Source organism: Bubalus kerabau, chromosome 14 (assembly GCF_029407905.1).
Source record: "Bubalus kerabau isolate K-KA32 ecotype Philippines breed swamp buffalo chromosome 14, PCC_UOA_SB_1v2, whole genome shotgun sequence".
NCBI lineage: Eukaryota > Metazoa > Chordata > Mammalia > Artiodactyla > Bovidae > Bubalus > Bubalus kerabau.
The window spans coordinates 5,927,932-5,988,879 of record NC_073637.1 but is presented as its reverse complement, the minus strand read 5'-3'; the positions used below and the strand labels follow the sequence as shown (position 1 = coordinate 5,988,879).

The following is a 60,948-nucleotide window of genomic DNA, read 5'->3' as shown; positions in this document are numbered from 1 at the left end:
CTTCTCATTGTGCCTATTTGTGTCCAGAGTTCCTCTTCTTTATGAGGACTTGAGTGACGCTGGACTAGAGCCCACCCTACTAACCTCATTTTAACTTAATTCCCTCTCTAGTGACGTTAACTTCAAATAGTCATGTTTCTGAAGTATTGGGGTTAGAATCTCAAAGATTCTAAGAATCTGGGGGTTCACAGTGCAGCCCATGACAGATGTCAATATTGTGTATGTGGACAGTGTCCATGTGTGTGACTGCATGTGTTTGTAAAGCATGAGGGTGTTTGTAAGTGCAGAATGTCAAGTTTGGAAAGTTCATAACTACTTCATGGAACTCACCTTTAAGTTGGGGTGTTGGTTTGGGAGATAAGGTGTAAATAGGGACATTTGCTTCTGATTTTTGCACAGCATTTCATTCTTGATTTCTTATCATGAAAAGATATTCACTTGCGTTGAAAGGAATGAAATGCTTTAAAACTATAAAAGGAGGTGTATCTACCAAGGCCCATTCGGACTTCATTATGTCAGCAAGGTCATATAGACTCCACACTCATCTGTGAAGTGCAAGTGGCTGAGTTTTAGGAACTCACCTCTGGATGCGGGTCCGAATATGCTCCTCTCTACAGAATGAAGGGCCTGAGATGACACATGACTGAGATGACGCACAGGCCTTTTCCTCTGTGAAAGTCTATGTTCCGTGGTCCCTGTGGGCTGAGATGGGAAACAGTAGGCAGGAAAGAACATTGAGTAGCAAGAGATGCGGGTTCTAGTTCTCTTGCTGGCACCTGTGTCGCTGTGAGAGCCTGGGAAATTCACTTTCCTCTGCAGCTCCTGGCCCTGTCATTAGGGAAAGAAGAAGCTTGATCCGCATCAGTGGGTCTTTACTTGGCCCTGGAGTGTTCTGATCAGGAGTAACTTCACATATGTCTTAAAAGGCCAGGGAGCAGGGGTCTCTCTCTCTCTCCTGCCACAAATGGGCAGCTTCCCTATTAGTCATCCAATCACGTCCAACTCTTTGCCACCCCATGGACTGTAGCCCACCAGGCTCCTCTGTCCATGGGATTCTCCAGGCAAGAATACTGGAGTGGGTTGTCGTGCCCTTCTCCAGGGGATCTTCTTGACCCAGGGATCAAACCTGGGTCTCCTGCACTGCAGGCAAATTCTTTACCATCTGAGCCACCAGGGAAGCCCGGGCAACTCTCTATTCATCTGTAAAATAATCAACTTTCTAAGAAGTGTTTACTTAGAGGAGAGAGCTTGATGGCTAAAGGAAGCATCTCAGAAAAAGGGACTGTCATTATAGCAAGATGCTCTTGCATAGGTAGGAGTTGGGTCTTGTTGGAAAACTACTTTTGAAGCATCACAGGAAATATAATGGAATTCCAGAGGCTATGAACCCCAGGGGCCTGACTTTGTATGCCTCTCCCACCACCTACTTACCCCATGACACTGGATCAACGACTTAACTTCCTCTGAGCTTCATTTTCTTGACCCTTAAGATGGGGATGATTGCACCATTTACCAGGAAGGTTTGGAGGATAAGCTCAAATCCTGTGCTTTTGTCCTGACTGTAATTTACCGGCCAGTTCCTATGCTAAGGACTTTGCATATGTTATTCAGTGATCAGTTAAAAACCAGTGATCACAATCAGTGATCACAAAAACCCAACAAGGTATAGGTTTCCTTACCCCAAAGTACAGATGTAAAAGCAGAGGCTCAAGAGGGCTGAAATAATTCGCTTGCCCAAGATTAAACAGCAAGTAACCTATGGAAATGCAGTTGACGCTGCTCCCATCTGGCTAATAACCAATAGATGGATGAAAGCTTGTATTTCACTGCTCTTATTGATAAGGCCAGTCTGCAGAGAGAGATGTTTGAACAGCACGGGGATACGGCAAGTGCGGGCAGGAAAGAGGCTCGGGCAGCTCCGGTGTGAATTAGTGGTGACACAAAGGGACTGCATCCCCAAGAATGAGGCACCACCACTTGTCTCCTACGGACAAGATCTGAAAGCATGGCTCTGCGTAGAGAGACGAAGGTCTCGGTCTGGGCACCTCTACTTCCCAGTTCTGGGAATTTGGAAGGTCACTTCTCCTCCTAAACCTCAGGTGTCAAGGTGAGAATAACAGTCCACACATTGCGGGCTTGCTGAGAGGATAAATGAAGTAGGAACACATGTGTGAAAACACCTAGACCAGTACTTATTATCAACTAGGAAGGGAGCCAGGAGTCAGACTCCAGCCCAGTTAACTTGGAAAGTTCTGTTTCTTTCACACTCACGTCCTGCTTTCCGCAGGGGATGGATGAGGTGCCTGACCCAGGCAAGTAGACCTGGAACAGCCCAAAGAATATGGAGGGGGTTCCAGCTGGCGAGAAGGCTCTAAACTCATGACCAGCCTTATCTACTCTTTTCTTCCAGCAGCTTTTAACCCTCAAATATTTTCTATGTTTTGGCAATAAAGCCAAATGTGAAACGGACATAAAAAGCTTAAAGGTAAGGGTTGCTTCTTCTGTTACTTCCTTTTCTTCTTTTTTTTAACGCCATTCTTGTAGTTAAACACAGATCTTGAATAATGCAAACCTATAATTCATGCAAATTGATCCCTAATGAGATGGAAACCAGCCAAGTTTTAATTTGTTGAACTTGAGGGAGAGAGTATAATGAGCTGGAAAGAACAGATGCAAAAATGTGTCCCCCTTTCATCCACAATGAGCCCCAACATTTCCTTTCTGCCCTCAGCCTCAAATGGCTTTGAATATCTTCAATACGATTTACATTTTTTTGTTAAGGAGATGAAGATACCTCGCAGGCACATTGAGTTACCTTTGTGTCCATTTCACGGTGCTTTGGTTGCACAGACTCTCCAGTGACCTCATGTTCTGAGACTTCTACGCCCTGGAAGAGAATGCAGTCCATTAATGATCTGTAATTGACAGATGCTCTAAAATGTAACTTTACCCAAAGCCTCAAAAATGGTCAGTAATTAGTTCCAATGTGGGGAAAGGGCGGAGGCACTCACAAACTTGGTCCCGGTGGGAAGGCTGAGAGTGGAAGCCAACAGAGAGGAGCATTTCGGGGAGAAGGTGACTTGAGCAACAGTGAAGGGTCTGAACATGTACATGTTTAGGACACGGTGATTGGACCTCTCACGCTTCTCTGTGATGCATCTCCTCCTAGGTACACACAAAGGAGGTAAACAAATGGAATTTCTCAGTATACCCCTTCCTCACTTTTTTTTTTAATTTTATTTTATTTTTAAACTTTACATAATTGTATTAGTTTTGCCAAACATCAAAATGAATCCGCCACAGGTATACATGTGTTCCCCATCCTGAACCCTCCTCCCTCCTCCCTCCCCACACCATCCCTCTGGGTCGTCCCAGTGCACCAGCCCCAAGCATCCAGTATCGTGCATCGAACCTGGACTTCCAGTGGTCCTGGTCTTTCCCTTGGACAATAAGCAGTTCTCCACTCTTTGAACCGAACGTGGAAGAAACCAGTAGGACTCGCATGTACCCTTTGCTGGGCAGTGAGTGGTGCTGCTGTGCCTTGCTGTCACTCAGTCATGTCTGACTCTTTGCGACCCCATGGACTGCAGCCCACCAGGCTCCTCTGTCCATGGGATTCTGGAGTGGGATTCAAGAATACTGGAGTGGGTTGCCATCCCCTCTTCCAAGGGCTCTTCCTGACCTGGGGATTGAACCTGTGTTTCCTGCATCTCCTGTATTGCAGGCAGATTCTTTACCCACTAAGCCACCTGGGAAGCCCAGGGCAGTGCCAAAAACTTGGTCCCTGCCTATGTGAAATTTGCAACTAAACAGGCAGTGTTTCCACAGCAGCTCCACATGTTACATGGCCACACCTCCTGGCAGAGGGTCCCTGGTGGTCCCCACTCTTGTCAAGGGATGCTGGCTGCTGGGCCCGGTAATGGTACTTCTTGACGTCAAAACAAGGGAGGTAGTGGTTTTGTGGTGTTACTAAAGCTGGGCCGGCTCCCCATCACTTGTTCACCATCAGCTTTTCTACTACCTGTTTAACCAACTCTGGACATCTAATACCGTCTCTTTCAAATATCCAAAAAACTGTTGGTTTCCTAACTGGCCCTCAAGCACAGAGGGGAAGGAGAAATGGAAGAGGCAGCCAGTCCAGATGGGAAGGTTGAAAGCTGGATAAGCTGGGAGCTTACCTACAAGGCCAGCCATGGGCCTCAAGATGGCAGATCTCTGCATTCACCCACCAGGATCTTCAAAGTTCATGGAGAGGCCTTAAGGGGGCGAGTCACTTACCTCATCCAGATGAAATCAACACCACACTCTTCTCTCAAGGCTGTGTCCTTCAACATGGTGCCCGCTGGGGGGATGTGGGCCCAGCTTGTGTTCCAAGGACAGGGGAGGGGGCTGAGGAGCCCAACCTCCTGGATCCAGCTCGTGGGTCAACCAGGGGTGACATCCTCTCAACCTCCTCCAAAACAGAATGGTGTCTGCTTTCTTGATTTTTATCCCAATTGATGCAATGCCTTCCTAGCTTTTTATAAAGTTGCACGTTTAATACACGGATGTATTGACTACAATGCCAGGTATCAAGTCACATGCAATCATGAATACTCTGCTTAGCAGTAAATATCAAACTTCATGGATTTGAAGCTGTATGACCTTAAGCAAGCTATTTAAAAGTTCTTTGCCTCATTTTCCGAATATGCAAGATCAGGATAATGGTAACACCTACCCAAAAGATTGCTGTGAGGGCTAATTTGTTTCACGTGAAGCACTTGGCTTAGTCCCAAGTACAATAGGTCCAATAATTGTGGGTTATTTTCCAGAGATTATCACTTAAAAAAAAAAAGTCAGTTGATGAAATTCCAACAGAAAAGCAAATGAGAAATTAAAGTCTTTGAGCTCCCAGTTTGAGCTAGTTGGAATCTTATGATTTCAAAAGCAAAACCACTTATCTTTCCAATTATCTCAAGAGGTAAGAGGCATTACCCTAGACAAACAGATACTCTCAAAACTGGACTCTCTCATCCCTTATAGGATTGAAGAGTGTGTATGTATACACACATATGTCTGTGTGTATATCTGTGTGTCTGTCTGTCTTTGTAGTTAGACATGTGACTGTTGGGTTGTTCCTGGCTTGGCTGGTCATACAGCTTTGGTGGATAGAGCACTAGACTTGGAGTTGAGAGTTAGCAGTTTGGATTTCTGGTTGCAATTGTACCATGTAACACTTATGACATTGAGAATGAGCCACAAGCTCTCTGAATTTAATTAAACTTACCTGTAAAACGGGAATAGAATTTGCCTTCATTGCATATCATACAGTGAAGGAATTTTGCTTATACAATAACAGCAAATTATGAGATGGGTGCCAGGCAGTTGCCAATCTAAAGCAGAGGGTGAGCATCAGGACAGCACTGTTATATCTCTGTCCTGTGGGTTTTCTTCCATTTTTGTCCCCGTTTTTCAGATAAAAGAACAGATTCATGGAGATAGCTTGTGAGCTGCAGAGCCTGGGTTTGAACCCAAAACGTCTGGAACCAGAGCTCAGTTTAGGGGCCATGACTTTGTCTTCCACCTCTAGGCAGGTGGGGTGATGGACTGCATTTTCCAGCATCCTGCCTGAGGCAGGAATGTCACCCATGTCAAGTAAGAACCATCACAAAGGCAGCCCCGTGTAGGGTCAGAGAGCCAGGGGGAGGGAAAAACCTCTAAGTCCTTCGTGAGATCACCCCCAGTGACTCCTCGGGCCCACAGGGAAGTTTTCAACAACACAAGTCTGGAGGGAACCTGTATTTATTGAGAAAGCTAGTAAAGGGCTGGAGTCTGCATCCCAGCTCACTCAGAATAATGAATAACTAAGCTGATACAGACACGCGAAGATGAGCACAAAGGAGGTCACAAGGAACTCATGGTAAGACCTGCCAGATAGGGCGAGCCTACCAGCCTCCAATGTTGGAGACTCAGGCCTTCAGGGAGGCCTCACGCCCTGCCTGAACCCTGTAATTAGGCACCAGGAGAAACTACAGCAGTGTAGGAAGGGCCCTTCCGTCAGGTACCAGGTGGCACGCATCTTCACCCATCACTCTCTGTGCAGGTATTTTGTGTGGAATAAGGAAACACCTGTCATGTCTATGGCAGGCCTGCACAACAGGAAGACAGGACAAGCCATAGTAACATTCCTTATTTACACGTGTTTGCAAAACGGTTTCAGATACACCTTCGTACATGCATCTTACCCGCGTCTGACCTTATTAATAAAAGTGATACTTATTGGAAATTTACAATAGACCAGGCATGAGAGTAAGCCCTTTACCTGTGTTTTCTGATTTAATCCTCAAAAAACTCCATTTTATATATGAGAAGACAGACAAGGAGAGGTTAAGTAACTTATTGAAGGTCTCCCTTGTAATTGCTGTTGGAACGCTGATCCCAACCCAGAAAGTCGGCCTCCAGAAGCCTGGATGAGTGGGAGATTGTGGTTGTCAGCCACTAACTCATCTCCGATGCTGCGACCCCATGGACTGCAGCATGCCAGGCTCCCCTGTCCTTCACTATCTCCCAGAGTTTGCTCAAATTCACATCCGTTGAGTTGGTGATGCCATCCAACCATCTCATTGTACACACACGAAATCAACTCGCTGATGAGAAAGTAGCACAAACACTTGGATGACTGATGGAGAAATGACTTTGAAAAGAGCTGAGTGCTCAGCAAAGGGATCACTTTGATGCAAACACGGATCTCGCTGCCAGCGGCAAACGTCAAGTTCAGGTGCCAAGGTCTCCTCTGCAGCATCCGGGCCAGATTGTGGCCCTTCTGGTGCGTCTGCAGTTGGCCGATCCGCCTGACGAGTACCATGCTGGAGCCAGGAAGCCGCTTCCCGGAGCGAGAGAGCCCTCCCCCACTCGGACCGTGGACCAAATGGCAGATCCTCAGGCCCCTGCCTATTTGGTTGCATTTCAGGCATGTCAGGCCTGCTCCTCTCTGAGTGTTTTCTGTTTGTCAGGGCAAGACAGATGCCTCTTGTTTAATTTATACCTTAATATTCCACCTGAGGGTGTCCCTGGTGATGCTGACGGTGAAGAATCTGTCTGCAATGTGGTTCAATCCTGAGTTGGGAAGATCCCCTGGAGAAGGGAATGCCAACCCACTCCAATCTTCTTGCCTGGAGAATTCCATGGACAGAGAAGCCTGGCAGTCTACAGTCCATGTGGTCTCAAAGAGTTGGACATGATTGGAGCGACTTAGCATGCATACATGCCTTCAGCCTTGAACCCCTTGTTACCACCTGAAGCTGGAATTTGGGAAGAGTCCAGACCTGGGTTTAGACAGACAGTGGAGACATGCAGTATCTGCTTTATGAGATTGTCGTGAAATAAATCAAGACAAGTAGGTGGACCCTGGGACCCCCTTCAGCATTGCAGAGGATGGATGAATAAGGTGGGTCCCAGAGGCCTTCTGAACAGCTTTGTCAGTGTATATCTCTTTCTTGTCCAGGGGCTTACCTGCTCTAATGGAGTTAGTCCTGCTTCTACATACAAAATAGAGAGTGGAGAGACCCGACCCAGGCCCTGCCAGAACTGCTGTTTGGAGTTCTGTGGCCTCAGCGTTAGGAAGGGACCACACCCTGCGCCAAGCGCTGTTATGCATTTGCTTCCTGGATGCTGTCACTGTGTGGGCCCACACCGGAGCTGGTAGTTCTTCCAGGAAGAATAACCCCAACTTGCCTGTGGCTAAGAATCCACCTTCCAATGCAGGGGATCCAGGTTCCATGCCTGGCCTGGGAACTAAGATCCCACGTGCTGCAGAGAAGCTAAGCCCATGCGCCACCGCTATGAGCTCACGCACCGCAACCACTGAGGCTGCGCACTGCAGTGAGGAGCCTGAGCACCCTGGAGTCTGCTCCCTGCGCTGAAGAGCCTGAGCATCGCAACGAAAGATCCCGCGTGCTATAACCAAGAGCTGATGCGGCCAAAAGTAAAAAGAAATATTAAAAAAAAATAGAAAGGATAGCCCCAATCTTCTGATGCTGGCCTGGGCCACAGCCCTGCCCCCTCCCCAAGCCAGTTAGTGTATGCCCATCATCACTCCCTTTTCTCAGCACCAACCCTTGGAGTCAGGCGCTGGGTGGGGGTTTCCTGATAGAGCCTGTACTGTATCAAAACCCACCCTCCACACTCCACGGAGACAGTGCTTCTCACACTGCAGGGTACATGTAATGCCGATTCCAGGCCTGTTTTACTGCTACTTTCAATAATAAAATAACCATGTGAAAAAGCTAAATCGGAACAAACGTTAGAATGAAGAGGATGCTGATGGAACTGGCAGGAGCTGGTCTTTGAGGGCAAACAGGTCCTATGTCACTAGAGTTATGAACCCTATAAAGTGGGAGGAAATATGGTTCTTGTTCCCACAGTTTTGGAAAGCGGCTGAGACTCCTTGAACACAATTATTTACGTTATGGTGTATCTGCTTTCTTCCTTGTGAAAGGTTGCTGTTGAATCACGCGAATACACCGGGATTCTTGGCCCCCGGAGGAGAAGAATTCAATCCGGGGCCAGAGACGAGGCTTGATCGCTCAGAGCTTTTGTGTAATAAAGTTTTATTAAAGTATAAAGGAGATAGAGAAAGCTTCTGACATAGGCATCAGAAGGGGGCAGAAAGAGTACCCCCTTGTTACTCTTCAGCTGGATGTTATATAGTCACTAGCAGTCTGTTAATGAAAGAAAGGAATGTCTTATAATTTAGAATAGCACCAGGCCCCTCGCCCATAACATGCATTTTGGGATAATCTTGGCACCAAATGGTTTATCCTGGGCCATAAAATGATTAACTTGAATCTTAAAGAAGGGCAGACCACCATGCAAATAGTTTCATTTACATAGATTAGGAGAACAATATCTGAGTATAACGTACTGGTTTGTCAAGTAGGTTCTGGGCCAAGAGGCAGAACCGACTTGGAGACAGAGTTTGGGGTAAAGGCGTAGTACATTAGCATAGCTTAAGACAAACATTTCCATAAGAAAAAGGCATTGGTTATCTCTAGGCTCAAGAACAGCTAACTTCAGGGGAAACCAGGTGTCATTATGGCAACACAGTATTTTAAGAGAAACCTCTCTTTAAATTTGTATAGAGAAGGAAAAAAATATTGTTAGTTTGTTTCCTCCTGCCGCTTAAGAGAGATAAAAATGTCTGACACTTGCAGGCTATTTCCTCCACTTGGAGACCCCTGGCCTTCCTGTCTGTTACCCTCTCACTTGTGTTCTAAAGAAAAATGTACTGGATACATGTTTATGTGTGGCTGAGTCCCTTTGCTGTCCACCTGAAATGACCATAACGTTGTTAATCTACTGTACTCCAATATAATTTTTTTTAAAAAAAAAACAATGTAATGCAAAGAACAGCATTTAAATTCCGTGGTGGGGATGGAGACAAAGAGAGACGTCAGGAATGAAGTGTGTTTGAGCTGAGTCTTGAAGGCTGATAGAACTGAGACACCCCCCTGGAGAGAGAGTGGGGAACCAGAGGGTAGGAAGCACAGGGAAAGGGTTCTGAGCTGACCTTGACCTTGGCAGTGGGTCAGGGAGGGATGAGTCAGCAGAGAGCAGATGAAAAGAGAGCAGATGAAAAGAGAGCAGGCGGGAATGGAAACGTAGTTTGCCAGAGCTCAGAATCGTCTCCAGGAAGTTTCCATTTGATTCCCCGAGGAATACAGATCCCCAAGGGGGATGGTGGTGGAGAAGTGGCCCAATTAGGACTGGATTCAAAGAAATCGCCGGTGGCCCTTTGTGTACCTCATTAGTGGAAGAGGGACTGGAGGCCGCGGCAGCGTGAGGAGGGTCCCGGCAAAGACCCGGCAGCAGGAGGAGACAGAGAGCAGAGGAGAGACCACTGGGAGAAAATTATCAGAACTCAGTGTTCCCCAACTGGGCAACTTGAGCGCTTGTTATCTGCCTCTCCTGAGTGGGGAGATGGGCTGGAGCGTGTGAATAACAGATGAAGTGCTGTGTAGATGATGCTGTGTTGATTAGAATGAACAGTTTAACAATGTGCTTAAATGAAAATTTCAGGGCTGGAGACCCAATTAGGAGTCTCATTAGAGGCTCAGCACAAGGGGCGCCAGCTTTGTTCTCTGGGTGATTTTTAGGGAGCGATGCAGAACATTTTAATGATGATGTCACAGTGGGGCGTGATTTCTGGAGGGTCCGGCAGGGCAGCGATCCAGAGACAGACAGCTTCTGCTGCAGCAACAAGGATCTGAGGGCATAGTGTGATTCAGTGTTCCTCCTGCACCTGTTTCTGGCAAAAATAATCATAATTAATTTTAGGGTCTGTTTTTGGATGCCCCTCAAAATAGAACTCACGCATCGGCACTATCATTTCCATTTCATAGGATCCCAAACACACTCACCTGAGGAAATAAGACCCACATAATTAGCAAAGGCCTGGAATCCGCCCGCCAATGCAGGAGACGCAAGAGACGACACGGGTTCGATCCCTGGGTGGGGAAGATCCCCTGGAGGAGGAAGTGGCAACCCACTCCAGTATTCTTGCCTGGTGAATCCCATGGACGGAGGAGCATGGCGTGCTGTAGTCCATGGGGCCGCAGAGTTGGACAGGACTGAGCAACAGAGCACGCTAGTTTGGGCTCTGAAGCTTTTACTCTTCGTGCTGTTCTTAAGACACACAAAACCAGCCATGTTGTGATGGTAGCGAGCAGTCAACTTGAACTGAAACCTGAGTCTTCTGTGAGAAACTAAAGCATTGGAAATGTACATTGTAAACTTGATATTAAGCTAACTGTGTTCCATGTTATCTCCAGAAGTAACACTGGTTATATTTAGTAATAATGATTAGCATTTATGAGCACCCACCAGAGTCAGAATCTGTGCCATGTGATCTCTATAAATTAATTAATTCTTACAACAACCATTGAGATAGATTCTATTACCGTCAAGTAACATATGAGGAAACTAAGGTGGGAAGTGGTGGACTCAGGGTTCCCAGTAACAAGTAGCAAGTTGGGAATTGACCTCCATTCCTTCTGACTCTTAAGACTTTGCAAATACGTAGAGTGATGGCAACCCACTCCAGTATTCTTGCCTGGAGAATTCCATGGACAGTGAGCCAGACAGGCTGCAGTCCATGGGATCACAAAGAGTCGGACACAACTGTGAGACTTTCAGGGTGTTGTAGCCCTAACAAAGACCTTTCACAAGCAGCAGTCTTTTTTTTTTTTCCGATACAACACAAAGATGTTGCTGTCAGTTAGTCTCTGCAGCCAAAGCAGCGGAGGCTCAAAGAGCTGAAAGTGACTCACGAAACAGTCATACGGCTCAAGAGTAGCTTGCTGGGGATTTCCAACAAGGTCTCCTGACTCCAGAATATATGGGTGAGTCAGGTACAAAGCCCATCCTGTTCTTGCTCTAAACCTATTTATCTCCCTTTATTGAGTCCCTATTTTGGTCCACAGCATTGCCAAGTCGCCCAGCTCAAATCCAGGACCATTCTTCACCCTGGCCTCCTTTCTCCCCCCACACACACAATCACCGCCTCTCTCTCTCTTTCCTGAACTTCTCTCTCCTCCCCTCTGGTTTCATCTCCTCCAGCTGAACAAAGCCTTCACCTGTCATGGCTCAGTGCCCTTTCCTGGTGTTCCCCTAATTTTCCCCAGGGGGTACTCGAGCTTGAGTATACATAGGAGGTACCCAGAAAGCTTTTAAGGACATAGATCAGAGACTCTGATTCAGAGGTCTGGGGTGGGAGTCACAGATTTGTGTTTCTAATGAGTTCTCAGAGGAGGCTCCTGATGCTGGTCTAAGGACCTCACTTAGAACCACTGTCCTACTCCATGACTACTGGAATGATCATTTCACTTCTGTGCGTATAAACTCTCCATGGCTCTGGATAATCTGCTACAGATAGACACCCAGTATTTTAAAGCCTTCAGTTCCTGAGAGCCCAGGTGACCCAACATTGACCAGAATCAAGAGCTGGGAAAAGCCACTCTTGCTGATGGGGCTAGCATGTGTACAAGAATTTTCTTCAGCTCAAAGTAAGAAACCTAACCCTGAGGACTCAAAGTCTGAGTGAGCAGGTCAGGGATAGCTGATCTGTGGTAAAGCATTTTTCCCAACCTCATTTTTTGTGTGTTTAATCATTCATTCAAATTCTAGACAACTAGAATACATCTTTCAACAAATGGAGAAGCATCCTTGCTCTCTTTAGTTATTATGACAGGCACACCCTGTTCCTAGATACTGGGGACACAGAAGAAAAAGAAACTGAGGGAGTATTCCCCCAGCCCCATAAGAAGACGTATTCACTGCCAGGACTAGCACTTGAGGTTTGGAGCCCCATCCACAGAGGCTTAAACATCTTGCTGATAAAACTATGGCCTGGACTATGACTTATTAACCAATGGAATACACTATATTAACAGATTAAAGAATAAGACCACATGGTGACTCAATTAATGCAGGAAAAGTATTTGACAAAAATCATCTGTCCTTCCATAATGAAAACACTCAGCAATCTAGGAATAAAAGGAGAATTCTCAGCCAGATGGAAGTCCATCTATGAGAAACCCACAACCAGCGTCCTTCTTAAGGTTGAAAGACTGGACGTTTGCCCCTAAGGTCAAGAACAGGACAAGGTCGTCTGCCCTTGCCATTTCTATTCCACGTTTTAGTGAAGGTTCTAGTTGGCACAATTAAGCAGGAAACGCTTTAAAAGGAAGACATAAAGCTATCTCTGTTTGCAGATGACATAATCATGTATATAGAAAATCTGGAGGAACCCACTAAAAAAACTGCTAAAGCTGATAAAAGGCTTCAGCAATATGGCAGCATACAAAATCAATGCATAAACTTCAATTGTGTTTCTATATACCAGCAGTGAAATTAAGGAAACAATTCCATCTATAATAGCATTTATAAGATTAAAATATTTAAATACATTTTAAAAAAAGAAATGCAAGACTTCTACAGGGCAAATATAAAATATCGTGCTCAGACATTTTACAACCACCATGCTCCTCTGTCCATGGAATTTTCCAGGCAAGGATACTGGAGTTGGTTGCCATTTCCTTCTCTAGGGGATCGTCCCAACCCAGGGATGGAACCCTCGTCTCTTTTGTCTCCTGCACTGGCAGGCAGATTCTTTACCAGGTCCACCTAGGAAGCCCACCAAGGAAAGGTCGATGCAAATATAAGGAAAGCTGTTGTTTATGAATCAGAAAACCTAATATTGGTAAAGCAGCAATAATCCCTCAAGTAATCTACAGATTTTATGTAATCTCCTAAAATCCAAATGGAGTTTATTCTGCAGAAATTGACCATAAAATACTGAAATTTGTTTGAAAGTTCAGGGATCAGAATAGCCAAAATAGTGTTGAAAAAGAGCAAAATTGGATGATTCACAATTTTAAAACTTACTGCAAAGATATAGTATGAAGGTAATTAAAAGGTACAAACTACTATTTAATTCAGATATATAGTACAGCACGGGGAATGTAGCCAAAATTTTATTATAGCTATAAATGGAGTATAACCTTTAAAAAACATGAATCACTATATTGTCTAGCTGAAACATACAATATTATACCTCAACTATACTTTGGTTAAAAAAATATACTAATTAAAAGAAGCCGGACACAAAAGGCCACATGCTGTATGATTCCAATTACATGGTGTGTCCAGACAGGCAGATGTCTAGAGACAGAAAGTAGATCAGTTCCCTTTCCAGAGCCCTGAAGGCCTGAAGGGAGCAAAGAGATGCGGAAAGACTGAATGGGTAGGTTTCTTTTCAGTGTGATGAAAACATTCCAAAGTTTAAAATAGTGGTGATAATTATGTAACTCCATGAATATGCTAAAAAAAAAAGTTGAAATGTACTCTTTAAATGGGTTAAATTTATGATCCATAAATTTTGTCATAATAAAATGATTTTATGGGCCTTCCCTGGTGGTCCAGTGATTAAGACTCTGTGCTTCCACTGCAAGGGGCACACAGGTTCCCAACTAAGATCCTGAATGGTATAGCTAAAAATAGATAAATAAAAATAACATGATTTTGTAATTCTATTAGGATAAACTCTTAACTAGATCCAATAGAACAAATAGGTGGTGTGTGGAGAGAGAGACCTGAGGAAATTGCCCAAATGCAATGCAGATGATACAGAACACGAAAGACATGGGAAGCAGCCCAGAGGCTACACGGGGAATCTCCAACATCCGTGGAGTAACGGTGCCGGAGCAGGAAATGAATGGATGCTGACGAAGGAGATAGTAGCCAAAAATATTCCGAAAGTGGAGATTTTTGACAGAGACTCTCACTTTGAGGATGATATTCTGAGCTCTAAGCAAAAGGCATGGATGTCTAGAGAGACTTTAAAACATAAAGAAAGAGGAGAAAATCCCAGAAGCTTTCCAAAAAGAATAGATCGCTTACCGAAAATCTGTTTCAGAACAGATTTCTCATCCACGAGAGAACTGATGCAGATGGGAATGAGATGATATCTTTGGGTGCCAAAGGAAAGTAATTTTCAACCCCAAATTCTAATCCTAACTAAGCTTGATGCACTTGCAGTGAAAAGTAGTGGCTAAATGTGTGACTCAGGAGCTAGAAGATGTGAATTTGAAACTCAGCTCGGCTACTTATTTATGTGGATTCCAGCCTCAGTTTTCTGACCTGTAACACAAAGATAACCACCTTATAGGGAGTTGTGAGAATTATATGAATTTGCATATGTAATCACACTCAGAACAAGACTTGACGTATAGACGCACTGTTGAAGGGATAGCTACTAACTCAAGACGTTGCTGTTCAGCACGTCAGGCTTCCCAGTCTTTCACTATCTCCTTGAGTTTGCTCAAACTCATGTCCACTGAGTCAGTGATGCCATCCAACCATCTCATCCTCTATCATCCCCTTCTCCTCCTGCCTTCAATCTTTCCTAGCATCAGGGTCTTTTCTAAGGAGTCGGCTTTTTGCATCAGGTGGCTGAAGTGTTAGAGCTTCAGCTTCAGCATCAGTTCTTCCAATGAATATAAAGGATTAATTTCCTTTAGGATTGACTGGTTTGATGTCCTTACAGTCCAAGGAACTCTCAAGAGTCTTCTCCAACACCACAGTTCAAGATATATACTTAGATAATGAACTCAAGAGTTAGATATTCAATACTAATTTACATTAAATCATTACATTAAAATATACCATGAATCAAGGAATTGTCACTTTTTCTTTGATTTTTATTTTATATATTTTTAGACTATGTTTTGTACAGAAAGATGCAGGCAAGGTCCTGCATGTGATATCTTTTGGATGGATACTTAGATATTCAATATGGAAAACAACCTTCCAGTTATATAACCAAGAAAGTTATTTTAGCAACGTTTAGTATTAAATTGGCCTTCTCAGATGGTGCTAGTGGTAAAGAACCTACCTGCAAATGCAGAAGATGCAAGAGTTATGGGTTCAATCCCTGGGTCAGGAAGTTCCCCTAAGGAGGGCATGGTAACTCACTCCAGTATTTTTGCCTGGAGAATCCATAGATAGAGGAGCCTGGTGGGCTACAATCTGCAGGGTCACAAAGAGTCAGAAACAGCTAAATCAACTTAGCATGCAGTATTAGATTAAAAAAAAAAAAATCAAGAGAAAAACACTGAAAGAGTAAAAGAATCCAGTCAATAGAAGGATTAACTATCCATCCAAAAGATATCATGTGCAGGACCTTGCCTGCATCTTTCTGTACAAAACATAGTCTAAAAATATATAAAATAAAAATCAAAGAAAAAGTGACAATTCCTTGATTCATGGTATATTTTAATGTAATGATTTAATGTAAAAGATTAGCAGTATTATGACTGAACAAATACATGCACACACATATTCCCCTCACAAACCTTGTAAAAATGTCTCAACACATTTCAGTGAATTGATGAACAGTTCACAATCTCTTGCCATACCATAGTTAAAACAGAAACCAACAAAGAGTAGAACAGAACCAAAAAAGTGTAGTTTGAAATCACAGAAGGAAAAAAAAGCAAGAAAGAGTAAATGTAAGCAAGTATCCAACCCCCTACAAAAAAATAAAGGAATGGAGAAAATAATGAAGACATCTATGAAAAATTCAGAACTCACTAATATTTTGTTCTAAAAGTCCCTTCCTAGTGGCTCTCATTTGTAAATTTAAAAAAGTAACTTTTATTTGTACACAGACATTAAAATTGTGAAATGCATACCATAAATAGAGTGCCTATGTGCATGTGTTAGTAATGCTTAATAGAGATTATAAATTCTAGGAGGAGAAGTATTATGATGTATTCACTACCATATCCCCATTCCATATAATAGTGCTTGGCATCTAGGAGACTGATAAATATTTATTGAATATTGTAGTTGAATATGAAGTAAAATGAGTCAGAAGCTAACCCTCAGAGGATTTTGCAGAGACAGACAGAACTGGATTATAATCCTGGTTCTGGAACATTCTGAACTCTGGGAAAGTCGAATGTCTCCCAGCTACGATTTTCTACAACATAAAATGGAAATGGCAATAGCTACTTTGCAAGGATCTTGCAGGACTTAAACATGAGGACCAAGTGCCAGCTACTAAATTATTAGGTCGTAGCCCTATACCCACCTTTCAAGCCCTCCATTCTGCAATACTAGGTCTGGGACTGCAAACCACATTTCTGCTTGGCTCAGTCTGGCAACGAGGACTCTGGAGTGGGTGCTGGGGAGAGAGAAACTCCTTCTTGTTTGCACCCCAGGGAGGCCCCATCGACTTCGTATTTCCAGGAGCCTCACAGCACAGTTTCTCCACCTTTCGGTGGCTCACTCCTTCCTCTGGGAGCCGTGAAATCTAGCTCATCATTGTTTTTTCCCCAACACTCACAGAACCAGCTTCTTCAGGGCACCTCAGACATCAGCATCAACAGAGCAGACCCTTTCTCAGAAGAATGGGTTTCAGCTCCATAACCCCTCCTCCAAATGTCTACATCTTAATACCTGTCCTTCTAGCCCTTTCTCTTCGATCCCCTAGCCCTGAAATTGCTACCTCTGTGATGAAAGTGAAAGTGTCAGTCGTTCAGTCGTGTCCAACTCTTTGCAACCCCATAGACTGTAGCCCGCCAGGATCCTCTGTCCATGGAACTCTCCAGGCAAGAATACTGGAGTGGGTTGCCATTCCCTTCTCTAGGGGAATCTTCCCAACTCAGGGATCCAGCTAGAGTCTCCCACATCGCAGGCAGATTCTTTACCTTCTGAGCCTCCAGGGAACTCCAACCTCTGTAATACTGTCCTTTTATTACCCAATTAACAATTCTCTGTATTTTCTCTGTTAAAATAACCTATGTGGTTTCTGCCTGGTGACTGGTCCCAGATTAAGAACTCAAAGCCCCAAACATGGTGGTTCCCATCACCATTCAGTTCAGTCGCTCAGTCATGTCCAACTCTTTTTGACCCCATAGAGTGCAGCATGCCAGGCTTCCCTGTCCATCACCAACTCCTGGAGCTCACTCAAACTCATGTCCATCAAGTCTGTGATGCCATCCAACCATCTCATCCTCTGCCATTCCCTTCTCCTCCTGCCTTTAATCTCCCAAACACCAGGGTCTTTTCCAATGAGTGGCTCTTCACAGCAGATGGCCAAAGTATTGGAGCTTCAAAGTATTAGTCCTTCCAATGAATATTCAGGTCTGATTTCCTTTAGGATTGACTGGTTTGATCTCCTTGCAGTCCAAGAGTCTTCTCCAACATCACAGTTCAAAAGCATCAATTCTTTGGCATTCAGCTTTCCTTATGGCCCAACTCTCCCATCCATACATGAGTACTGGAAAAACCATACCTTTGACTAGATGGACCTTTATCAGCAAAGTAGTGTCTCTGCTTTTTAATATGCTGTCTAGGTTTGTCGGAGAAGGCAATGGCACCCCACTCCAGTACTCTTGCCTGGAAAATCCCATGGACGGAGGAGCCTGGAAGGCTGCACTCCATGGGGTCGCTGAGGGTCGGACACGACTGAGCGACTTCACTTTCACCTTTCACTTTCATGCATTGGAGAAGGAAATGGCAACCCACTCCAGTGTTCTTGCCTGGAGAATCCCAGGGACGGGGGAGCCTGGTGGGCTGCCGTCTCTGGGGTTGCACAGAGTCGGACACGACTGAAGTGACTTAGCAGTAGCAGCAGGTTTGTCGTAGCTTTTCCGCATTTTTGCACGCATGATCACATCTGATCCTCAGAACAAAGCTGGAAAGGAATCACTAAAGGTAACCACCCACCCCTGTACCAGGTAAGAAAAATAAGACTCAACCACATCCAGGCTATTTTCAAGATTCAATCATACCCTTTGTTTCTTCAAATATTTTTGGCCAATATTTTGTTTTAAGGAAACAATCTGAAATAAATATTGATTGAGTGGTCATTGACTTATTTCAGCAGAATATTGTACTTATCAAAATCTTTCAATTCTTTGAAACATTTTCTACTAAAGGAATTCTTAAAAGGATATAAACATTTGATAGACTGCAAATATTTGATGTGAAAGTGAAGGACAGAGACTTTAATTCAGCTAATTAACTGTCTGTCTTGGGAATCAAAGACCTGGCGTATGAGTCCGATGACCCAAATTATCAGTCATGTAACCTTGCACAAGACATGTGAGTTCTGAACCTCAGTCTTCTCGTGTGTAAAATGGCCAAGGTCTTGCTGGGCTATTTGGAGAATAAATGGCTTCTGTACAATTCCTGGTACATGTGTGTGTGTGTCACTCAGTCGTGTCCGACTCTCTGTGGCTCCATGGACTGTAGCCCCGCCGACTCTCTGACCATGGAATTCTCCAGGCAAGGATAGTAGATTGGGTTGCTACACCTTGCTCCCCCTCCAGGGGAATCTTCCCGACCCAGGAATGGAAACCAGGTCCCCTGCATTGCAGACAGATTCCTTACTGCCTGAGCCACCAGGGAAACCCCCCGGTACATAGACTGTCTTAAATAGAAACTGTGTCATTATAGGATACAGAGATAGGTCTACTCGAGATAAAAACATAAGGACATCCATCACCTCATATAATATTCAGTCCAGAGATAACATAGGCTTCAGTGCCTTCAAGATATCTGCAAAAACTGTTGTTCCTTTTTCAATCTGTCCATTCTGCCATCCTCACCCCCAAGGGTGAGGATTCTTTTATTTCACCTCCAAGCCAGGAGGAAGATTGCTTATAATCATATAAGTGATCCACTGACACCTTGTGGAAGAAAGGAGTGTCTTCTTGGTTCTCTATTAGGATCAAGGGCTGTTTTCCCAGAAGGCTCGTCAGACCTTACCTGGTAAGTCCGCAGCCAGGACAAGGCCCTGTGTTCCTTCCCAAGGAATGAACACACACCCTGAAGTGGGAGTGAGACCCCTTTCTCTGCTGCACACTGCTTCCTGGAGAACAAGGGACACTCAGAAAAAAAAAAAAATTGTTTCCAGTAGAAAGGAAGAGGTGGGACTCGAGAAAGAAATCCCCTTTCAAATAGATATTAGGGGACCCCCGACCTCAGTGACATCAAAGCTTCTTGGTTATTCCCTCTATGGAGGATACCTGTGTGTATTAGCTTCCTTTGTGGTGGTTGTTGTTCAGTTGTTAAGTCGTGTCCATCTCTTTGTGACCCCATGGATTTCAGTACTGACCCCTCTGTCCTTCACTATCTCCTGGAGCTTGCTCAAATTCATATCTATTGAGTCGGTGATGCCCTCCAACCATCTCATCCTCTGTTGTCCCCTTCTCCTCCTGCCCTCAATCTTTCCCAGCAGCAGGGTCTTTTCCAGTGAGTCGGCTCTTCACATCAGGTGGCCCAAGTATTGGAGCTTTAGTTTCCTGCTGCTGCTGCTGCTAAGTCGCTTCAGTCATGTCTGACTCTGTGAGACCCCATAGACAGCAGCCCACCAGGCTCCCCCGTCCCTGGGATTCTCCAGGCAAGAACACTTCTGTGGGTTGCCATTTCCTTCTCCAATGCATGAAAGTGAAAGGTGAAAGTGAAGTCACTCAGTCGTCTCCGACTCTTCGCGACCCCATGGACTGCAGCCCACCAGGCTCCTCCGTCCATGGGATTTTCCAGGCAAGAGTACTGGAGTGGGGTGCCATTGCCTTCTCCATTAGTTTCCTAGCACTGTTGAATTAAATTATCATGGTTTTGTGGCTCAAAACAGTAGACATTTATTTGATCATAGTTCCAGAGGTCAGAGTCAAAAATCAAGGTGTCTGCAGAGCTATGCTTCCTCCAAAGGTTCTAGGGGAGATCACTCCTTGCCCCTTCCAGCTTCTGGTGGCTCCAGGCATGCTGAGCTGGTGGCTGCAGCCCTGGATTCTCTGCCTCATTAGTCACCTGGCCTCCTCCTCTATTCTACGTGTCAGCTCTCCCTCTGCTTTGCTCTCAGAAGGATACTTCCCATTGGGTTTAGGGCCCACTTGGATAATCACAAAGAGTCAGACATGACTGAGTGACTGAACTGAACTGGATAATCCAGGTGATCTCATAACCCAAGATGCTAAACTTAATTATAGCTGCAAAGACCCTTTTCCAAATAAGATGTTCAGTTTCAGGGGATTAGTATGTGGTTGTAATTGGGGCGGGCGGTTGATCGCCATTCAGCCCACTACACTTAACCACAGGCTTGTTGTGACACAATGGGTTTAAAAGTTCTGGCAGGGACTTCCCTGGTGGTCCAGTGGCTAAGACTCCTCGCTGTCAATGCAGGTGGCCCACGTTCCATCCCTGGTCAGGGAACTAGATCCCAGGTGCCACAACCAAGAGTTCACATGCTGCAACTATGATCCGGAGAAGGCAGTGGCACCCCACTCCAGTACTCTTGCCTGGAAAATCCCATGGACGGAGGAGCCTGGTAGGCTGCAGTCCGTGGGGTCGCTACAAGTTGGACACAACTGAGTGACTTCACTTTCACTTTTCACTTTCATGCATTGGAGAACGAAATGGCAACCCACTCCAGTGTTCTTACCTGGAGAATCCCAGGGACGGGGGAGCTTGGTGGGCTGCCGTCTATGGGGTCGCACAGAGTCGGACACGACTGATGCGACTTAGCAGCAGCAACTAAGATCAAAGATCCCGCGTGCAGCAACTAAGACCCAGTACAGCCAAATAAATAAGTAAATAAGTATTTTAAAAATAAAGTAAAAGCTCTGGCAGAGGGCTGGCACTCAGTGAGCATGTGATAAATATTGGTTGAGTCTAAATCCATTTATACATCTCTGCAGCCTCAGCTGGCATTTTACTTACTCCCTATGCCATGACTTCTGGGGTTCTTGGCAAAAGACAGCCTTCCCTTGGCCTGAACAAGAAGAATGTGAGCCAGCAGGACGAAGGGAATAACTGCAGGATGGAGAGTCAAACGCAGGGCGAGCAGGTTGACCCAGATGGCAAGGAGAGGGAACAGGAAGGCCACGGCCACGGGAGCCTGGGAAGGCCAAGGTGCGTGTCTTGGATGGTGCAGGCAGGATGCTGGCCCCTGTCTCACTGCTTTTCCGAGTCCTGGCAGGGACTACAAATACCTTCTCTGCCTCAAGTCAAGCAATAACCCCGAGAGTACGTAGCTTCTTCCTCTTGAAAAATTCACAATTTCATAAAGGGTACACTTTACAGACCTTACATCCAAGTTTATTTTTCTTCTGGGCAAACACATCAATCTTCCTAAGCCCTCGTTTGCAAATAATGAGCCAAAGCCATTCTCTCATCCCTCTGTTTTCCATCTTGCAAAGAAAGGTGATGCTGAAAATTCATACTTAAATTTCATGCTCAGACGGTTTCCCAGCTGGAATGAAGTCACCATAAGGATCATCTGTCTTAGCCTTGCATCACAGAGGAGGAGTCTGGGGCCAGGAGATGTTCAGTTAACTTGCTTAAAGTCACAGTCGGGGGGTTGGAAGGAAAGGATGAACCATCAGAAAGAACAGCTGGAGCCAAATCCCAGATGGGAAAAAGATCCTGGAGTTCTAGGTAGGCAAGCAGCACTGGAGAGGAGAGTGGCGACCTTGTCATTTTCCTGGGTCACCAACTATAGTTGAAAATTTCAGTGCTTTGTCCCTTAAATTGTCCCTAAGATTCTTTATGTAATCTCATTCAGCAAATAAAGGTTAGACACTTAAACTGTCAAAGGGTCATTAGTCATGTTCTGGAGACTCCGAGCAGGTGAAGTGAATCCAAAGTATGAGATAAGAAGATCTATAACTTTGCCATCCATTGCATTAAATGTGTCATTTATCACCATCCACTGATGCACAGTTACCATCCTAAAACCCGTCCATGTTACACTCATCATTTTAAGAATACATTTTTGTTGTTGTTGTTGGCTTAGGACAGACTGACATGATGGATGAAAGAGGTCATGAAAGAAAAGAACTTTGAACCAAGCAAGTGACATGGCAAAATGGCATCTCATTCCCCACTTCTGTCTTCTCAAGGGCTCTGGCCCAGGGATGGTTCAGCCAACACTGATGCTGCCCACGAGGAAAGACAGGTCTGGAGAACTGAAGTGACCATGGGAACTTCTATCTCTTGACAACAGTGCTTTCCACAACTCCACGTTGTTAAATCAGCAACCCAGAGGAGAACTTTTTCTAACAGAAAAGCAGCTGCTCAAAGGCTTTGAGAAAATTGAAAGTAGAGTAATTGATTTGGCAACAGCAACAGAGTAATTGTATCAGTCAAGGCTCGACTAGAGAAATAGACCCTGTGTGTGAAATAGACCCTATGAGTGTGCATGTGTGTGTATAGGAGGGAAGGGGGATATAGGGGGTGACTCAAACTGATATATTGGATTACACAACTGCAGGAGGTGGTCATGCAAGTTTGAGGGGTGTAGGACAGGCCATCAGAAGGGAAGAGCAGAACATACAAGAAACCAACAGACTTATGATCCAAAGGCAGGAGTTTCTCTCTCTCCCCAGGAAAAGCATAAAAGATGTTCCAACTGATTAACTGAGGTCCACTCAAAGAATTCCCCTAATTTAAAGTCAACTAAGTATGAACTTTTACCATATCTGGAAAATTCATTTACAGAAGCATCTAGGTTAATGTTGTTATTGAATGACCGATGACTTGTCCAACCTAGCCAAGTTAACAAGAAGCTTTCCTCAAATTCATGGATACCTAGTAACCAGATTTCCAGCAGAGTGGAAAAGTCAGGAAGAGAAGAAACAATCCTGGGTGAGAAAATGCTTGAAGTCCATGATGACATTTTCAAATTTTATTTATAAGGAAAGAAGAGTTTCAAGAGATGTCAAGATTCCCGATACATTATTGGCTACAAGTAGCTATATTGCTGGATCAGTTTGCTAGTATTTGCTAAGGATTTTGCGTTTATATTCATGAGAAACAGTAGCCACTATTTTTTTTTCTTATAATGTCTTTCTTAGGTTTCATTATTAAGATTATGCTGTCAAAAGTTGGATGGTGGTTACTGTTAGGTGGGGATAGAGACTTTCAGAAGATACAAGAGGACTTGTCTGCCGTCTGGTAGTTTTTCTGTTGACCTGTGTGCTGCTTACATGGAGGTGTTCAACATGCAAATACTTATCGATTTGTACACTGATGAAGTATGTACTTTTCCATCTGTAGGTCCAACTGTCCAGGCCCTTCAGGAAACAGACACTCAGAAGGAATACAAGGGACTTCCATGGCGGTGCTGTGGTTAAGACTTCACCTTCTAATGCAGGGATGCAGGTTCAATCCCTAGTCACAGCCAGAAAACCAAAACACATAAAACAGAAACACTATTTTAACAAATTCAATGAAGACTTTAAAAATGGTCCACATCAAAAAAAAAAAAAAAAACCTAGGGATGCAAGAGAAGCGAAGAGATCAGTTACAAAGTGACCACAGCTATATGACATTGTAAATCACTGTACTTCAATATTTTTAAAACGTTCTTATTGATTTAATAAACATTATTACTTGACCATTTAGAATTAAACAAAAAAAGGTGACCACAATAGCATAATCCTGAAAATTCACCTTCAGGCCGACAGAGCACAGAAGAGCAAGGACCAGTCGTGAAAGGAGTCTGCACTGGACAAAAGCGCCCCAGCCCCAGTGCTCCCACTTTGCTCCCCATCACTGCGTGAGCTGGGAGAGCCGGTCCCAAAGATGCAGAAGCTGGGGGCTGCCCACTCATACACTCCCCTGGGCGGGCTCTCTCCTGAAGGGAGGTCTGAGCCAGGCACGCCCATTCCTGACTTGGAGGGAGTGGGGGAAAGAGGGCATTCTGAGAACTCCTTGTTCACCAATGAGAAAAGTGTGGCTTGGATGAATTCAACCCACACCGGCACATCTGAGGTATGCAGAGTTCCAGCTGAGACCTCGTGTTTCCCAGTCTTCCTTCCTCCCCGTTACACCACATCTCCATGCAACGAATTCTGCACAGACTCCAAATGAAGACTCCTTTGTCACTGTCATCCCACAGTAGAGAGAAACAACATCCTTTAAAACGTGCCTCTGTGCTATGTAGCTAAGGAAACTTGAGGGAATGGTGTGTTGAAGGAGATCAGTTCCTCTTAGATAATTTTGCAGATAATCCTCCTGGGAAATTAGTGATAATTAGTATTCTGGCTGCTTTTCTAAAGATGGATTCTTCTGCAGTGAAGCAGTTCAGCTCCATAGTACCTGAGGCAGAAATAATGTGTGCTACGAACACAGGGGATGGTCAAACAGCCACCGCAAGGTCTCCACTTAGAAACCTGCAATCAACCCAGAAGACAACGGAGCAGACGATGATCAGGGTCCCTCCAGAGGGAGCTGAGGTACCACAGAACCAGAGAACCCAGGGGAGCTTCAGGGTCAGGCAAGGGCTGCAGCTTAAGTAGCCTGCTGTTGGGGGAGGGGGTAGCCTCCGGGATCAGAAGAGAGCAGGGAGGCTCTTCCCTGCGACAAGGTCCGAGGGAGCAGGGCAGAAGGCAGCCCTGAACCTGTGTCCTTGCTTCATTTTCCCCTCAGATGGGAAAAGCCACTCTGAGAGGGTTTTCTCTGGGCTCTGTTTCCTATTACAACACACTACTCCAAACGTCGTGGCTGAACGCAATACACATTTATGCTCTGACAATTCTGGAGTCAGAAGTCCTAATGTGCCTTCCTTCCGTAGGCTCCAGGCAAGAATCTGTTCCCTTAACTTGTCCAGTTTCTAGAGGCTGCCCACTTTCCTTGGCTCTCAGCCACAGCACTGTAATCTCCAGGCTTTGGGGGCAAATCCATAAATTTGTGTCCCTGCCTCTTGCAGTTCCGAAAGGACATCCACATTCCTTGGCTTGCGGCTTCTTCCTCCACCTTCAAAGCCGTCAGCACTCACAGAGGTTACTCTGGCAAAGGACACCTCGGTGGGTCATCGGAACTTCTAGAACAGTGGTTCTCAAACTTCAGTGTGCATCAGAATCGTCCAGAGGTAGGGTTGACAGGCTGAGCAAGTAAAAGTACAGGACGCCTAGTTTAATTTGAATTTTAGATAAGCAGTTTTTTCATATGAGCATGCAATATTACATGGGACTTTGTTATACTAAAACAATTTTCACGGTTTATCAAATGTATTCAAACGTAACTGGGCAGTCAGTGGCTCCTCCTTCCCTGGAGGGCTTGGTGAAACCCAGTTTGCTGCTGCTCGTGATTCATGAGATCTGGGGTGGGGGCTGGGAATGTGCCCTCCTAACAAACCCCCTAACGGAAATCAACCTCAATACTCATTGGAAGGACGGATGCTGAAGCTCCAATCCTTTGGCCACCTGATGCGAAGAGCTGACTCAAAAGACCCTGATGCTGGGAAAGATTGAAGGCAGGGATGACAGAGGATGAGATGGTTGGATGGCATCACCGACAATGGATGTGAGTTTGAGCGAACTCTGGGAGACAGTGGAGGGCAGGGAAGCCTTGTGTGCTGCAGTCCATGGGGTCGCAAAAAGTCAGACACAGCTGAGCCACTGAACAACAACAAGCCCCCAGGTCAGCTGATTCTGCTGCCCTAGGGTCTATGCACATGATGAAAACCACGGTTGCAGTAAAGTACATACATACTTTGAGAATGTAAGTCAGATTAAATCATTTAGGGCTTTTCCAAGTCCCATAAAGAACAAGCCAAAGTTATGACACAATCTTTCAAGGGCCCAGGTGCCCTGGCAGTTACCTCCCTCGCCTCGCTCCCTAAGCCCCTCCCCACTATCGAGAAGCTCTGGAGGCACAGTTGCTTCTGGAACAAACCAGGCACAGTCCCACCTGAGGGTCTTCGCACAAGTAGCTACCCCAGTTAAACGAGTCTCCCCTAGACAGGGACAGGGGTTCCTTCAGGTTTTGCTTAATTCTGCCTTTTCGCCTGATTTTAAATGGTACCCCACCCCCACCAATCCACCCGACATGATGACTTCTGCCATAGTCTCCACCTGAAATGCAAGAAGTATCATTGTTTATTATCTACCTGCTCCCACTAAAACTCAAGTTCCACGAATACTAGGGTTTGTGTTGATTTGATTCACTGCTATTCACAGCAGTGATGTTTCCCAGGATGTAAGGGATGCTCAACAAATGTACAGAATATGTGTTCGAAGAACAGGGATGCCCTAAACGCTTTGTCCATGCTGTGGACACAGGTGTCAAGTTACCCTGCAGACAGGGGTATAAAGAACCATTTGCAGGGACTTCCCTGGCAGTCCAGTGGTTAAGATTTTCCCTTCCAAGGCAGGAGGCGTGGGTTTGGTTCCTGGTCAGGAAGCTAAAATCCCACGTGCCTTGGGGCCAAGAAACCAAAACATAAAACAGAAGCAGTATTGTAACAAACTCAATAAAGACTTTTAAAAAATGGTTTACATCACCAAAAAATTCTTAAAAAGAGAACCATTTGCAGAAAATGTCTGCTTTGCCAACTGGGTAAAGCCAAGTCACCCAAGTGTGTGTGTACGGGCGTGGAGGGGGTAGGACTTTAGAAATGCCATTGCAAAATGACTGAGAGAGACTGGACCACTCCACAGCTATCAGTTATTTGTTGCTTTTGTGTTTTTAACCAATAATCGGGCAACAGAGGCAGGTGGAAAGCATTTACCCGTCCATAACCGTACAACCAGAGAGTGCATCACAGCCTAGGCAAGGGTTACAGCCCATTCTGAAAACACACAAGCGTTCACTAGCAGTCAAGCCCCATGCGGTCAGGTAGTTCTAGACGTTCAGCGAGTTCCCTACACTTTGTCCCCAAGCGTTCCAAAAACAGGTTGAACATGTTCCTCTGGGGCAAATGCACTGATGTCTACAAGAACAGGTCAAAGCTTTCATCTCTTCAAGGATTTTTGCAACGCCACCAGTTGGTCTTAATCTGGGGTGTAAGAGAAGGTGCTGGGCTGACAGACTGCTGGGTCCCTAGACCCTGTGCACCCAAGGTGCTGGCATCCATGTAGCTTTCAAGGCAGCCACATGGCTTGGCTGATGCTTACTGTATCAAAGAGAAATTACTTTTTTTTTTAAATAGAAATTTATTTTAATTGGAGAGGAGTATTTTGTAGTCTCCTCCAGGTGTAGAATCTCATTTAAGTTACTTCAAAGTTAACTGAAGGCCCCTAGGATATAGACTAAAGGTATTCAAATACCTTATAGTCTTTATTCCAGAATATTTTAATTAACTACATGTAAACAATAAAATAAGAGTCTTCATATGTATGCATACATAACATTTAAGATGTGTTTGCTAAAATCAATACACATCCATTAAAGTAAAACTTTATAAATGAACTCATTTGAAGATGCTTTAACATTTCAAAGCTGGCAATGAAACAAAATCCATTTAATTCATTAAACTCACTGGATTTTCCAGTCCTGAGGATAAATACAATGAAACCAATAACCAGTGCAGAGTCAAAATTGCAAATTCCTAACTCTTGCCGTTTACAATGGAGAAGACCCTGATGCTGGGAAAGATTGAAGGCAGGAGGAGAAGGGGACGACAGAGAATGAGATGGTTGGATGGCATCACCGACTTGATGGACATGAGTTTGAGTAAACTCCGGGAGTTGGTGATGGACAGGGAGGCCTGGTGTGCTGCAGTCCATGGGGTCGCAAAGAGTCAGACACGACTGAGCGACTGAACTGACTGACTGAGCCACTTACATTCTGTTTGTAGGATCAGAACAAGCATCTTTGGAACAAGCATCTTGCACGTGGACTGAACCCTAATGCTAAAAACCTGACATTTAACATCTCAAATGGGGGATAATCACACTTCTTTTTAAAAAAATCCCTCCATCCAAAATTGGTGTTTGTTCATAACTAATATACAGAAATATGCATTTAACAAAACTCACAAAACGTTTAACCTTTTCTACCAAAAATTAAAACAATTTGAATTATGAGCATTAGGGAAGGCTTCCTGGGTTTAAACTGGCAGAGTTGAGAGAGGTCTGAGGTTGTTCATAAATCTAAGTGGTGAAGGAAAAAACACAAAAATATTTCATTAAAGCAGAATGCTTCCTACAGCTCCCAGCCCACCCCCTGCCAGTTGTAGGGGGCCAGAGCAGGCACCCCTGCCCGGTGGAGTTTTGCTCCAGAACCCAAGGGAAGTCACCACATCTTCTGGTCTGTCCAGGGCTGCGGGGTGTCCCAGGACATAGGACTTTCAGAGCTAACATGGAGACGGTCCCAGGCAGCAGGAACAAGCTGTTCACCCCACCTGGACCCTTAACTCATCTGCAAGAAGGATTCCTCCCCCATGGCTGCCCCTCTAGGCCGGAAGTAGGCCCATGAGAGGCTTTCTTCTTCAGAGTAAGCTTCTAGCCTCCACTCTCCTTAGCTGTGCTCACCGACTGGGCCCTTGGAGGCCCAGCTGCCCCTCCTCAGCCCCCGAACCTGACAGGAGGCTGATGGGTGGGCAGGTGAGGGGCTGAGGGCACAGGTGGCTGGAGCCAGGCTGAGTGGGGGGCGGGGAGAACGCGGTGCATAAGGAGGAGGGTTGCACCCCCTCTGCCCTTCTTGGGTGAGGGCGCCGACCACCCTGAGATGCACTGGGGGGGCTCTGCTACTCCCTGATGGGTGGGGTTGTTGGGGGGTGTTTTCGACAGGGCCCACATGGGGTCTCATTGATAAGATGGCTTGTTTTGTCAACCTTGAAAACGAAGAATAAAATCACAGTGATCTGTGAGATTGACCAAATGGCATCCTGTTATCTCACTGGCGTTTAATGTCTCAAAGTTCTGAGACCACCAGATTTCCAGGCCTTCAGCTACGTGACCATCCCTTCGGGGAAGTTTTCATCGGTAGAGTGTAAGAAGGACGCTGTCAGAAAGGGAAGATGCTGGTTCTCCTTAAGAGCCAGTCACCCTCTCTTTTCCCTCTAATAAATTTCCTTTTCTTGTCTGACTGCCCGGCTCGCTCTCTTTTTCTCTGCACTCGCCTTACAGTTTTCAAGCTTGCAAATTCACCCCTTTCTCTGGGTTCAGCTCTCTCTCCTGAAGATGCTCCTGCCTCTTTCTTTCTCCTGCTAAAGTGTGAAGAGGCTTCAACTAGCAAAAGCCCATCTCGGCAACTCCACTGCTGCTGTCTGCAGCCACTTCTTTGCACAAAAAGCCTCTTCTGTTTATGGGCCTTTCCTTTCTCCTTAAAAGAGGATGGGGACAGCACGTCCTTGGTCCAGGGTATTACAGGCGAAGCTCGGATGGTTTATCCAGAAGAACAGGACAGGAAGGAGCTGGCCGGGCCCCTAATGACTCAGCCTCAGAGGAAACAGAAGAGCAGGGTTTCAAAAGCTTCCCCCTCCCAGCATCTCCACGGAAACTAACATTAGGGTGAGAGCCAGGCCAGGGCCTCTGCAAAGCCTGGGAATTGGAAGTTGAGAGACGTGAGGGGCTGGGGCTATCGCTGTCTGCCTTCCACAAGAATCAGGCCAGCCTAACCATACAACCATCATGTCGAAGAAACCAACGGGGCCAGCGATGGCCAATGCATGCCCCTGAGCACTGGGCAGTGTCCTCTAGGGGCCGCTTCATCAGGTCCTCTTGGAGTTGGGGGAGGCCTCGAGCAGCTCCTCAGTCCTGAACTGAGAGTCGCAGACTCCCAGCCCACTCCCTTGGCATCTGGGCCAGCCGTCTGGGGAGGTGGGGAAGCACACAGCATAGGTAAGGAGGAGCGCGGACCTGGGATAGGCAGGGATCTGGCTGCCGTTCTCCCGAAGTTCAGGATGCTGGCTCCTGTTCTAGGCAGTGGGTGCCTAAAATGGAGGCTCTGGTCCTTAGGCCCCTTTAATAATTAGATCAGACTCGAATGCTCCTGGAATGGAAGTGCTGAGAAGTAGTAGCAGGTCATTCTCAGCATAGCTGACCAGTAGAAACCCTTAGGACCACACGCCCTAACTTATGAAGCACGGGGCATGTTGCCTCCTGTTGCCAAAGTGCTACCTGGGTAATAGGCTGTCAGCAAGTTACAAGCTGTGGAACTTGAATTTGTGCCAGATTAACCATCCCCTCTAGGACTGGGGCAGTTCATGAACTAAACCGAACCCAGTCTTTTTTCCTTAACCTGGGCAGGGGTTTAACAATCCTTGTCAGTTGCTTCACTTCTCTGGTCAGCATTTATGTTCCAAGAGGAAGAGACCCTGACCCCAGTTTCCAGCATCTCATGACATGCTTCCACGCTTGGGTCTAATATGCCATAGGGCGTATTCTCTCCTATGTTAGGAAATACCTTAAGTGAACTCGGTTCTAGCCAGGCTTCTTCCCATCCTAGTAAATAGGCTTTTTAGGCTGCTTTGATGCTGGCATCCTAACTAGTAAGACAAGGTGGGTAGGTAAGAGCTGCTGAGGCATTCACAGGCATCCTCACAGTGTGACAGGGGACAAGGACTAAACCACTGAGAGCGGGAGCAGAAAGCCAGCTGGCCGTGAAGTGCCAACTAGATTGCTCGAGGCAGCCCCCGAACGCTGCCTCAAATAGCCATCAGCTGCATTTCAGATGCAGGTGAGCTCAGGGCGCCTCGTGGAGAACGTGGAGATGCACGGGACTAGCAGTTGTCTCTAACCGTCATCCTGGGGAGGAGACTCACAATGCAGGGTGTTGCCTCGCTGCTGATATTCTGCTGTAAATACTGCTGCATTTTAAACTTCCTTTATGGTGAAGAAAATACCACAATCCACAGTTTATGTGCTTCATTAGAAGAAGCCATTAAACTCATCTTGTATTGATCACAAGCCTGGCTTCTCACTCTAGCTTATGCAAGCTGCCCTGCCCTCTATTATGGCTGAGAGAAGTCCCCTTGAGGGTTTTGCCAGTCATTTAGCTGTTCCCAAACAATAAGGGTTTGTGTTGGTGGGTGATGGTTCCTAACTCTCAGAGAAGTAACAATATTAAAGACTCTTATAAAACTGGGCCTTGAATGGCTGCAGTTGATGTACCTGAGGTGTAAGTGTTCAGAAGCTCATCAGGTTAGACTGTGCAGTGGTCACAGTCCCATCACTGGGGGCCTGACACTGTCCCATGATGTCTGTGCTGGGGCCACTTAGATGTGGGCGTGCGGGGCACTAGGGAGCCAGGGTGGCCCCCATGGTGGACACTGGGAGGCTCAAGATGCCCAGAGGATAGGCTCATTACTCCCCGGGGGCAGCGATGCCTATAACACCTGATTCAGAAGTCTGAGTGCACAGGCTCCAATGGAGAACAAGTCCTGTGGCTCTCATCGCCAGTGTTCTCCCGTGAGCCTCATTTCTCCGTTCCCTACTGAGAGACTCGTCGGGATATAGGAGTTGAGAGCAAAAAAGCAAAATCCTTCCAAAACCTCACTTGATAGGTATTAGGTCTAAATGTCAGGTCAGTAAGAATGCTCAGAGGATCCCAGAGTCCTAAGTGAGAAAGGCCAGGCTTCATTGGGAGAAAGCTTGGCTCCAGCCTCTGCTCATAGGATTAAGGAATAGTGGTTGCTTCCAAGACAAGAGGTGGGAAGATCCCCTGGAGAAAGGGAAAGACTATCCACTCCAGTATTCTGGCCTGGAGAATTCCATGGACTGTACAGTCCATGGGGTCACAAAGAGTTGGACACGACTGAGTGACTTTTACTACCCAAGACCAGAATCCATTACGACTTCAGGTCCCAGTGGAACGAAACACAAATGGACCACGGGCCTGTAAAGTGTCTGATAGCCTCACTCTGGATCCAAGTGGGAGCTGAGTAGATTGACCTGACCCACCTTGCACTCGAAGCAGACCCTTAGACCTGGCTCAGATTTCCTATGATTTGGAGGTTTGCTAGGGTTCACATTCATCTGTTAGCAATTTGCCCTCCCCTTCCCCATGGCCTCTGTCTTTTTTAAGTGACAGACTAAGACATTCATGGACTCCTTAGAGTTGTGTTTCTTCTGTTTCATAGTTTTCCACTTGAGTCTAGCTTGGGAGCTAATAAGCATTCCGTTTGTCAAAGGAGGAACGCTCTTGCAGAGCGTTCAAGTAACTTAACACTCAAGTAACTTAAACAAAACACCAAAAGTTGGCCCAAATATCACCAAGCATTGCCCACAGGTTGGAAGTAAGTGGGGGATGCAAAGTGAAGTGTTCTGCAGAAAGGTTGGCAGTGTCCGGCCTAGAGGATGAGCCCTACAAGAAGGAGGGGGCCATGGAGAAACCTCCAGCCAGGACCTTCTTTGTTAAGTCTGACTCCTGAGTGGTTGGAGTTTGGCAACTGAGTCTGAAGTATAACGAAGGACCCTGACCTTGACGCTTCACCGGGCTGGTCCTCGCTGAGCCTCACCTCTACCTGGTGCCGTGCAGGTGGGGTGACTTCAATTACCTGTGAGCAGATCTTCTATTGGTCTTGGTCTTTGTCTAGTGAGGTTGACTGGAGTTTGTGACTCATGTTGCTGATAAGGGGCCTGGTTCTACCATCCACACCGAGACCCTCTTGGGAGGGACGGGGAGTATCCTCTGTTCCTGAATTGAGGATTAGCACACCACCAGCACAGACAACTGCGCTTCCCAGGTGGCTCAGTGGTAAAGAACCCACCTGCTGATGCAGGAGATGCAGGTTCAATCCCTGGGTCAGGAAGATCCCCTGGAGGGGAGGGCACGGCAACCCACTCCAGTATTCTTGCCTGGGAAATCCCATGACAGAGAAGCCTGGTGGGCTACAGTCTGTGGCGGGGGCGGGGGGGGGGGTGGTCACAAAAGAGTTGGACACGACTTAGCAACTAAACAACAATTCAGACAACCAAACGCAGTGCTGGTGTGAAGGGCCAGGCAGTCACTAAACTGGATCATCTGCGGGTCAGCTGCCCCTTGGTCAGCTTGTGTCCCAGGGAGGCAACTGTCTGCTTAAAGTAAACCAAAAAAATGATGAACTCCAGTCCTGGGCTGCTCTCCCTCTGACACGGGGTGTCTTGGGAGCATTTTCTCAGAAGCGGCGTCGTTAGACCTGAACCCAAGCCTGTCTTCCAGCTGCAGCACAAAGACTTTGTCACCGTGAAGGGAGGCCTGGCAGATAAACCACATGAAAGGCTGGTACCAGCTGTGCTTCTGAAAAAGGCACTCAGTCAAAACGTTTGCAGGGGCAGAAGGTCCCCCTGGGCACTTAGTCTGTGTCACGGATGACATGGCGTCCAGCGGAGAGCATCCCTCTGGCTGGATCTGGGGGAATGACTACACCTCCCTCTGCAGCTTGTTTGCAAGAGCACAAATGGGCACCTGCAGGTAGATCCCCAGCCAACACAGGGCAGCTCTGGGAATGCAGCTCCTTCATGCGCACAATATCTGCCTACCCAGTACTGGAGGGCACCTTTGGGGTGGGCCACGGATGAGGGGAGTGACCTTTAAAAGGAATAAAGTCCTGGGACTTCCCTGGAGGTCTAGTGGTTAGAACTTCGCCTTCCAGTGTAGGGGTTTTGGGTTCAATCCCTGGTCCAGGAACTAAGATCCCACTTCAGTTCAGTCGCTCAGTCATGTCCGATTCTGAGATCCCATGAACCGCAGCATGCCAGGCCTCCCTGTCCATCACCAACTCCTGGAGTTCATCCAAACCCATGTCCATCGAGTCGGTGATGCCATCCAACCATCTCATCCTCTGTTGTTCCCTTCTCCTCCTGCCCTCAATCTTTCCCAGCATCAGGGTCTTTTCCAATGAGTCAGCTCTTCCCATTAGGTGGCCAAAGTATTGGAGTTTCAGCTTCAATGTCAGTCCTTCTAATGAACACCCAGGACTGATCTCCTTTAGGATGGACTGGCTGGATCTCCTTGCAGTCCAAGGGACTCGCAAGAGTCTTCTCCAACACCACAGCTCAAAAGCATCAATTCTTCTGCGCTCCACTTTGTTTATGGTCCAACTCTCACATCCATACATGATCACTGGAAAAACCATAGCCTTGACTAGATGGACCTTTGTTGGCAAAGTAATGTCTCTGCTTTTTAATATGCTGTCTAGGTTGGTCATAACTTTCCTTCCAATGCCTGGGGCCAAAAAGCTAAAATATAAAACAGAATCAACATTGTAACAAATGCAACCAAGACTTTAAAAATGGTCCTCATCAAAAGTCTTTTAAAAATCTTTGTTGAAGTCCTTACCTTGTTCTGATAACTGACTTCCAGAGTTGTCCACCCCTACATGCGAACTGTTGAGATTTAAGGTGCTCAGTTGTTTGGTTTGGTCATGGGGGTGGGTGTCTGCTCAGGGTTTTGTTTTCCTGAAAACAAAACATTCTGTTGTATGGCAGAAACCAACAACATTGTAAAACTTTAAAAAATATATATTAAAAAATAAAGGGAGATGCATGTGAAGTAAGTTACAGACATCAGTACATATCACCCTCAAACGCTTCAGCATGCATACTGTTAGCTAGAGCTCTAAAAGTGAACCACCGGATAAGTTAAGTTTTGGTAAATGCATTAAAGTGCCCAGTTCTTAAGTCTGTAACAAAACCAAACTCCCGATGGTCAGGGGGAAGAAATGATCTCCCAAGATTAGCCTGCTTTTGTCCTGAGAACTGAGTCATTGTAGGTCCCAGCGTGAGAGGGACCTCCAAGGTAGGTGGTCGAACTAGCATGGCCGAAAGTACCGTCTTGAGTTTCTGTGCCCCTGGTGCTGATGAAAGCCCTATAACTAGGGGTTTGGGGGGAAACCAGGTCATGAAAGAACCTTTTTCAAAAAGCAAAAAGCAAAAAAAAGGTTCTTTCATGACCCGGTTTCCCCCCAAACCCCTAGATGTGCCAGTTTTGACAGAGTCCTCCATCCCCAGCACGGATGGTGAAAGTACGACTCTTGGCCTCGGTCGAGAGACACAGATGGCTTCAGGTTTGCTGTGATTGTTTTTAAGAGAGGATTATTATTGCTATGAAGTGATATTAGACAACCCGAAGAAGCCCAAGGCAGAATATATGTTGTATACCAGTTTACTCAAGAGTTTTAAAAATTCTATGGCAGTGAATGAGGAACAAGAACGTTTCAAATGTCCCTGATATGACTCAGTACTTGAGTCTTTGCAGGTAACGTTGAGCCCATGACACTTGAACACAAATCAAATCTCAACTCCTCCTGCCTTTCATAATTGAGGACTTAGATCATAACCTGAAATAACCAGAAGGATCAGGCTCCTGAAGAAGTCCTCTCTGAAGGCAACCTGCCTGTAGTGAGGATTTGGGCTTAAACTGTGGCCGAATGGGGCTGTTGCCTTGTGCCTAAGCCCTAGATTCTGCATCCTTCTCCATGAAAGGAAAACTGGGCACTTCCGCCCATGTGGCCTTCATCTATTCCAGAGGCAAAACTTGTATCAGTCTCTATCCTGTGGTGTGAGGTTAAAGGCTGAGTTCTCAGGGCAAGGGGTTCCTGAATGGTTCCTGTAGGAATCCTAGTCTTTCCACCAGACGCTAGGAGATGAGACTGGCCTGGTGTGGTCTGAAAGCCCAGGAATGTTTCTGGGTCTTGATATGACTGTGCGATTTGGGGCTGTTCTCAGGCTTCTGAATATTTTAAGACTGATTCCTACTGATCTTTTGTTTTAGCAGGTGGTCAATCCATTTGCTCAGAAAGCACAGCACACTTAGAAGCTGTAGATCAAATGTCAGTTCAGCTGATAAAGCCCCTGCCATGCTGTTCTGGTTGATCCCACCTGTATTACTCCAGGGTCTCCTCGGGGTGGGAAGGAGAGCTGCCATCCCCAGGAGGGAAGCGGGGTGGACGTGGGCACTGTGCCCGCAGGCTCTGGGAGAGAGGGCCTCCTCCTCCACTCTGCAGGAGTGGAAGAAAGGTTCTCCGTGAACTCTGCCGCAGCCCTGATCACTAGGGTGGGGGAGGAGTTTGACTCTTCTCAACTAAAGAACATCCAGGTGTGGACTTCCCTGGTGGTCCAGTGGTGAAGACTCCGCCTTCCCATGTAGGTGCTACAGGTTCGATCCCTGGTCAGAGATTCCCACACAACCACAAGGCTTAGCTGGGGCTACTGAGCCTGGGCACAGCAGATACTAAGCCCACACACTCTAGAGCCACAAGAGAAGACTGTGCACTCCAATGAAGACCCACCGCAGCCAGGATTTTTAAAAAGTGACTCCTTTACTTCCATACTAGGTGGTCATCAATTTAAAAAACCAGAAAGGCGTGAGTAAGGGGCTCCTGCCACGTTGGGCATCCTTTCCCCAGGCAACATAGGATGGACTTTCCTTGGGGCTGTTTCTCATCTGTGCTCACTGGCATTTTCTGTCTTCTGATCTCCCTGGTGCCCAGGCAAGGGTGTATAGAAGGTCAGACAGAAACCCAAGAAGCTCACTGCCAGGCGGTTCTCGCGTCCCAGGGTCCCTAGCCTGGAGGCCGCCTTCTCTCCTACTTCCAGAACTTCCTGGAAGGTGACTCCTGCAGAGAGGAGACAGCTTCCAGCCCCAAAGTGTCAAATTGAGCTGCTGACTGTGGGGAATTACTGCCTCTCTCCAGAGAGTGAAATAATACTGGCTTTCTGACTTCCCCAGCATCTCTTTATTCCCGTGACATCTACTAATCTTGCCCACTACTTACTGACACAACCTAGCAGCCACCTGAACGTGTCTCTGTATGCTTATCTTCATCCTCTTCTGATTCCTTATGTTCATCATCTGACACTTAAGCCAAAACAAAGACACTGTGAGTGTTCCTTCTCAGACTACGGCTACCGCTGTGCATTGTTTTAATCACCACCCCCCCCCACACACACACACACCATGGTGATACTGCTGGACAGATGAGAGTCACAGAAGATTACTTGTCATGTATGCTCGGAGCCTAGGAGAGGACCCCGTCCCACAGGGCCCCTCGGGAACAGAGAGAACAAGGGGTCGTTACTAGACTTCCAGACTTAAAACCGCCTCCCATCAGCTACTGAACAACACAGGGAGCTCAGCTCAGGGCTGTGACTGTCTAGAGGAACAGGAAGGGGGTGGGAGGGAGGGAGGCTCGAGAGCGGGGATAGATGTGTACTTATAGCTGATTCACACTGGTGTGGACCAGAAACCAACACGACACTGTAAAGCAATTATCCTCCAATTAAAATGTTTTTCAAAAAGAAACCACCTCCCATCCAGTGGACTGTTTGTCTTTAAGAATACCCAGAAACCTCCAAAATCAGTGACTATGGCTACATAGAATTTCTGGTAGCTCACTGTTCATGCAGGCTGCGCAAGCTTGGATTGCTGCAGTGTAGGGATAATGAAAATGGAAAGTGGCCAGTGATGTCTCTCCCTGGACAAGCTCTTCTCTGGAGACCCAGCAATCCAGTTTAAATTCATCAGCCATAGTTGTGATCAACAGTCATGTACTGCTTGATTTTTATTTTTCACTTTTTCCTGCTCTCTGAGCAAGGAGGAATTTGGGCTAGCACAAATGCTTCTTGCTGGAGTGACATATAGTACATTCAGTCAGGTACAAAGCTTTATAACTAGACTAAAAAGCCACCTGGCTTCTCACAACAAGACCCAGCTGGATTTGGGGGCATGTTCTTATGTTTTCCTAATCAGAACCTAGCCCTGTTTATGAGCACTATTCTGCTGCTACATTTGGCTGGTGGATCCTATGCAGACTCTTCAGAGGTACAGTACGTGTGTGAGGTCAGATATTCCTCTAACTTACCAGGCAATGAAAAGAGTATAAGTAACTCTACAGATTAGTCTCAAGCCTCTAACTGGAATCACTGTGCTGGTTAGGATCCGAATGATCTGACTTCTGCCTTTGGCCGAAGGCCACGAGAGAGATGGCTGGGAAGTGTTTTGATAGCTTTCAACAGGGGGTGGGACCAAACTTAGTTTCAAAGAAGATTAACATTAGTGTTGCTTCCAGCCAGTGACGGGACAAGGCATTAACAAGACCTCCTCTGCGGCTGTCTGAAGGTGGACGAAAAGAACAAGTGCAAAATGCCAAGTGTCCTTCCTCCTCCTCCCTAACTTTTATGGTTTTTCTCCGAATCTCATATTTCTGTTCTTTCATGGGTTGTCTTCTCCATGAACAGATGTTGAGAAATGGTCCTATCGAAAGGATGCCTATCTTATGTATAAAATAACTGAGAACCTACTATGTAGCACAGGGTCTACTCAGTGCCCTGTAGTGACCCAAATGGGTTGCTGTCTTAGTTGCTCAGTCAGGTCCAACTCTTTTGTGACCCCATGGACTGTAGCCCTCCAGTATCCTCTGCCCATGGGATTCTCCAGGCAAGAACACTGGAGTGGGTTGCCATTTCCTTCTCCAGAGGATCTTTCTGACCCAGGGATCAAACCCACATCTCCTGCATTGGCCAAGTGGATTCTTTTATTTTTTTAAACCACAGAGCCTTTAGAGAAGCCCAAAATGGGAAATAAATTTTTTTTTAAAGGAGGGATATATGTATACTTACAGCTGATTCACTTGGGGGCTGTACAGCAGAACTATTCTAAAGCAAGTCCAGTCAAGTTTTTAAAGAAAAAAGGATGTGTACTAGGCCCAGAACCTGAGTCAAGAAGAGGGAAGACATGGGATCAGGCAGAGGAATACTGAACTTGAATCGAGATCCAAATCCTTGGGTCAGAACAGCCAGACCCTTGCACTGCCACCTTCTGGGTCATCGGCTGTTGATGCCCTGAGAAGTCTGTGATTGTGGGAAGAGCGGCTTCACACGAGGCAGCCCTGAAGGAGCTGAATCTGAAAGTGGCTTGTTAGCCTCACTCCCCACAGCTGGGCAGCAAGAATCTTCTAGCTATTCACTGACTCCTCAGACTTTCATGGATACAGAAAGCATAGGAGAACTGGGATATTACGTCTCCATGGTCAACAGATCGCATAGCACCACCCGGGAACTGGAATGGATTTTACACTCTTCTTTGAAACCAGCAACGAGTTCTTAGGTTCATTAAGTTCTCTGATCCCTGTCAGCTTTCCAGTTTGGGGGAAATAAATGGCTGGAAGATAAGCCATTCATGGAAGATTTAAATAAAAATCTCTATTAACCCAAAGAAAGCAGACTGATCATTTGGGAATAAGAGCAGCCTTAGCAAGTTTATGATACTTGCTAAGTTTGCAGTTTATGAAACTAGAAATCCCTCCACTCTTGATGCAAAAAAGACAAGCTAAGAGTCATGTCCACAGTAACTTAGGATTTTAGACCTCTGTTGTTGTTCAGTCTCCAGCTCACGTCCGACCCTTTGCCTCCCCGTGGACTACAGCGCACCAGGCTTCCCCGTCCTTCACTGTCTCTCGGAGTTTGCTATATGCCATAGTCAAGTCTAATCATAACCTATGTGCCATAGCCTAATCCAGAAAGGTGCCGTGCCCATCCCCAAAGGGAAGATCATGTCCATTTGCACAACCCAAATAAGTGGATTCTAAATGACGTCACGAAAATCCATGGTTTGAGATGTATGACTTACCCCCCCCCACCCCCGCCCAGCTCTGTCCTCATGGGAATTCTTTGTTCCTTGGATGTTATGACCTTCTTATAACTTTCACTTAACTAAGTTGTGTGCTCAGATGCAATTATCTGTTCTTGATGACATAGCTATTTTAGAGAGGTGTGCCTCTTCTAATGTTATCTGAAGAACTAGATAAAAGGACTATTCTACTATGTAAAGTTTAAAAATAAAATAAAATTAATAAAAAAAAAAAAAGGACTATTCTACGTGAAATATCCAACAAAAAGCCTAAATGTGAGCTGCCCGGCTATCTGAATAAACAAATGGAACCTGGGTATGAATGTGTTGGTTTGAATTTACTCTGGGAATTTTCCCAACCCTTTGGGTTTCTTGATTTCAGCTCCACATTCATAGACTACCCCTCTCTGTAACCATGGTTACCATAAACACAAGAGGTTGTCCAGACGAGGTAGGTAGCTATTTCATGGCTTGAGACGCTAAAGGAGTTTAAATGATGGTGTTAGACCATGTGCTCAATTACAGTAGAGCTTACTATAACTAAACCTCAAAAGGATACAAAGAACTTAAAATCTCTACACAGTCTATTTGCAAGGATAACACTTGACTCTTAAAATACCTCTTCTACGAAGGAAATCTCAGGTAGCTTGGTCTTATTTTCTAAGCCACTCTTTTCCTTTGCTTTTACACTAAGACCATAGAGATGTTAAAACAACTTAATCCCTTTTCCTACATTTTGCAATGCAAAATTTTAGGGGAAAATGAACTTCTAGAGATGCAAGAAGGGTACAGGTTGAGACAACTGCCAGAGAGGCTAGGGGCTGAATTGAGGGAAATTACCTGAGAAGGGGGAGACCTTTCTCTTGAGGAACTCCCATCTTCCTATAGTCTTCCCAAATGCTGCTTATCATTGAGATTGGAAACTTGTGTTCATTAGCACCCAGAACTATATCCACTGCCCGCCCAGTGGAAGAATTGCCATAAAAGTTGATTATTCAGCTGTACATCTTTGTGATGTAGCAGCCACAACCTTTGGACATATGGTGAATATCAGGGAAAACGAATATCAGAAGCCTGGGGGCTTCTGGCTATTTACAGTTGCAAGGTGAGATGTTCTAATCAATGACTCTCATTGATCTCAAGTACATGGTTTTGAGTTTCAGACTGGTTCCTTCCATAGCAAGCTCAATGGTATTGTTGATGCTAGGAAGACAAGACTTACTCTTATTTGGAAGTTCAATCCCCTCAACAAGGAATGGTATCCTCTATGTTAGTTGGTTATGTGGAAAAAATAGGTTGTAGAGCCCAGTGGTATCTCAGCTGCTTTAAAGAAGGCAGAGGCACTCTCGAAGAGGGACAGCAGAAGGAACCCTCATCTCTACCCCTTCCTCTGACAGCCCTAAACACCCGAGGCAACAGAAAACCCATTGCACTGGCCCCCTGCTCAGCCAGAGGTTCCCCAGGTTTCCAACTGAAATGTTTGAGTTGCCCTGGCAGACAGCAGAGAGGGATGGAAGGGGCCCGGGAAAGTCAGCAACCTACAGAGTGTGTATTATGTGAGTCCAGAAGATGATGCCCTTGCAAAGGCCTGGATGACACAGCTTCAGCAAGGCCACCAACGATGCTCTGAGAAGGGCACAGCATCATTAAGTGCAGTGGTGGCCCCCTGCAGACAGGGCTGACGGCAGCACTCGTGGAGCTCAGATCACTGGTTAGCAGGGGGGATTGCTCCACACCCAACTCAAGCAGTAGAGGCCAGAGGGCAGCACCTATCCACTGATGGTTGGAAAGGCGACTGTTGTAGCCAAGAGGCCATGACCTTCAAAGAACAGTAGAGATGACTTAATAGAACCTGTGAGACACTAAGCTGTATCCTACTTGGTTGCATATCTAGTTTAGCCTATGGATATGGTCAAAAGGAAGTGAGAATTATAAACAGGAGATAGAGCAATCATAGGTTAAAATATCTCACAATTCCTAGACCTAAGATGGCTTTTAAACCCAGTGCCTATTGACTAAAGAAGTGGTCAGATACCCAAAGAACCCACAACACAAATATATTTTCTTGTGATTTGACCAGGTCTTTCCCAAGAAGACCTATGGCCATTAATCCAAACAATACTGTGAGGAAAAGAGGAACTCAGCCACTTCAAGGATTGTTTTAGAGTCAAAATTCTTTGATACCCCAAACCCTCTAGCCACCTTCATTGTGACTTCCGATTAAAAGATATTTGGGGCCAAGTTTTAAATGGGCACTTGGCCAAAGCCCAGATTTCTCTAGGTCCACTATGTCCGCAGACACACGTTGTTGCCTTATCTCTAGACCCTAGATCCATGACTGGGAATGCAACATCCTTGATGCAGAATGACACATGTTGTTCTTTGCTGTGAAACAAGCTATCATTGTAGGCAAGGCCAAGTGGAAGCAGCTTAAGCTGTCTTTTCTCCCAGCAAAAATAACTCCTGAACAATACTGTACCCCAGGGTAATGGCCAAGATCCAGACTATCCTTAAGGATGCTCAAGATGCAGCAGTGACTGTCTTCATTACACCCCCAGGTTGTTCATTTGCCACGACAGAAATTGGAGAGATTCTGCAGGATGATGATAGACCACCCTGAGCCTGAAGTCAAGTCCTGATCCTAGCTTCTGTGGCAGGCACAGCATCCTTGGTAGAGCAGGGGTACTCAGGAGCGTCAACTGTGTTCTGTATGCCCACTGGCTTGGCAGATGCATTAACTTACATCTCAGCAGGGCAAGAGGATCAGAGTACCTTGCCATTCAGAGCTTTCAACAACATGCATCCAGTTTTCTCCCAGGACTTCATAAACTTCCCCATCTTATTATATTTTATTTCAAATGACTGAAATGGCCAAGCATCCTGAAGAAGAGGAATCCCATTACATTAACACCGTGCTCAGCATGCATGATGAATTAGAGGGGCCAGCACGTAGGAGGACTCGGTAAGACACTGAACCTCAGAAGGTGGGAGAGAAATTCTCTGAGGATTTGGGGAGCTTGCTTTTTCAGTAAGGGTGCTTAGAACCAAGAGGTCAAGACATCCTGGGATATCTCTGCAAAGGAAAAAGACAAATCATATCTTGCATCTAGAACAGTAGAGAACCACTGTGCCTGCTAGGCTTGTCGGGGTTCTAGAAGCCACTCTCCAAGTCTAGGTCGATTGTCCCAATCTGCACACCAGATGACATGAGGGAGGCCACCAGCTTTGTGTGAGGCCGAGAGCAGGGATGGGCTCTGCGGAGGGTCTGGGCTGTGGGGTGTGAGCCCTGACGGTCGGGCAATACAGTCAGGCAGACCCTAGGGTGTGGGAGATGTGACCGGTGGGGACGGGGGCATCGTGGAGCTCATGGTAAACCACCATGAGAGAAAAATCACACCGCAGGTTCCCAGGGTGCTAAGCCAAGGCAGGCCATCTGCTTACAGCACCCCAGAATTGTCCTGATTGAGCAATGGCCTGCTGTCTGTGTCACCGGAACATGAGCTCAGGCAGGGCTCCGTGAGGATGGGTGCCACCCTCAGGGTTCAGAGTTCACACCAAGTAGAACTCTCTGCGGTGCTGCCTCCCAATAGGAAGAACCCAGGAGTCCAGTAACCACGGGGCGGAAGTGGGTGTGGCCTCACCATCGATCTCAGACTCTTCCAGGGGACTGTGTGCTTAACCGCCTCCAGTTCAGCTCTAAAGGACTGGAGGCCCTACTCAACAGGATGGAGGCTTGGAGAGGGTGGGGGTCCTACCCTCTCCAGAGGGTGGAGGGGGACATTCTTGCTGGGAACACAGTGTGGGGTCCCTGAAGGAAAAGGTGTTGCACAATGTGTATTGGTGTTTCTCGGTGGGTGATGGGAGGACCAGGAGAGGTGCTTCCCCTGAGAGTTCTCAGTGGCTCCAGCACCAGGAGTGATGAAGCGACCTAATTCTGAAGGGTTAGGTGCTTGAAGCAAAGTCAAATTAGATTCACCCTCCCAGACTTGGTGTGAGTTCCCTTCCTGAGGCATCCCAGAATTGAAGATATGCTTTCCCATGGCATCTCATCGGAGACATCAGATGTAGAAACTGCCAGTGAGTCCCTTATTCTCACGGTGACGTTGATCTAAGGAAGTGGTTCCCTGAGCGACACTACTGCTCCTGTTTCTCACCGGCGCTGAGAGTGACGGAGCCCGCAGAGAAGCGCGCAAGCCTCAGAGCGCACGCCGGCTCTTACAGTGGAGGGCAGAGTCCTCGGTGGTGGTGGCACGGAAGACCCTTTGCGGGAGCAGGTGCTCAGTGACTCACCTGCAGCCAGAGTGGGGCGGGACTTCCCAACACTCGTCCTAGAACACGGTCTTCATGTCCTGGAACAGTCCTCACCCTGGGCTCTCTGAACTTGGTCGAGAGAAGAGCCCAGTGCCTGCGTGCTACGTTGCTTCTATCTTGTTCGACTCTTTGCAACCCTATGGAGTGTGGCCCGCCAGGCTCCTCTGTCCACGGGCTTCTCCCAACAAGAACGTTGGAGTGGGTTGCCCAGAAGGTACTACAAATAAGTTCAGGGTCAAAGACCTGCAGGCGGAGAGAGACCAGTGGAAGCTGAAACTGAGACCGCTCAAGAGAAACAAAAGTGGGGAGGTGTAGGGGGAGCACATGGAGAAGGCAATGGCACCCCACTCTAGTACTCTTGCCTGGAAAATACCATGGAGGAGCCTGGTAGGCTGCAGTCCATGGGGTCGCGAAGAATTGGACACGACTGAGCAACTTTACTTTCACTTTTCACTTTCATGCATTGGAGAAGGAAATGGCAACCCACTCCAGTATTCTTACCTGGAGAATCCCAGGGATGGGGGAGCCTGGTGGGCTGCCGTCTGTGGGGTCACACAGAGTCGGACACGACTGAAGCGACTTAGCAGCAGCAGCAGCAGGGGGAGCACAGGGTTTTTAGGGCAGTGAAAACACCATGCATGACCCTGAAAATACCATTCTGACCAGCATAGGTGTATGTCATTGTACGGCTGTTGTGTATGGCTGTACACAAAATGTACAGCAGGAAGAGTAAACCTAAGGTCAGCTCTGGACAATGATGTGTCAGTTCACCAAACATTACAAGTGTTAACATCCCTACAGCGGTGTGAGCTGTGGATAATATGGGAGTCTGTGCATGGGGCGGGGAGAGGCACGTGGGAAATGTCTGTACTTTCCTCTCAACTTCGCTGTGTACCTAAAGACGTTCGTTCTTTTTAAAGGAGTTTTTATACCAAAAACAAACAAACAAACAAAAAAAAACCTTGGCCTGAATATTCCTAATCTATGTATGGAGCAGGATCCATGGCCTGATACTCTGTGCTCCCCTCTGGGTCAGGGTCCTGTCCCCCTGTATCTCTGACTGAAGCATCTCTTGGAGTTGGTCTCCGTGTGCCACCTTTGTGGCCACCCCAGGAGCGTTTCAGAATCCCCTATGCCAGGGCATGCCAGCTGTTTGGTGCTAACCCCAGGGCTGCAGGTGTGCTGTGAGCCCACCGGTTGGCCTCTGTGGGAAGTGAAGCTGCTCTGTGTTGATTCTGGTCTGTGTGTGTCTCACCATGCCGTCCTATGCAGCCTTGGTGCGCAGGTCATACAGTAATAGACCATGTGGGCTGGGGAGCGGATCAGACGAGGGTGTTATCTTGTATACACAACACCCAGGAAGAGTGTTTCCCTCATCTTAAGGGTATGGTTTCCATACAGCTGCAACAAAAGAAACCTCTTACCTTACAGTCTGGGGCTGTGGGGTGGGTAGGATCTGAGAGGCGTATGTGCTGTGCAGGACTAAGTCGCCTCAGTCGTGTCCGACCCTGTGTGACCCCATGGACTGTAGCCCCCCTCCAGGCTCCTCTGTCCATGGGATCCTCCAGGCAAGAATACTGGAGTGGGTTGCCGTGCCTTCCCCCAGGGGATCTTCCTGACCCAGGGATCGCTCTAGTCTCTTCTGTCTCTTGCACTCGCAGCGAGCTCTTTATCACTAGCGTCACCTGGGAAAGCCCGGGTTGTGCACGGTTCCTCATGGCTCTGGCTTCTATGGGATGGGTCTGAGGGTGGCTGGTGTGACTGTGTCCTGACCACATGACCTCTGGGCCACTGCCCACCATACTTGCCTTAAGTGCAAGTCGCCTTCGCAGACCTCTTCTGCCACCAGCCCCTGTTAGAAATGGACCAGTGTCTGCCTCTGCCATGACCTTGACTACAGGAACCTCAGAGGAAATCTCAGATGCAAACCCAAAATAGCTCACAATATCTTTAAACTGTCCACCAAACAGCAACTCTTCATCTGGAAAATGACCCACTCATAACTCGAGCATCAGACACACAAGTCAGGTGACCAAGGCCATGCAGAGGAAGATTCTAAGACAGTCCTGTATATTGGGGAAGCTGCTGGGCTGGAGAACCTCTGAATGTGCTAAGAGGGGTCGAGATCCCTTCATCGCCGGCAGTCCCACTGCCCCGCTGCTTGGCTTTCGTCCTGTTATCTGGGGACCCCTTGGACCCACAGCGCCATGTTGCCCCCAGAGCTCATTTTGTTTGGCCTCCGATGTCACTCCCCACCCTACCACATATTCTATGATTGTATTTGGTGGCAGTTTTGAGCAAGAGGTGCCTTTTTTTCCATGCCATAACAAGCACAAAAGGCCCACTGAGTTGGATTCCTTCTCAGCTGGAACCTACTCCCAAAATAAATCACACCGCATCTGTGACCTCAGCCCACGTTAGGTGGTATCCAAGGACAAAATGTCACCACAAAAGAACCTTGATGTGTCCCTCAAAAAGCAATGAGTGGCAATTATTCTTCAGTGCCACCTGAGGTCCAGAGGTGAACAGGCTTTCAGAGTTCCCAGTTGCAGTCTTCACATCGCAGGCCAGAGGAACCTGTTCCAGGTCACAAACAGCACTCCGCGTCCCCAGGACAGTCCAGGGTGTTTGTGTGGAGTCTTGCCTGGATGCTGACGAAGAGGGTTCAGATTCTGTTAACACGGTTGTGAAACGTAATGTGGTCCGTGGGAAGCTGGCCCGCTAAAGGGCCATGTTCTGCCTGATTCTCCCCCATAGGGCAAGCTCCGGGGCCATCTGGCCACTGACCTGAAGGTGAAGTGGGGCAGGGGTGGGCAGTCTGGCCTGGAGGCGAGTGTCACCCTTGGGACTCGGCGCTTAGGAGGCTACAGACCCCTTGAATTGAGACTGACCTGCCTCTCTCTGTTCCTCCTCCTCTGGGAGCGAAGTGGGGAGGGGGCCCCGGGAGCCTTCTGAGCTGCGTGAGGCTGGCTGTCTCTTCCTATGTGGTCTTGAATTTGACACTAAACCATCTTCCTTGATGGAAGTTGAAGGGGAAATAAAAGATAGTCACAAAGAGACTGAAAGACAAACGTGTGGTTTCTCTTCAATCACTTCCCACCTGCTCTCAGTCTCTGATGGATTCCTTTGTGCTGATGTGGGTGTAGGAGAGGGATGTATCCTCTGTAACACAATAGACCGAATGATATCCCATTTATTTTAAATTAGTGTTTTCTTTCAATGTGTTTGACGTTACAATTCCTGATACAACTATTATATCATAGGCTATAAGAACTGCTATTTATTTCAAGTACATAATAACTCTTCTAATAACAGAACAAAACTATTAAAGTGTTCCCAGTGTTCTCACTGTAAGCATCTCATGAACTTCCAGTGGAACAGGGCCCACAGTCTGGAAGCCCAGGGTCACCAGAGCAGCCGGCACATCCTTCTTCCTACTCCATCAGTGGTCCTTCACAGCCCTCAGCTCCCCAACCCTGGGAAAGCTTGAGGGGCAGGGAGGCAAGACTGAGGATGAGTCCTGCCTCAAAGCTGTCTCTGTTCATGTCATTCTCCTCCAAGGAGAAAGAGAGAGACACACTGGGGCATGGGGAAAGTGTTTCTCAGGTGTTACTAGACACTGGAGAGACAGAACAGCCCGATCAAAGCCCTCAAGGTGCTGGGGGGCTGGGGGGTGGGGGTGAGTCTTTATCTGGAATGTCGCTGATTTCTTTCCCAATTTTTGGTTGATCTGGGTTTTCGTAGTTGTGCACAGGCTCTCTCTAGTTGTGGTGTGCAGGCTTCTCACTGCGATAGCCTCTCTTGTTGCAGAGCCCAGGCTCTAGGCACGTGGGCTTCAGTAGTTGTGGCTCCCAGGTCCTAGAGCACATGCCCAATAGCTGTGGTGTGCAGGCTTAGTTGTTCTGCAGCATGTGGGATCTTTCTAAATCAAGGATCAAACCCGTGTCTCCTGCATTGGCAGGCAGATTCTTTACCACTGAGCCACCAGGAGCCCTCTTTGCCAATTTTTAAAAGACAGTACTGGACTCAAGGGTTATTGAGCCATAGAGTGGGGTGCTGTAGAGACCCAGCTCCCAGCGTTCCAGAAGTATACCTGGCTAGAGCCACAATGATAGCCTGGTTGACCACCGAGTCCAGCTACAGTGCCTGCGTGGTTGGAGCCCAGGCTAGCCATGCTCCAGAGCCTTCTTTTGGAGTTCTGCTGGGGAGTGTTCCAGGAAACAATTGGTATCTTGATTGCTTGCTGAGGATTCTAGTTCAAGGCCAGGGGAAGACTCTTGGGTTATGACTAGGAATGAAGGTGGAGTCCTGTATCTTGGTTTCTAGGCTGGACACTGCAGACAAAGCCCATACCAAGTCCCTTGGCTGGCACTAGTCGGGTGCATGGATGAACTTCTCATGGGTGGGTACATGTTAAGTGCCCACACAAATCATAATTACACTACACTGAATTCTGATGTTAATGGGGATAAACATGTTATCAGTTCAGTTCAGTCACTCAGTTGTGTCCAATTCTTTGCGACCCCATGAACTGCAGCACTCCAGCTCCCAGAGTCCACCCAAACCCGTGTCCATTGAGTCGGTGATGCCATCCAACCATCTCATCCTCTGTCATCCCCTTCTCCTCCTGCCTTCAATCTTTCCCAGCATCGGGGTCTTTTCCAATGAGTCAGCTCTTCACATCAGGTAGCCAAAGTATTAGGGTTTCAGCTTCAACATCAGTCCTTCCAAGTCCTGAACACCCAGGACTGATCTCCTCTAGGATGGACTGGTTGGATCTACTTGCAGTCCAAGGGACTCTCAAGAGTCTTCTCCAACATCACAGTTCAAAAGCATCAATTCTTCAGGGTTCAGCTTTCTTTATAGTCCAACTCTCACATCCATACAAGACCACTGGAAAAACCATAGCCTTGACTAGATGGACCTTTGTTGGCAAAGTAATGTCTCTGCTTTTGAATATGCTATCTAGGTTGGTCATAACTTTCCTTCCAAGGAGCAAGTGTCTTTTAATTTCAAGGCTGCAATCACCATCTGCAGTGATTTTGGAACCCAGAAAAATAAAATCATCCACTGTTTCCACTGTTTCCCCATCTATTTCCCATGAAGGGATGGGACCAGATGCCGTGATCTTCGTTTTCTGAATGTTGAACTTTAAGCCAACTTTTTCACTCTCCTCTTTCACTTTCATCAAGAGGCTCTTTAGTTCTTCACTTTCTGCCATAAGGGTGGTGTCATCTGCATATCTGAGGTTATTGATATTTCTCCCAGCAATCTTGATTCCAGCTTGTGCTTCCTCCAGCCTAGCGTTTCTCATGATGTACTCTGCATATAAGTTAAATAAGCAGGGTGACAATATACAGCCTTGACGTACTCCTTTTCCTATTTGGAACCAGACGTTGTTCCATGTCCAGTTCTAACTGTTGCTTCCTGACCTGCACACAGGTTTCTCAAGAGGCAGGATAGGAAGACTTAAATCCTTATTCAGTTAGCTTGACTTGCTGCTGTTTTAGAAATGTTCAAAATTCATGACTATGTCTTAAAATCTCAAAGTAGAGAAATCCCCTATGCTGGGTTTTTTATAAAGTTTACATTGATTTTGTTCCCCTTGCTCCCTACCCCTGCCAGTTTTCAAGAACTGGGACCCTTCCTGGTTTTTTTTTTCTCCTGGGGTAGGGTGGGGTCCTCCATACTGTTTTCCATGGTGACTGCACCAATTTGCCTTCTCACCAACTGTACACAAAGTTTTCTTTTTCTCCACATCCTTGCCAACACATTTCTTTTTTGAAAGTCCTTCTCACAAGGGTGAGGTGATATCTCACAGTCTTGATCTGTGTTTCCCTGATTAGTGATGTTGAGCCTATTCTCTTGTATCTGTTTGCCATTTGTATGGCTGCTCTTGAGAAATGTCTATTCAGTTCTTCTGCCCCATCTTAGCCTGGTGACTTTCTTTTTGCTATTGAGTTGTACAGGTTCTTTAACTGGAGTATAGTTGGCTTCAGTTCAGTTCAGTAACTCAGTCGTGTCCAACTCTTTGCAACCCCATGAATCGCAGCACACCAGGCCTCCCTGTCCATCACCAGCTCCCAGAGTTCACTCAGACTCACGTCCATTGAGTCAATGATGCCATCCAGCCATCTCATCCTCTGTTGTCCCCTTCTCCTCCTGCCCCCAATCCCTCCCAGCATCAGAGTCTTTTCCAATGAGTCAACTCTTCACGTGAGGTGGCCAAAGTACTGGAATTTCAGCTTCAGCATCATTCCTTCCAAAGAACACCCAGGGCTGGTCTCCTTTAGAATGGACTGGTTGGATCTCCTTGCAGTCCAAGGGACTCGCAAGAGTGTTCTCCAACACCACAGTTCAAAAGCATCAATTCTTCTGCACTCAGCTTTCTTCACAGTCCAACTCTCACATCCATACATGACCACTGGAAAAACCATAGCCTTGACTAGACGGACCTTTGTTGGCAAAGTAATGTCTCTGCTTTTGAATATGCTGTCTAGGTTGGTCATAACTTTTACAGGCTCTTTATGTGTTTTGGGTACCATCCTTACTAGATATGATTAGAAAATATTTTCTCCGGTTCCATAGGTTACCTTTTCATTTTCGTTGTTTTGTTTTTTGCTGAGTCTGAAGAACAGTCTTTCCCTGTAGTGGAAATCTGGTGACAATTTTATTTTCACTAAAAAGTACAACGTATACTCAGAAAAGTGCACACACACCACACCTGAACTTCATTCGTGGCAGTGCTAACATACCTGTACTCAGTTCTTTTTCATCTTCCACCTCTTTTCTGTGTGAAGAAATGCAACTGATTTAAAAAAAAAAATGTTAACTTCATATCCAGTGATTTGTTTAAAAAAAATTGTTCTCAGATTGTAGCTGCTTTGGGATTTTATACATAGTCACTATGCATATTTTCTTTCCCTAGAATCCTTAGGCCTTCCACGTCTTTCTACTTTATTATGCCTTAAGTATATCATTCAGGGAAAGTAGTGACTTTGGACATCTTCCCAAACTCAGAAGAAATGTTTCCAGTATTTCACCACTAAAGTACAATGTTTACTGTAAATTTTTTTTCTTCCTTATCTGCTGATGCTACTTTCTTTAACAATGACAAGGTGTTGTGATTTTTTTTTTTCATGCTGTTTCTACATATATCCCAGTGATCATGACTTTTTTGGCTTTATTTGTTAATGTGAAATTCACTGAGTTCTTGTCCTAGGTTTAAAATATCTCTTGCATTCCTGGGGGGCAAAACCCATCTGATCATGCTGAATTATTTTTATAGATCACTGATCTGATGTACTAAAATTGAGAACTTTTGAAACTACATGAGAGAAATTGGTGCATAGCATCCCTCGTCACGTTCTTATGCTCATAAAGCATGAGGAATTGTTCCCACACAGATGGAAAGGGGGGATGTGAGGGTCCTAGGTGAAGCACGGTTGTTCTGCATAGGTTAAGGTCGGATGGGCAGTGGGTCTGCTGAGGTTTTCTTGTTAATCTTGGCTATATTCTTTGCGTGTCTAACAATTTGAACAAATGGCATTATGAATTTTAAATTTAAAAAATCTAAGAATGCCTTCAACCAGAAAAGGGTCATCTTTGCGAGGGTAAGGAGATCCTCCCCTCACCCTACCATCAAAGACTGAGCTGATCAAGGCCAGATGGCCCTTTTAGTAAGGCTCTGGGTTGTCCTTGTTTCTGGGCTTTGGTTGAGAGCTTGGGAGGTCTGTTTCTTTCCCCATGAAAGTTTTGGAGATCTCACTATATGCCCATCAGAGAATCCTACCCCTTTCCCACAGCCTAGACACCTGGAAGATGTTTTCAGAGGAGACAGCAGCAGGCATGGGGCTGTGTTCAAGCACAGGAGGACAGAGAATGGTTTCACTCTGCTATCTATAAGCTTTCAGCCCAAGTCCCAGTCTTCCAAACAGCCCAAAGATATAGAAGATGTCCCCTGGGAAAACTGTCATGCACTCAAAGCCCTTCAAATTTCCAATCTGTCACAGCAGCCCTGTACAATCAATAGAAGCTCTCCTGCTCTTTGTCCCAACAGTGCCCCAGCCAGGGCCATTCAGATCCTCAGCCCGTCCCCAGAACTGACAGCTGCCACCAGCAAAATACGGTCAGCTGTAAGCAAGTCACCCTGACAGTTTCTGTCTCTGGAACTTAGTTTATCTAATCATCTGTGCTTCTGATCCCTGTAAAGATTTTTTTTTTTTTTTTTGGTAACTTTTCCTAGTTTTCAGCAGTTATGACCTATCTTCTCTCCAGAAGCAGACAGAGCTAAAGGTAACTTCTAAAACTCAATAGTTACTTTAGAAAAACTCAAGATACTTTAGTGAAGAAAATGACCTTATGGTGACATGTCTATGTTCTACTGATATTGTTCAGACCCAGGTCAAACGTCCTGTCCCTACACCAGGTCTCTTAATCCAGGTCCGTCTTTATGGGCATGTGACCTGGGAAGTCACACACACGCTGGGCCCTGCATTAGGCAATCTTGATAGTTAATAAGAGAGGGCCTGCACGTTCCTTTGGCTCTAGGCCCACAGTTCCAGTGGCTACTCCTGCATTTAATCTAAGCTGACATCACTGCTCTTTCCTCTGAAAGTCCAGCACTCTACCCCAGCAAGGTCCCAAAGGATGACACTTCCTTTTTACCTACACCCCAAATGCACCATGAAAATTCACATGTTGGGTAGTCTTCTCATTTGAAATACAACATAGGAAACAACTCTCAAGGTGCCTTCCTTCCACCCGAAGAGAGGTGATCACTATACTCACCCTCCAGAAATCCCCAAAGGCTCAATCCCTCAAAGGGATCCCTTATCCCAGGAAACCCATGAACTTGCAACCAGCAAGAAAGGGGCTCCAGGCCCAGGTGCTCATCATTCCAGTTAAGTGGAGGATGAAGGAAAAGGCAGAGGAAGCAGGCAAAGGTGTCCCTCCACAGAGAGCTCCCCCAGTCCAGGGACTGAGTCCTTGGAGAGCAGGCCAGTGAACCCTGTGAGGTCCAGGTTCTTGGGGGAGGGGAGGGGAGGGGTGTCTGAAAGTGTTGTTGGGATGCAGTGAGCAGGGCTGCACGACTGTCTTTGCAGGACACCAGTCTCCCAAAGCACCCTGACTGCCTCCTTCCCTTCCTCCCTTACCAGCTCTCCTGTACTCACTCTTGCTCACCCAAAGGGGGCAGCGGGCAGGGCTGCAGGCATGCAAGCCCCTAAGGCAGTGGAGGGCATGACAGCCTTTGTCCAACAGGACCCAAGAGGAGACTATGAGGAGGTCCTGCCAGAACCAGGCCCCTTCGAAGAGCCCTTCTTTCCTTTGAAACCTTCCTCGGTCCTTCACAAAAGAATCTTGGAAACTGACTACCCCCAGTTCAGGAAGCCAGGGTGAGGCTTAGGTTGTTGGCTCAAAAGGACAGGGCAGGGAAGAGATGGCTGAACACTTGACTGGCCTAACAGCAGCTGAGGGATTCTGCATCACCATGGAAACCAGTGTCAGGTGGGAGCTTAGAGGGGGGAGCAGTGGAGGACTACTGAATACCGAGGGGTGGAGCCTTGTGTGCTTGTGGGAGGACCATGCACTGAAGCCCTTCTTGATGCTCTTTATTAAACTTCTCACTAATTTCCATTTAACCTGGCAGTTGTTAGAGACAGCCAAGTCTTGTGTGGTGCTCTGTTCAATAAAAGCAGCCATATCGATCCAAATGGAGTTGCAGAATGGTCTCTAATTAAAGACTCTGTAATGAGGAAAACAGCTGCCGTCACAGTGCCCACAGGGAGCTAGGCCCTGTCCTAGGGTTGCAATTTCATTCACTAGCTCTTGTGGCCTCTGAGGATTAAATGGTGATGGATGTAGATACGGCTTCATCGACTAGTAGGAATCTCTGTAAAGCTTCAGAGCGTCACTTGCTTGATCCAAATAAACCTATGGTGTGGTAGATGTCCTGTGAGACTGCAAAAGGCAGGATGCTCACAGTAAAACTTGGCCGAAATTCTTAATGCCGATGCTTCTCCTGAGGAGGAAATGAACAAAAGTGGAAGCTATTGTCTCTAGGCCCCTCTTCAGGAATAAAACTGCATTAACTGTGCCCAGGATGCAAGACGTGGATGGGGCCTCAGCCATTATTTAGTCTTTGACCCCAGAAAACTTGCAGCTAAATTTCACGAATATATTCACCAAGTACTGGCTGGGTACCAGACTGAGAATACTGTTGTAAACATGTAAATAGCAACTTCAGAATCAGCAATTAAGTAAATGTTATTGGCCCATAAGGAAACAATTTGACAAGCTGGATTGTGGTTGGTCAATCTTTTTCTTAGGAACAGCGCATCTGTGTGATTCATGGTGACAGGAGCGCTATGGTCCCAAGTAACTGGGGAAGGAGCTGTGACTGGGAACGGGGAACGTGTCACTCGGAAATGTGCAGAAACCACTGTCCCACTTTAGAAGGGGGGCACATGGGTTTGGTGGTATACTTGCTCAAGTAACACAACAAGTTCCTGGTGGAGCAGGGATGAAGTCTAAGGTCTTCTGACTTAGGCTGAAAGGTCTTTATTACCTGATGCTGGGAATCCGTGGATTTGAGCTATTGTCCTGGATCCGCCACCACCTTGTGCTAATCTCCTAAACAATAAAACCCCAAGGACTCGTCCTTGTCCCCAGCTGCAGGAAACCTAGAATGAGAGCAATGAACGACCTAGTCAATGCAGAGCATGTGAGGTAACTGAGTGCTGATGAAATGGCCACCCCATGGGAAGCGGAATGCCAAGTGCACTACGACGCTAATGAGATACCATTCACCAGCCAACATGCTGTGTTAGTCAGAACTCTCCAGAGGAACAGAGTCAATGGGAAGGTCAGTAATAAGGCGCTGACTCATACCGTTAAAGAGGTGGGCAAGTCTCAAGATACACAGAGTGACTCGGCAAGCTGGAGAGCCACCGGTATGGTTCCTGTGCAAAGGCCAGCAGGCCCAAGACCCAGGAAGAGCCAGCGTTTCCATTTTAGCCCAAAGCGGGGAAAATGCCAACATCCCCATTTGAAGACAGGTGGGCAGGAAGAATTCTCTCTTGGGAGAAGGTCTGTCATTCTACTGAAGACCTTCTACAGATAGTCCTTCCTAATCTGGGTGTCCCCTGCCAATCTGCTTAATCTACCCATTTAAATGTTAATCTCTTCCAAATACCATCTGCACAGACAAACCCAGAATGTTTGACCAAATACTTGGGCACCCAGTGGGCCAATCAAGTGGACACAGAAAACTAGCCACACGTACAGTTAATCTGAAACATTACGAGAGTCCGTGTTCTGTCACTAGGAGAACTGTCCTGTCCAGTCCGTTTTAGTTCACTGATTCCTAAAATTCTTGAATTCCAAGTTAAATATTTCCAAATTCTTGTCATCTCCTGTTTGACCGCTTCCAATTTGCCTTGATTCATGGACAAAACACTCCAGGTTCCTATGCAATATTGTTCTTTACAGCATTGGATTTTACTTCCATCACCAGTCACATCCACAACTGGGTGTTGTTTCTGCCTTGGCTCTGCTGCCAAAGCCTTTGACTGTGTGGATCACAACAAACTGTGAAAAGTTCTTAAAGAGATGGGAACACCAGACCACCTGACCTGCCTCTTGAGAAACCTGTATGTAGGTCAGAAAGCAACAGTTAGAACTGGACATGGAACAACAGACTGGTTCCAAATAGGAAAAGGAGTACATCAAGGCTGTATATTGTCACCCTGCTTATTTAACTTATATGCAGAGTACATCATGCGAAATGCCAGGCTGGATGAAGCACAAGCTGGAATCAAGATTGCCAGGAGAAATCAGTAACCTCAGATACACAGATGATACTACCCTTATGGCAGAAAGCAAAGAACTAAAGAGCCTCTTCTTGATGGAAGTGAAAGAGGAGCGTGAAAAAGTTGGCTTAAAACTCAACATTCAGAAAACTAAGATCATGGCATCTGGTCCCATCACTTCATGGCAAATAGATGGGGAAACAATAGAAACAATTAGACTTTTATTTGGGGGGGCTCCAAAATCGCTGCAGATGGTGATGACAGCCATGAAATTAAAAGACACTTGCTCCTTGGAAGGAAACAACCTAGATAGCACATTAAAAAACAGAGACATTACTTTGCCAACAAAGGTCCATCTAGTCAAGGCTATGGTTTTTCCAGTGGTCATGTATGGATGTGAGAGTTGGACTATAAAGAAAGCTGAGCACTGAAGAATTGATGCTTTTGAACTGTGGTGTTGAAGAAGACTCTTGAGAGTCCCTTGGATTGCAAAGAGATCCAACCAGTCCATTCTAAAGGAAATCAGTCCTGAATATTTATTGGAAGGACTAATGTGAAGAACTGACTCATATAAAAAGACCCTGATGCTGGGAGAGATTGAAGGCGGGAGGAGAAGGAGATGACAGAGGATGAGATGGTTGGACGGCATCACCAACTCGATGAACATGAGTTTGGTCCATGAAGTTGGTGATGGATGGGGAGGCCTGGGGTGTTGCAGTCCATGGGGATACAAAGAGTTGGACATGACTGAGTGACTAAACTGAGAACTGTCCTTCCTATAAGGAATGCTGAAGGAGCTTTCGGGCTTCCCTGAGGTGGCTCAGTGGTAAAGAATCCCCCTGCCAATTCAGGAAGACGTGGGTTCAATCCCTGAGTCAGCAAAATCCCCTGAAGAAGGAAATAACAACACAGTCCAGTATCCTTGCCTGGTAAATCCCATGGACAGAGGAGCATATTGGGCTACAGTCCATGGGGTTGCAAAAGAGCTGGATACAACTTAATGACTAGATGAAGACCAAAAGGAGCCTTCAGACTTCAGTGAAAAGGATGCTAGACAGAAACTCAGATCCATATGAAGAGATAGTGGATATGAGACTTCCTTTTGGGGATGATGAAAATATTCTGGAACTAGACAGTGGTGATGGCAGTATAACACTGTGAATGTAATAAATGCCACTGAAGAGCACTGAATACTAGACTTTAAAATGGCGAAATTTATGTGAATTTTACATCGGTTTAAAAGTCTCCTGGGAGTCATAGAATAAATTGAATAACTGCATAGGACCTATGTGATTGAGCTGGTACACTTCCAAGGAGTCTCACGCCAGCAAAGCCAGGATGTGGCTGTCAGTCACACATTCCAACTGTGGGACAACCGAGAAATACTGGGAGATGTTCGGCAAGACCACGTACACAGGTTAGACTGTCTTGATGGAACTGGCTTCAACTCTCAACCTCAATGAACCAATAGTAGAGTGTGGTTTAACAACCATACGAAATGGATGCAGTCCTGACCCAAGCTCAGACTTCCCCCTGAAAATCCCTGGTAATTGAAAGGCACGTATCAGATGCTGTCCTGTCCACGTATTCCTCAGATCTGATTAATCTCAGGATTCAGGAATGAAGTGTGGACCTTCTTCCAGAACATCAATGACTTTCTCTATGTCATGTTGGTCCTTCTGTCAAAGAAAGACCAGCTCCTCTCAAAGACCATCCATTCCTCTGGTCTCATGATCATCCACACCTGAATCTCTGAATATGGGGTCCCTGCGCCATGTCCCCAGGATTAATTCTCCACGGACATTGCTGTGACTTCTCTGTCATGGATCATTTCAGAAGACACACACCTGCCACCAGATGCAGTGTTTCTGGAATCATACAGATTTTTGTCCGTCTGGAAATATGAAAGACTGAGCTCAAGAGATTGAGACTGGCCATAGTCCTTGAGGGCAGAAGCTATTGCGCATTGAACCACTCAGGAATCCATTTTGTAGAAGGAGATTAATGTATAAGTAGTATTTGGGACCAATACGTGGGAGGGATTGGATGCAGAGAAGCTCATCCATGACCCCACAGAGTAATTCAGAGCCATCTCAAGATGGGGTGAGAGGGTTGACGCCCTGGGAATGGTACATGAGCTTAAGCAAAGAAGTTTCCCTCAGCCGAGCAAGCCCACAGCTCAGGGCTTTCTTTAGGGAGCACTTTCCCCAGGTTCAGTTGCTCAGCTGTGTCTAACTCTGCAACGCCATGAACTGCAGCGCACCAGGCTCCTCTGTCCATGGGATTCTCCAGGCAAGAAGACTGGAGTGGGTTGCTGTTTCCTTCTCCAGGGGATCTTCCCGACCCAGGAATCGAACCCAGGTCTCCTGCCTTGCAGGCAGATTCTTTACCAACCAAGCTACAGGGGAAGCTCCTGGTTTGCTCAAATTCATGTCCATTTGGTCAGTGACACTATCCAACCTTCTCATCCTCTGCCTCTCCCTACTCCATTTGCCTTCAATCTTCCCAGCATGAGGGTCTTTTCCAATGAGTCAGCTCTTCCCATTAGGTGGCCAAAGTATTGGAGTTTCAGCTTCAACGTCAGTCCTTCCAATGAACACCCAGGACTGATCTCCTTTAGAATGGACTGGTTGGATCTCTTTGCAGTCCAAGGGACTCTCAAGAGTCTTCTCCAACACCACAGTTCAAAAGCATCAATTCTTCAGCACTCAGCTTTCTTTATAGTCCAACTTTCACATCCATACATGACCACTGGAAAAACCATAACCTTGACTAGACGGACCTTTGTTGACAAAGTAATGTCTCTGCTTTTCAATATGCTGTCTAGATTGGCCATAACTTTCCTTCCAAGGAGTAAGTGTCTTTTAATTTCATGGCTGCCATCACCATCTGAAGTGATTTTGGAGCCCAGAAAAATAGAAGTCAGCCACTGTTTCCACATCTATTTCCCATGAAGTGATGGGACCAGATGCCATGATCTTAATTTTCTGAATGTTGAGCTTTAAGCCAACTTTTTCACTTTCCTCTTTCACTTTCATCAAGAGGCTCTTTAGTTCTTCTTCACTTTCTGCCATAAGGGTGGTGTCATCTGCATATCTGAGGTTACTGATATTTCTCCTGGAAATCTTGATTCCAGCTTGTGCTTCCTCCAGCCCAGCATTTCTCATGATGTACTCTGCATATAAGTTAAATAAACAGGGTGACAATATACAGCCTTGATGTACTCCTTTTCCTATTTGGAACCAGTCTGTTGTTTCTTGTCTAGTTCTAACTGTTGCTTCCTGACCTGCATACAGATTTCTCAAGAGGCAGATCAGGTGGTCTAGTATTCCCATCTCTTTCAGAATTTTCCACAGTTTATTGTGATCCATACAGTCAAAGGCTTTGGCATAGTCAATAAAGCAAAAATAGATGTTTTTCTGGAACTCGTGCTTTTTCCATGATCCAGCAGATGTTGGCAATTTGATCTCTAGTTCCTCTGCCTTTTCTAAAACCAGCTTGAACATCTGAAAGTTCATGGTTTACGTATTGCTAAAGCCTGGCTTGGAGAATTTTGAGCATTACCTTACTAGCGTGTGAGATAAGTGCAATTGTGTGGTAGTTTGAGCATTCTTTGGCATTGCCTTTCTTTGGGATTGGAATGAAAACTGAGCTTTTCCCATCCTGTGGCCACTGCTGAGTTTTCCAAATTTGCTGGCATATTGAGTGCAGCACTTTCACTGCATCATCTTTCAGGATTTGAAATAGCTCAACTGGAATTCCATCACCTCCACTAGCTTTGTTCGTAATGATACTTCCTAAGGCCCACTTGACTTCACATTCCAGGATGTCTGGCTGTAGGTGAGTGATCACACCATCATGATTATCTGGGTTGTGAAGATCTTTTTTGTACAGTTCTTCTGTGTATTCTTGCTACCTCTTCTTAATATCTTCTGCTTCTGTTAGGTCCATACCATTTCTGTCCTTTATTGAGCCCATCTTTGCAGGAAGCGTTCCCTTGGTATCTCTAATTTTCTTGAAGAGTCTAGGCACTAAACATTCTTTCGTGCCCTACCCCTCCTGGTGATGGAAGCCAGTTACCCCGGTCTGGTGGTGTCCCTTCTTGTCCCCTGGTCTCTTTACTCAATGAATCTGGAGTGCTTGGGGAGCAATAGTGGATCATTAAGTTGATCTTTCACTGTGTATTCTGACGTAGGTTTCCCTTCGGGGAACCAGTGGCTCTAAATCTGGAAGGTCTGGAGTTGTATGACTGAAATGAGGAACAAATCCACTAGTGAGTCACTTGAGTTGATAGCAGATGAAAGCCACACCAGTTTGAAGCCCCTGGCTCCTAGGCCCATGTCAATGACATCTGTTCTTTCTACGTTTAAAACCACTTCTTTGTATGAATTGTTTACCAATACAAAAAGGTCTCTGATTTAAAGTAATCTGCAGCAGAGTACTTTATTAGAATATTTAAAATATTCTGGCTGAGTCAGCCCTTGCATTCTTAATAAGGCCCAGTGTAAAAATGTTGAAAAGACCCTATGATGACGGCTTAAAAAGACCTTCATCTCCTTTAGCCCTGTTTCATGTAATAAGCCTGGCTTCTATGACTTGACTCATGTAGAGTCTAGAGCCCCATTACAGATTGTAGTCTCCTGGCCTCCCCCTGGTATTTCCAAACTCGACACCCAACAGGCCACAGCCTCCTCACCAGCTTTTGGCATGTTGCTATGTCACTTTTAAATATACTTCTATTTTGGGATCATAGGCGTTTAAAGAGTATATTTACCACGCCACATTAACTGTTTGGGCTCTATTTAAAAACTAACAAGAGGCTGGATGTCTGGCCTGACAATGGCTTTGTTGTTGTTGTCAAGTCACTAAGTTGCGTCTGACTCTTTGAGACCCCATGAACTCAGCACACCAGGCCTCCCTGCCCCTCACTCTCTCCCGGAGTTTACCCAAGTTCACATCTGCTGAGTCAGCGATCCCTTCTAACCATCTCATCCTCTGCCGC

At 46.3% G+C, this 60,948-nt stretch overlaps 1 long non-coding RNA gene across 1 annotated transcript; it reads right to left on the bottom strand.

The window, feature by feature from the left end:
* Positions 1-24,535: 24,535 nt before the first annotated feature.
* On the bottom strand, positions 24,536-32,277 carry LOC129627173 (uncharacterized). Its single transcript, XR_008702452.1, has 3 exons — positions 30,135-32,277; positions 28,117-28,424; positions 24,536-25,434 (listed from the first exon to the last, which is right to left on the bottom strand). It is a non-coding gene; the product is annotated as an uncharacterized LOC129627173 (long non-coding RNA).
* Between the last annotated feature and the right edge of the window lie 28,671 nt (positions 32,278-60,948).